The sequence below is a fragment of the Suricata suricatta genome, chromosome 9 (assembly GCF_006229205.1).
Source record: "Suricata suricatta isolate VVHF042 chromosome 9, meerkat_22Aug2017_6uvM2_HiC, whole genome shotgun sequence".
NCBI lineage: Eukaryota > Metazoa > Chordata > Mammalia > Carnivora > Herpestidae > Suricata > Suricata suricatta.
In genome coordinates this window covers 91,822,850-91,894,938 of record NC_043708.1, presented here as the reverse complement: position 1 = coordinate 91,894,938, position 72,089 = coordinate 91,822,850, and positions in this window count along the sequence as shown.

Here is a 72,089-nt window from a genome sequence, read left to right as displayed (position 1 = left end):
ACCATAGGGGAGTGGCATGGAAGACTCTTCCTCATAGCCCTTAGGAGGAACCAAATCTGTTGATATCTTAAGTCAGGCTTCTGGCCTTCAGAACTGTGAGATAATACATCTTTACTGTTTAAGCCACTCAGATTATAATACTTTGTTATGGCAGCCCTCACAAGATAACACAGGCATTGAGGAAGTTATACCAGTAGATTCATAAATTCATTTATTGACAACATTTTCACATACATTCTCTAGTATGTGAAGTGAACATGGTAATGAACAAGAGATAAAGTCCCTAACCTCAAGGGGCTATTACTCTAGGTTAGGAGATAGACAGTAACACAAAGGAATAAATTATATATCAAGTTGTTCAATGTGCTTTGAAGAATAAAGCAGGATACAAAATAAAAATAAAGCAGTCAGGAGGAGAAATACTTCTCTGAGAAGTGTCACTGAGCAGGGACCTAACTAGGTGAGGGCAAGAGCCAGGTGAATTCTTGACAGAATAGGCCTCCAGGCTGAGGGAGCAGCAAATGTCTTGAGACAGAAACTTGTTTACCATGTTTTGAGAAACAGAAAGAAAGAGCAGAGAGTCTATAGCAGAGTGAACAGAGAAAGTAGAAATAAGGTCTGAGAGGCAGAGCCAAAATCATGCAGGATTTGTAAGGACTTTGAACTTTATTCCAAATGTGATGGGAAGCCTTCAGAGGGTGATAAGAAATTACGTAAGTTTCAAAAGCTGGGTGCCACAGACAGTTAAACTTTAAAAAAGGGTTGGTGTGAAAGTAGGAAGATACTTTTGGAACCTTTACAGTTGTTCCTGCTGAGGTGATATATCCTGGGCTAAGGTGGGAGAAGTGGCCACACACAGGATGTATTTGGACAGAATTGCTGATGGCGTGTATTAGCAATACGGGCATTGGTCAGGAGGAAGTCTCTGCCTTGATGAGAATAATTTCCAGCCTGAATTAGGAGATACAGCTCTAAGTAGATTTCAAAGCTCTAGGAAATAACAGACTACGTAGTATGGCTAGGAATACAAATGGCTGTAAATATTTTAAAATAGTGCAAGATATTGCGAATATTTTCAAGTGGCAAAATCCCAACAGAAGGGCATTTTAACAGAGGCTATATTTGCACCTTTCCATCTTTCAAAATGTTTTCCGCATTTCCACCCAGGGTGTTCTCCCTAGTGAGAGCCAATGGTGGAATCGTTTTGAAAGTGCTTGCCTTTCATCACAGGCCAAAATAAATCAAAAACTGTGGTCACAGCTTTTGCAAGGATTGGTTCAATTGCGAAAAAGAATATGTTTGATCTGTGGAGGCTCTCCAGGGGAAAATGTTTTGAGTGAAAGGGCAGCATTTTATTTTCTAAAAACAAATGCTTCATCATTCCTCATCCATAAAGGCTGTATCTGCACACAGAGAAATGAAGAAAAAAGTTTAAATACTTGCACAAGCCGTGTACACATAGGGAGGTACCAAAATGAGGGAGAAGCACAGCATTGTGAGGCAACAGTGGGCTCAGTCTTGCCTGCATTAAATATCTAACTGGAGAAAAGGGCCCAAGATTATTGCTCTACTTTCACTTCACCTAAATGGAGGAAGATCTTGGGAGTTTTATGTTCCTAGGCAACTTCGAGCACTTTTCTTCAGACTCTGTTAAGACTGATTCCTAAGAATTACTATACTAAATCAAAAACTGGTAAACTTTTATAATTCTGCATATTAAATAAAAGCTGCTATAAAAAGCAACTGTCTTCTAAATGTCAACCCTGTACTTTTCCCATGTGGAAGGATGTTTTCCTTGATTAGATTGATAGCTTTTTCCAAGTCCTTAATCAATGCAATCTCAATCAAATAACTAATCAACTTTGCTTCCTAATTTGATGAATTATACTAATAAACTCCAATTTTCACCAAGAAAATGTAGATTTACAGTCAATTCCTTTTTACTTGAATGAGATACTTCCACCATTTAAAAAGATTATCTAATTTCACTTTTTATTTTAAGAAGTTCTGACTAAGCTAAATTTTATGTTGGAGTATGCCCAAGATACTAAGTTTTATGCCTCAATAAAAGATGTCAGATTTTTTTTTCATCAGTTGCCATGAGAGTGTACTAACAGGTCGTATCCCCCCTCAGTCTCATTAATGTCTCATAGTGGAAGAAGTACACCATCTGGGGCTGTCCGTCTTGAAGAGAATGAATATGCTGTGACTTGATTCTGTCAATCTTGTCATACACTGAACCATGAGTCTTGAACCCTCTATCACATAGGTACATTTAGATACTCCACCCTGACATTCTAATTTCATATTTGGGTATATAGTCTTTCCTTTAATCTTTGCCAATCTTACTAAGAATTTTATTACTTTTTCAGTGGATGTTTTTAATAAGAAGATGAGAACAGAAAACATGTTCAGGAAATAATGCATCAGATACAAACATCCTCTTCATCAACTTGACCACCAAACTCTAGAGATGTAAACAGTCAGGACCCTATCTTTTCTATCACCTCTCAGCTTGCTTGTTGCTGCCTACACTGGTGAAGTACCAAAAAATATTGCCAACTGACTAAATGCTTAATCAAATCTCCCAACTTGAGTTCAAATAATCAACTATTATGCCCCTACTATGTGCTAAATACTATTGACAATATATTTATCCCTTTATTCATGGGCTCCCAACTTGGGTAGCTCATAGATTAGTACTTATCTTGAATAGATACAAAGCTATGGAGAAGCTTATTGTAAAAAATCAGGAATCAGGGACCTTCAGAGTCATCAGAGTCTCCCTATTCAGGGCATTTCCTTAATCATGGAATTCTTCAATCCAGTCCAGGGAATACAAACATTAACATACAGGAAAAGATACATTGCTCAGTGATTACAATCTTAGCTTATCCAACCTAGTTTTTATCACTATTAATGAAAAAAGCAATTTAAAAATAAATCCCACATATATAATTAAAGTGTTGGGCAGGTCTTGGAAGTCCCTTAGCTCAAGTTTTCTATTTTGCAGATGAGGGAACTGAGGCTCAGAGAGAAAAGTGCCTTGCCTTAAGTCACTCACTTCTTAGTGGAAAAACTGGGCTCAATGAGTCTAATTCTTAAATACTCGGTCTCCCTGCCTCTCTAACTGAATATAAAGAGGCCAAACATGATCCATATGTGAACTCCATCGGAAAAAATAAGATAAGAAAAACTGGTAAAAGTAAAATTACTATCATAATATTAGAATTCAACTCCATCAAAATAAAAGATGTGGGGTCTGTGCTAAGTCCCACTGACTTTCTTTCCCTTATCCTGGAAGGCTGCTGACTTGCTCCTCCCAATTTCAGAGACTCAGGTTAGTGTGAATGTGGGAGAGAGAAAATCTGTGAGAATCTTTATTTATCTGAAGAGAAAGAACAAGACAACCAGCACCAGTTTCAAGGGGAGAAACACTGTCTTTCAGTTGCATGGGGTCAAAAAGCAGCTTTATCATCTACTGTGTTCACCTGGACAAGTTATCTAATCTCTCTGTGTTTTAATCCCTCATCTCTAAAATGGGATGAGATCATATCCCTCACAGTATTGTTATAAAGATTAAGTAGTTGATACTTATATAGTGACTAATTTGTCTAGCACATGTCTGTGCATTTTTAAAATTAATACAGTTCAGTGGTGTAAAGTGCCCAATCTACTAGAAACAAGAATACTTAGAGATATGTCTTGCCTAAAAATAATTTCTTTTGTTGTTTTTTTATAGAAGGCAAATTTCAAAGAGAAGATTCTGTTGAGGATTTATCTCCTAGTGTTCATTAAGATCACAACTTCAGTTGAAAGTGGTATCATGCCATTCAGATGGATAGCATCACACACAGCCATTTGTTTAAAATTAATAATCACTTTATTTTTAAACAATATTTTTTAGATTTAGTATCTTTAGGTTTTACCCTGTCAGGAGGAAGTCCTTCCTCTGAAAGTACATCCAGCCTGAAAGGCTCATTGTGTTCTGGCCAAAAAGGTACTGAGTCTGCACCAAAGAGAAGACCACAGTCCGCAAAATCTGAGACAATTATACCAAAGAGAAATGGGATGTTGGAAGCAGGCTTCCTGCAGGCCAATGGAGCTTCTATAGTCCCTCTAATTAGTATGACATAAGCAACAACGTATGCTCCCCTACCTGCCTCCATTCACTGATTCTAACAGCCCAGAGCATCTCATACCCAGGTGGTTAAAACAAGAGGAAAGTTGTAATAGGACTGAAATGTCATGAATGCATTTGAGTGTTGGCTTCTGTAGTTTATCTATAATTCCTAGTAGATGTAGTCAAATGTTTTAATAATTTATTTCCTGGTATATTTATGAAACCAAAACCTAGAAGAACAAAAGCTACAGTATAGATGCGAGTGTCTAACTTAAGATATGGAATCCACAGAAGATGGCCCGTTCTCACTTACAAGTCTGATGCTAAAACAGGAGCATCAATCTGTGTGTTTATGCCCATCAGCTTCTTGAAAACGGATAGCCACCACTGGGGTTGATTTGGAAAAGAGAGGATTAAAGTTTGAAGAGAGTGCAGGAAATTGTTCAGCTCAACATTACAAATGTTTACAAGAAATATATTTGGGCCTGTGAGGAATAGAGTTTCTAAGAAATAGGTGAAAAAGACTGAGAGATCCATGTCAGGAAGCCTGCTGTGTTTTGGTCTGCTCTGGAATTAAGTTTTCATTGGCAGTTGGAAAAGCATCCACTCGGTGCATGAGGTATTTCCCCCCTTAACTAGACTGAGCCATGGAGATGAATAAATATTTGCAAATGTCTCCTTCCATGTTACTATTTTCTCAGGAGTATACAACATTAGAGCCACAAGGCATGAATTGATGTATGAATTGGAGAAAGATGTTTGCTGAGTGGGAGGAATGTGGAAGGCCATGCTGCCTCCAAAATTAAGAATTTGGTACATATTAAACAAATCTCTTCTCCTCCAAAATGCCCACCTACACAAGTTACCAGTTTGCTGCCCTACCCCAACCACCATGACCTATGCATAAACCTATTAAGACCAGGAGATGTCTTCCACCCATGATCTCAGGAAATGCATTATAAAGAATTACATCTAGTTACTACAAAAATGGTGTTTCTAAAGAATTAAATCTACAGACATTTTCTTCCAGGAATATTTCTCTTCCATTTATCAAAAACCATTTCTCCTTGTAAGTTTTCAATATTATTTTGTGTAAAGGCATATGAAGTTTTATCGCTATATCAACTTAAAATAAAATGTGGAATTGGTAGCAGAATTTCTGGCAGTGATAGAATTCCCAAAGGATTCCAGTGTCCTTTTAAAAATTAAATACAATAATGGAAGATAAACTGTGTAAAATGCCAGCACTTCTCTTCCCCATCTCCTCTGTTTGTGTACTAAGCCAAGAGGTCCCACTGCCAATCATATCCTAGGAAAGAAATAGTATAGAAAGTGCTTCTCATATCACTCATGCATTCATTAGATCCCTCATTCCTCTCCTTCACTTTTGGGTTTAGTGTTCACTCACCACACAAATATACCTATAAAAATACGCACAGCTTCTCTGATTATAATACAGGTAGATTATTGCTAATTTCAGAAACCCTACAAATATTTGGAAATATTTCTGGCTGGATTTAAAATGTCTGAACAAAGAACCTTAAAATGAAGTCTCCACTGGAAGAAATATCTACTGATAGTGCAGCATAAATACCATTATTATGATAATGAGAAAAGTATTGGATTTCCAAGAATGACCAATATAGTAACTATCCTTTCTCCCCACCCCCAAAATAATGCTGGAAGAAAAACAAGATGGAGGTAATTCCCATCTAAAACTCCAAGGCAGAGAGAAATTAATTTCTCTATTAATGTAAACAAAATGATTTGTCTTTTCATACATTATATCACATCAAAATGTGATTCTTTTATACCTTAATCACCCCTATACATGTGGTCATTCCTCCTTCTAATATTCTGAGTACTATTACAATGCCTCTGGCTATTTTCTTTTAATTTTTCCCTTTACTCATGAAGAGCAAACAATCGTTTAAATGTAGGTGATATTTCCCTCCAGAAATATGAAAACCTAGAATTTTGTTAGAAAGAACATTTTCAAAAATACTATAAGAAACCATTCTTTAGGATACTAAGCCCCAAATTTTGCCCTTAACAGTCTCTTTGACAGCAGCCTGGTAGGGGGATAAGGTTCCTTTTCATAATATCAGCTTCTAACAATATGATATTTATTCTACACATCAGAAATTTCCATAAGAAGTTCCATTTCTGACCTTCATAGTTATGTCCAATCACCTTAAAAACTGCTTATTTGTTTTATCTCTATACTATCTTTAGGTACCTGGATTTACTACCACTAAAGAGACTAACACATTGTTTTATGTGCCCAACATAACTTCTGTAAGGTTTCACAGAGCTGCCATAGTTTCCGGGATACTTAAACTTAAGCACTCTGTTCAAATGCTTCTTGACTTTATAATCTTAGATTATATTTCTATACATACTGGCAGCATGTTACTGTTTTTTTATCTTTAGAGTGCCTCCTCACCCAGTCTTGTTTTTTCCAAAATTGCCTCTCAGTCGAATTTGCTCCCCAGCACACACACCCCTGACACACACAAACATGGCCACTCACACATGTTCACTGTGGAAGGTCCATTCCTTCAGTGAAACAGTGGTAAGGCCAAGGGAGATGCTAATATTTACTGACTCTTAGATGCAAAGCCAAATTCCAAATGCTATCATTTTATCTTTATGACACCATTGTGGAGTATTTTCTTATTCCTATTTTCAAGTCACAAAATGAAGACCTGAGTAATTTGCCTGGATCCTACAGCTATAGATGGAGTCAAACATAGTCTTACTGGTAACTCAATCCCTCCACAGAATCACTAATTTTAAGAAACCAATAATTTCAAGTGTCACTCTTCAACCCCTTTTCCACTCCGCCTTCCCTATCCTCCCTCTTCAGAGACAACAGCTTATGCAACCACTTTCTTGAAGAGTCTTAGTAAGTTGTTACATAAACTTGCTTTTGTTTAATATTAACATTTCAGTTGTGTGATATCAATGCCCCCATTCTTTGTTTGAGAGTGGTTCCCTTGACGACATCTGAGCTCAACTCCACAATTATTTAGACCCTTTCAGTTACTTAAATATAGTTAGTGCAAGACAGCTTAAACCTTCATCTTTACATAAGTTTGAAGCTCCAGCCTACACAGATCAGAAATGTGCCTCCAGGAGAAGGCTGGAGGAAGAGGCATTTGCTCTCAAGTCCCATTCTTCTCCCTGAGGCTCCAGCCTGTGTCTAAATAGGAAAGGGGGTAGAAGAGATGGAAAACTCTGGTGCATCTTGGCTCCAGTGTCAGGACTAGAGTGAGACAAAGGAGGCACTAAGCCTGCTCATCCCAACCTTAGAGGGAGGATCTCCTTAAACCTGTACCCTGAGAACTTTCCTTGTATCCCTTGCTCAGGCTACTTCCATCTGAAGCTCGAGGCTTCTGCTCAAAGCTGGCTTCCATTTAGGGGGTGTGCACGACAAGCTGACTTTTCCTGGGGCAGTCTCTTTCTTGAGGACCTCTAAAAGAAGAGTGCTTCCTCTGGATCCCCATATTGGAATTAGACTCCCTGGTCTTTCTGCCATGAGCCCATCTGGGAAAACCTATGATTCCTGCCTCCAATTCCATCTTCCTCCTTGTAGCTCCTCATGAACTATTTGTATCTCTTATGTCCTCACCAAGAGCTACAGAGAACTAAGACGGGGCAAGGGTTATGCCCCCTTCTTAACAACCCCCCCAAGGATAATCCTTGTATGATTTGCTAATGTGGATCCCTCAGGCAGGCCTCATACCTTCCCAACACTCTGTACTAGGCTCTGGGTAAAAATCAGCAAACTTCAGGGGACATACACCTCTCTCCCCACTGGCAAAATCTCTCTCTGGCAGAAGGTTGCTGATCTCAGGGAATGCTTTTGCCTATGCTTAATTAGGTTCCACAAGCAGATATAGTTTCAGAAGCCAAGAAATCTGCTTTTTATAAACCTATGGTCAAGGTCTGAGCTTTTACAGCATTGCCGTCACTAAAGCCACTACTGAGCACACAAAACCTTCCCAACTCTACAGGCCTCCAGCCCTGCAGTGAGAAACGCTAGATGCCCACATCCTGACCTTGAGCTATTTGCCTGGCTAGGTTTTTTTTTCCACCAACCTTGGAAGCACTAAGCTATTTCTGAACCCTGGTTTCTTTTCTAATTGCTTACCAGGCAATAATTCTCCAGGTTCTCCATTTGCCCTAGAAATGGAAAGAATCACAGCTCACTAGAAAGTCAAGAGACACAAGTGGTATCAATGCAAAGTAGCATCTAAGGCTTTTTGGAGCCATAGACAGTATCACCTACATTGGTTGGGATCTTGGCCATACATTTCCACAACCTCCAACATGACCTATGTATTGTGTTGAGCTCTGAAGTGATGCGGGCCAGAATCAGAGACCCTCAGGGTCTCCCAGTTCAACCTCCTACCAGATATGATATCTGACCTCAACAGCTGATATGAGTGAGGGTGGCAGAGTGAAAAGTCTCCCTGCAGAAGGCAAATGTTTGCAAATTGGGCTTCTTAGAGTCCTGGGTGGTGATGGCAGGATTAGGAAGAGGCAGGGAAATAACCCAGATTTTTATGTTGGATTTGGGTTACAATTTAATATGGGAAAAGGGTTTAAAATGGAAAAGAGGATAGAGGTTTGATCTCAGAAAAAAAGAGTTCTAAGTCCTAGCTATGTCCTTTACCAGTCATTGATTCTGAGCAAATTATTCAACACCTCAGTCTCAGTTCCTCATTTATAAAGTGGGGGAAACGATATTTGTCCAATTGTCTCTAAATTTATAATTAGCATGAAATGTATGAAAATGTTTACATTTCTTAGAGCCCAGCAGGGGCCTTTGGTTTACATCCTCTCCTTTGATCTTTATGACAACTTTGTAATGTAGATGCCATTGAAATTCATTTATCATATTGAAAACAAAAACAAGTTCAGAGAGGTTCAATAAGTTGGTTACAGTCACAGTGATCCAAGATTTGCTCTCAACTCTGACTCTTGCTCTTAAAAACAGAGGATTTGGCTATGCTTCAGATTTATTATTTTTTTTAATTTCATGGTAAAAAGGACTCCCAAACTGTAGAAGGTACCATAGAACCAGAGAGATTCTGAAGGTGTGGAAAGGGCTTGGGCCAGAACTTGGTCTTGGACTGGAGTTAATGGTGCATTATTATTTCCCTCAAATCTCCATACTATTGTCCACAAAAACTAAGGACAAGAACAGCTGCTGCTTACTGAGCCGAAGGCATGTGCTCACTGCTTGACATATTTTATCTCATTTTAATCACCTCAATTTAGTGATTAGGTACTGTATTAGGTAGGCACTTTTATTATTTCTATTTTACAGGTGAAGAAAGTTATACTCAAAGAAAATGGGTTAAGTTTCCCAAGGTCCAGGGCAGTCACACTGTACATTCCTTTGCTGCTGTAGCTAGTCACCACCGTCTTCCTGCTGCCACCACTAATTTTGCCACCATCACAGTGGCTACTGCAGGGCTGTCAAAGTCCTGGTTCATTGTCTGGCCTCAAAAGGCAAAATTGCCCTTCTCAGTCTTGTGGTCCCTCCTTCAAGAAACAAGGGTCAAGGGAAGGTTCTCCCTGACTCTGAGCAGTACCTTGAGATTAAATCCAAGCATCTTCACTCTCTCCTCACATTAATTGCCTGTCCACCTGGGGAATGCTTCACTAGCTGGGAAACCTTCTGTTCTCATTTTTTTTTCCTGAGAATTGTCATTATAATGAATATTTATCCAGTACATTTTATATCTTGTACATTCAACTAGTGTAAAAACATGCATCATTTTATTAATCTTTACAACAACTCTGTGAGATAGTTACAGTGATTATTGCCAATCTATATATGAGGAAGCTAAGGCAGAGAGAGGTTAATAACATATATTCATACAGTGGGATAGCAGAAGAGCCAGACTTCAAAGCCAGGCTATTGGTCACCGACGTGAACACTTTTAGCCATTAAATATGCCACAAAGGCTTGTCCACTGGCCCCAAGAGTATTCCCTGTTCTCTTCAGGGATATAAGATGACAAAGTCCTACCCTAAAAGCTCAGAGTGATCCTCCCTATATAAACATCAAGATGTGAAGATTAACTCACTCCATGTGTATGTGTAGAGATTTTTGTCCTCTAAATATGCTAAGAGGATATAGGATATATTGTGTAAATTTTGTTGAAAACAAACATGAGAAAATATCACCATATTGCCACTTTTAAATGTGATTTTCTTCATGCTTTTCTTGTGTTCTTTCCTTTCTCTCATGAAAAATATTTAAAGTTGGTACATTTTCTTTGAGCTTACTACGTGTTCATAAAAACACATAAGGAATAACCATGCTTAACAATTCTAATGGCAATAATAATATTAATAAACTAATTTCCATTTTGTTCTTTGATCAGTTAACCAGCATATTCATTGTGCCTTGCATCACAGTAAGATATATACAGTGGAAATTATGGATATGATTTAGGAGCAAGCTCTACTCTTAAAGGTATTGAATTCTATGGGAGAGATCAAATAAATGCAGGGCCAGTGCAATTGCATGGGTTGCAGGCACATGAGGCCAGCCCTGTGGCATGTCACATTTTTTTGTGCTCTGTACCAATGTTCATTCTGTTTCTATGTCAAATAGTTGGAACACTCACAGGCCAGCTCCATTTCTTAGGCCAGCTGCCTACCCAGCATTTCCTACCACATCACACCTGTTGTTCCTCCTGTCTCCTAGTAAATCCCTGTTCTAACTTCTCCAATTAACTATTTTCTTTTTTTTTTTTTAATTTTTTTTACATTTATTTATTTTTTTTGAGAGATAGAGTGAGACAGAGGATGAGTGGGGAGGGTCAGAGAGAGAAGGAGACAGAGAATCTGAAGCAGGTTCCAGGAACTGAAGCAAGCTGTCAGCATAGAGTCCAACGCGGGGCTCAAACCCACCAACCTTGAGAACATGACCTGAGCTGAGTTTGGATGCTTAACTGACTAAGCCACTTAGACCCCCCACAATTAACTATTTTCTATATTTCTTTCTTCTCTTCACAATAAATTGAGTAGGCTGGCTCTTTTGCAGGATCAGAGTAATCTAACTCAAGCTGCAAGGCCTCTTCCCATCTGCAGGTCACTTCCCTCTCTATTCCCGTCACCCAGGAGGAGCAGGGGTGGGACCGAAGGGAAGCCATCAGAAAGAGCAACAGACAAGTTAAATCTTGCTAATACTACTCTTGTAGCCACAACGGACTTCTGTACTTTCTCACCATCATGAAAGTTATTTTGCATGAAATTTCTTGATAATTGGCCAAAACACTGACAGATCCCACAAACCACCCCCCTCATTTAAAGGCTTTCTCAATTTTGTTGGGAAGTTTACTACCAAGCTGAATCCAAGGAATATGCTAATCTTCCTGATGAGTATAGTTTTGGTGAGCATGCCCATTTTCATGCTTCTTTAGATGTAAAGCAATGCATCTTGCTCATCTGAAAGGACCCTCCGTGCCATATCCATCTACAGTGCTAGAGGTCAAATGAATGGTGCAAACAGTAGAGGCTTCAAGAGTTGAAAGGAAGTTGGCACTGTAAGGATAATACTGCTGGAAGTCTTCATGGAGGAGGTGAGGATCAAGAGTATTAGTTTCATAAATTAAAATAGAATAATATTTCTGCCATTCAACTCAATAGCAGAGAGTCTGCAAACATCAAAGAATAGTTTTCTATATGGAAATACACCATTTTCTTTACTGACTTCCAAAATTTTATTATGTGGTTTCTATTTCTATAGCCTTTCCCTGATCATTTAAAATTGTTTCTAATCACTTAAAATTGTTCTCATTATAGCAATATTTATGCTTTTATAATTTTTTAACCCACCACTTCTTTATTTTTCCAAAGTCTTTTAATTGCCTCCCTGATTTCTTAATAGTTAATTAATTCATTACAAAATAGTAGGTTGACACTGATCACAGAATGGTTTAGCTAAAATATGATCCCCTAGCTGGAAATCTTTTTTCCAGTTTCTGAAACCCTTTGCCACTTTATCTGTATTTTTGTTTGACAATTACTACTTCCTCCTGTATAATAGGAATATAATATATATTTCCATGTCTTATCTCCCTTACTAGCCTGCACATTCTCAAAGGACAAGATTCTGATCTGGTTCATAAATGTGCCCTGCAAGCAGATGGTACTTAATAAGGTAGATGGTTTAGTTCGCTGATTGAATGAAAAAAAGAAGAAAAAAAGGTAGGATGGGAAGGCAGGAAGAAAAGGAGGAAGAAAATTTTTCTATTTTATCTGAAATTCCATTCCTTACTCATCTTTGATCCTGTTATCAGTTCTAAGGTTGAGGTAGGCTCCCTGTAATCAACTTTATGCCTGCTATTTTTCAAGAAAGTCTTTTACAACTAAGGAACTATGGAACCAGCAAAAATAGCTGAAGGAGATAAAGCCATGATGAGTTAAAACTGTTAATGGTGCCTAACTCCATAAATATAGACCAAGTTCAACACAACAAAGGTGTAAGACTTGGCAGTGATTTTTCTATCTTGTAACCATTACTCCTAAACTGTCTCTTCCACCAGATGTTCCAACCACCTATAAACTTCGAGAATCATGCTATAATCTTAGAGTCAGAAGAAACCTTTCACATTTTCTAGCAATTTCTTATCTTTGCTTAGTAACTCTCCTTTAGTTTGATTACCTCCAACCATGAGAAACTTACTACTTACCAATAAACCCTATTCCATTCTTCTATATTTTTAAAAGACTTTTATGTTAAAGAAAAATAATATATGGATTCCAACAAATAGAAGTATATAAAATAAATGCTAATATTTTGTCATTTCACTTCAAAAATTATAAATATGTCTCTGTATGCATTTAAATATATAAAAACTAAAACAGCATAGTTATTATACCTGTGGAAGACACCATTTTCATTTGTTCCCCATCATTTGCTAATGATACATAAATTATTTTCTGAACCTATCTATCCCAAATGTAAAATCCCTTCCCCCAGGAATTTATGATTGCACCATACTAGTTGTATGCCCACCTCTAACAGAGTTCTGTCAGAAAACTGATTATGCCCCCCAAGGTCTTCCCCTCTTCTAATTTGCTTTTTTTATGTTTACTTATTTATTTTAAGAGAGAACAAGAGCACAAGAAGAGGTGGGACAGAAAGAGAAGGAGAAAGAAAGAATCCTAAGCAGTCTCCACATAGCACGGAGCTCGAGATGGGGTTCAATCTCATGAACCATGAGATTATGACCTGAGCTAAAGTCAAGAGTTGGAGGCTTAAATGACTGAATCACCAAGGTACCTCTCCTCATCTAATTTCTTGACAGATTCTCAGAAAATAGCACCAAGGAAATCCCACAGCCTTCAATATTCCAATGTCCTAAATAAGAGCAATAAAATGCAATGGTCTGTTCATAAGAGCAACCACACTAGCAACCAACAACATCTTCTACATAGGTATGCTAACGCTGCTTTAAGGAAAATAAGTTAAGGGTGCCTGCATGGCTCATGGGTTAGGTAACTGACTATTGGTTTCAGCTCAGGTTATGATCTCAAGGTTCATCAGTTCAAGCCCCTCTTTGGGCTCCATGGGATTCTCTCTCCCCCTCTTTCTCTGCCCCTTGCCCATTTGTTCTCTCTCTCAAAAAAAAATATTTTTTAATTAAAAAAATAAATAAAAAGAAACTAAGTTAACTCAATAAAGCCGACATTTTCTTGTTCAAATGGGAAATGATGCATTTGTTCCTCTCAAATCAACAAAATTTTAATACAGTAATGACTCTGATTTTTAAACTGAAATACATATACTTTGAGAAAATAATTATCTTCTTTGGCCAGGACAAGGTAAAATAAATATAGACCCAAACATATCCGAGATCTCATTCTTTTATTTGTGTTTACACATTCCCCAAGCAAAGTGTGTCTCCTTTCCTAGGGCTGTGCCTTTAAATCACTGATTTATGTTCCAGGGCCTGAAGGCAGTGTTTTACGTAGTGCAGTGCTAGCCAGCAGCGAGTCCCAGAAGGTGAGTGTATCATTTGAAAGGGTTTTAATGCAGCAGAGGAAGAAGCACTACCTCCCGGTAATCACATGATCAGCACACCTAAATGGACAGCCCCAGCCTGCATATTTAAACCTGCAGCCGGAGATGCAGCTCTGTTTGCACAATGCTGTCCCATGGCAGAATTACACAGCTCGCCATGGCTGCAGCCAGATAATTATTATTGATTCACTCTCAAACTGTCAATCCAGGGACAGCTCTGAGGCAGTCAGTGATGGACAGAAGGAGGATTGGACAGCCACCATCCAACGAGGAAACTTCATCTTGAAAATGAACTTAGATGAGATGGTGCTGGTGGATAAGGGTAATTGATGATTGTTTCAGAGTGGAGGAAGGAGAAGAAGGAAAGATTAAAAAAAAAAATCCTCCTTGGCATTCATCTTAGTGTCCTTAGTGGAATGTACTAGGGGCACTACAGGAACTCTGAAATTTTTGTGTGGTTTTTGCACAAGTTATTTATCATTTTTAATATGCTACCTAAATCAAAATGGACTCACCACTTTCCAAATAGAGACAAAAATTTAGACGTTTTCTTGATTACCTTGAAGTTTAGAAAATTTTGAGTTCAGAAATGTAGGCACATTGACTATTTTTAAATGTGCCTAAAGTATATTTGTATAATCATTTTAACTTTTCAAAGTATTTTCTGTAATTTATTTGCAATGGAATTGCCTCATCAGCCACCATAGGTAAACCATTACATACCAGTTGACAATTTGATAGATGGGTAAATTGAAGCACAGAGCCGGTAAATGACTTACCTAAATTCATAAAACTCATTAGAGGTTGAACTAGACATAGATCTCACACTTCCTGTCTTATATACTTACTCTTCTTCTGATAATTATTCCCATTCTTCAACTGGCCATTCAGAGCCAAGCACTATACAAGACACGCTGCATAGATTACCTCATTTAAAATTCACAACAGGAAGGAAGTTTGCATGAACCATTTTTTAGAAATGAGGAAATGAAATTCATTGTAATTTTGGGACTTGTGGAAGTCAATCAGAAGTCTCAGCCAGGACTCGAATCTTAGATTGCCTATTGTGGTACTTCAGGCAGAGACAGTGTGTCCAATATTAGAGTTACTTCAACAGGTACTAAAACAACAACAATAAAAATGGATTTGAATAATAACACATTAAACCAGAGTTCTGTGTAAGTAGTGCCTTCCTACAACTGAAGACTAATATGGCTTCAGTGACTGACATCCTACTCCAATACCCAAGGACCCAGAAGGCATTGAAAATTTTTCACTGAAGGGTAATGTCCTGTTTGTGCCATGCTGGGCCCTTTTATGTGTTCCTCTAGGTGTCCAGTGGGTGAGCAGCCCCAGCCTGTGCAAGCCAGTGATCCAGCTGATTTGGATAGGGCTGGAAAAACAGCCATCATGGCTATATTCCTCACGATTCACACTTTGTCTCTCTTCATTTGAAGTGTGACCTGGCATTTGCTGATTGGCAGTGACATAGCTTTACTACAGTCATTTCCAGGCCCAAGGTTGTGTCACCCTGGAGCACCTTCTGTTATCTCAAGGAACCATCTCGGAATGCTTTTATTTTAACAGAGAATTGTTAGTTCATCTTAATTCAAAAGAAAAGAAAGGAAAGGAAAGGAAAGGAAAGAAAAGGAAACAAAGAAAAGAAAAAGAAAAAGGGAAAAAGAAGAAAATAAGTATTTTCCAGAAAGTATTTTAAAAGGAAGAAAATAAGCTGAAGAAATCAAGCCCAAAGACACACAGAGTTAGGACATCATTGGCGAACATAAGTCACACATCATTCAGAAAGGAGAAGCTTAATGTTATCCATATTCTGAGAAGTCTGAATCAAATACCTTAGTTCTGGCCTAGAGGAAGAGAAAACTGCCATCTGCCCCCTGTAGTTTTAACTTCTTATATACTAGATTTCTGGCTATTCCCAGCAATCAAATATTCTAACTTCCCCTCTATTTAGTTTAGGAGTGAAAATTCTAAGAGCTGTGGTATTGTAAATACAGAAATTTTCCCTTCCAATATATCTTTAATCCTTAAAAAAACTTCTCCTTGTAAGGATGATCTCCATTTATGATCGTACACTGTTCCACATCTGGCATTCATGTTTGCTTTTACATGTCATTTGATGCTCCTTTCTTAATCATCTTTCATCTCATTTGATCCACATAAAACTCTGAAAGGCAGGGTAGATACTATTACTGATGTTTTCCAGATGAGCAGATTGAAGACCCAAGAAATTAAATGACTTATCCAAAGCTGCTCAGCTTGTGGGTGACAAAACTAAATCTAGAACACAGATTTTTTTGACTGCTCGTCCTAGGCTATACCACTATGCCTCACTGGCCCTATAGTTGTGTTGTGTTTTTAATACACTAGATCCATTTTGCATGCAGGTAACACAAGCCACCTGGGACACTATGGAAACCATAAGTTTGTGTAAGTATTATAATAATCTTCTGCTATACATCAGTAAGTGGCTCTCTCATTTCTCCAAAAGCCAGTTATTAGGACAGTATCATAACCAACAGAAGTACAGTTTCTTAAGGAAAGTTTGTTTTTTAAAAATACCCAAAGGCACCATATCACTTGGACCTTTGATCCTGAATCCATGGTCTTATGTCTGAGTCCTAGCAAGAGGTGGCTAGGAGAATGAAGGAAACAAAAAAAATCTAAATGATATATTTGTTTGAACCTTGAATATTGGAAGCACAGGCCGATTTCTGGTTTTTCTTTTTTTTTCATGTTTATTTATTTATTCTTGAAAGAGTGCAAGCAAGGGAGGGGCAGGGAGAGAGAAGGAGAAACAGAAAATCCCAGACAGGCTTCATGCTCTCACCCCAGAGCCCAACATGAGGCTTGATCTTATGACTACAATATCAAGACTTGAGCTGAAATCAAGAGACACTGAATGAACCGAGCCACCCCAGTGCCCTTTTTAGTGTTTTGTTTGTTTGTTTGTTTGTTTGTTTTTATGGCATACAATATCTATAGGTAGGTACCAGGCACCTTCTCCTGAGATGTCTCTTCAAGCTCTCTGGAGTGCCAAGAAGACCTAACATCCCAAACATGTGGTGGGATTGGCCCTGTTTGGACCAAAAAAGACATCATTTTCAGCAGGTATTGGTGATATTGCTGCACCAGGACAGTTAATGGATTTGTGGCACTCTTCCAAAATGGCCAAGTGTCAATCAGAGACCTGGGAAGAAGACATTACCACTACAGCACAGGCATGGAAAATGGTAGATTCTAGCGGGATTCAGGGAGACTGTGACCCTTCTAAAGGATGCCTAGAAATAGTTAGAGAAAAACAAGGGAAAGGAAGACTCTCAACAGAGCCTGGGTCAAGGTTTAGAATAATAATGTTTGCACTATGTTTATAGTTACAGTTGTGTTCTCCATCCCAAGGCTGATGTGGTCTAGAGAAAAAGTGGGAAAGAAGGGGTGCCCTATTAATATTTTATTTAAAAAATGTTTTAATGTTTATTTTTGAAATAGAGAAAGAGACAGAGAACAAGTCGAGGAGGAGCACAGAGAGAGGGAGACACAGAATCTGAAGCAGGCTCCAAGCTCCAAGCTACTAGCACAGAGCCCAATGTGGAACTTTAACTCAGGAACTGTGAGATCATGACCTGAGCCGAAGTTGGACACCCAACTGACTGAGCCACCCAGGTGCCTCTTAATATTTTAGATTGTTATGAAAAATGCCTGTTTCAGTTTTATTTTCAGGAAAGGTACATAGATTTTAGGGCCTGAGAGAACTGACTTTCAATATTAACCCCACCATTTACTAGTTCTGGAACACGTAATAAAATCTGCTTAAATCTGTTTTCTTTGTAAATCTGGGATAATGCTTATCAGGTGAGATTGTTGGGATCTATCTGATCTTAAAAAAAAAACAGACTCCCTACAAAAAAAGGTAACCCTCCTCTAAGAAGGCAAAGGTGAGGTCTTTTACAGTCCTGAAAGCCCCATGTCAGTCTTGGGAGTTAGTATGACCTCTGTGGGACAGACTAGACAGTCTGCCTTGTGCTCCATGGTACTATCACTCACTTAGCTCTTACCTGGGACCAGGTTCCTTCAATGGGTGCTGTGATGCAGGCCATGTTGATAGTTTAAGCCTTATCCTGTACCCCTATTCCCAATTTGGCATGGGGCATGGTGATCTAAAGACCTGGAGGTGCTATTTCTGAGATGTGTTCAGAAGTAGGCCTTGCCCTCTTACTTCCAGGGAAGGAAATCTGGGGATCTCTGTGAGAAAGCACTCTCAGCACCTTGTAGGGGGATAAAGGGGTTTCCCCCACTCCAGCAGCCAAATGACAGGAATGGAGCCCATTTCAAAGGCAGCTGTGGCAGAGAAGGTCTGCTTCAGGGAGGGAAGGGAGCCAAGCTGTGGAGAATGCTTAAGTAGAATTGGCAGCAGGAATCTTTGATGGCCCTAGCAACAAACACTTGAGTGGCAGGACTGTAGTGTTGATTTTTCTTTTAATCTTCTTTCACCTTCATGATAACATAGTTCTCTGCTGGAAAAGTCAGTCTTTACCCATTTATGGCACTGAGGCCAAGAATCACAGAAATATTGCTTCAAATGAAATTCTGAAACAAGACCTCATTCCCTACGATTACAAAAAGAGAAAAAAGAAAATGAGTATGTCTGTAAATGATATCTCTTTTTGTGGTCATGATGTTGCTTTCTACACTATCTTTGTTAAGTGCTCTTAAAGGTGCCAGAGCCAACCCTACACGCTGATGGATGGAGGCTGCATCAGAGATGACTGGCAGGAAGAGACAGAGGGCAAGGGAGCAGAAAGGATTTAGAACAAGAGAGAAGTCCTTAACTGTGCCAGTAACTGGGGACTGGAAGACACTGTTTGATGGGACGGAGGAGCTTAGGCCAGTCACCCTCAGCCTGGCCTAAGTGAGAGTGTTGGAGGACCAAGAATTTATATTAGACAAATTAAACATGAATTTACCTCGACTTTTGACTGGGCTATGCATATATGGGGTGGGGAGAGCAGGTAGAGGGAGGAAGTAGAATGGAATATAGACATAAATAGAGGGATCAGGATCTAAAATGATCTTCCAGGTTTTGTGCAATTAGAGGTAAAAACCAATGAGTAGTAAACACTGATATTAGAGAGCTAGATAAAAACTTAAAGGAAGATTAATAAGACCAAATTGAAATAAGTTAGTGTAACCCAAACATGTAACTTAGATTGGTCTGATGAAGCAGGCATAACAAAATACCGTAGACTGAGGGGTTTAAACAACAAACAATTATTTTCTCACCGTTCTCTAGGCTAGAAGTACATGATCAGGGTGCTAGTAAACTTGGTTTCCAGGAAGAACTCTCTTCCTGGCTTGTAGTTGCTACCTTCTCTGCATGTCCTTACAGACCCATTCCCCAGTGTGCGTGCACAGGGAAAAAGAGAGTGAAAGCAAACTCTGTGCATCTCTTCTTTTGAGGACACTAATCCTATTGAATCAGATCCCCACCGTTATGACTTCTATTAACCTGATAACGTCTTCAGACACCCCATCTGCAAATACAGGCACATCAAGGGTTAAGAATTCAGCATGTGAATTTGTGGAGCAAAAATGTTCAGTCCACCATATCCCTCATGGACAATCTGTTTGTTGTCTTATTATAAAGAAACTCAAATCCAACATCATCCTTAAATAGCAAAAGGAAATTTAAGCCTTCAGCAAAATCTCTCAAAGAGGTACACTGCTTGCTGCAAACAGAACAAAATGCTCAGATTTTTGGCTTCTCTCCCTGGAGTTTCAGTCGATGTGATAGGTGCTCAGTAGAGTTTCTCCCTGAGTGCTCCCTCCCCAGATTCTTGCCAGTGTGTTTGGCTATCCTCCTCTGCTTCTTCCTCACACCCCTTTCACTCTCATTGTTGAATTAATCCCCTTCTGCGAGTTGTTCTAGGCTAGTGACTCTCAAACTTTGGTCGGTATCAGCATCACCTGGGGAAATGGAGAAACTACGAAGACCCAGACCTTATTCTACTTCAGCAAGTCTAGGCCTCTGTGGTCTTTTTGGCTCTTTAGATGATTCTGATACTCACCAAATGTATAAGTCTGCTCTGGCTGCCATCACAGAGCAGTACAGACTGCAAGCTTTAAACAATGGAAAGCTATTTTCTCACAATATGAAGACTAGAAAGTCTAAGATCAAATGCCAGAGGGGCTTGGTTTCAGATGAGAACTCTCTTCCTGGTGTACAGATGATCATCCTTTCCCTGGGTGCTCCTTGATGCTTGCAAAAGAGAGAGAATTTCCCTCTCTTCCTTTACTTAACGGGTCACAAATCCTATTGGATTAGGGCCCCACCCTTATGAGCTCATTTAACCTTAATTACCTCCTAAGAATACTACCTCCAAATACAGTCACTTTGGGATTAGAGTGTCAACAAATGAGTTTTGGTGGGGTAAAATTTCGTCCATAGCACCCAAGTTTGAAAGCTAGTGTTTTAGGCCATGTGTTCTCAACTAGGGGCAATTTTGCCTCCCAGGGAAATAGTTAGTAGCATCTGGAGATATTTTTGGTTGTCAGAAGTCGAGGGAGGGTTGCTACTGACATCTAGTGGGTAGAGAGGCCAGAGATAGTGATAAATATCTTACAACGCATAGGATAGCCCCCCCCACCAAAACAAAGAATTATATAATCTAAGATGTCCATAGTACTGCTCACCGAGAAATTCTGCTCTATTTTTTCCTCTGATCATTCTGATCTATAAATAATACCGATTATCTCAACAAGCACAATGAATGTCAGACATAGGTTTGCCTGAACATCAGAGGCATGAGGAACTAGAAAAGAAGCATGAGAGTATCATAAAAATTCTACCATTTTTATCCCTGTCATATTTGTCTAGATTAGAATAGTGCTTCTCGAATATAAGCATGCATCAGAATCACTTGGAAGGCAAGTAAAACACATACATTGTTAGCTTCAGCATCAGTGTTTTTGATTCAGTAGGCCTGGGGTAGAACTCAAGACTTCGCATTTCTAATAAATTCCCTGGTAATGATAACGATGCTGGTCCAAGAACCTTACTCTGTGAACCATTGGGCTAGAAGAAAGAGAGCTGATACGTAGTTGATTAACTTCTCAAGTTCTTAACCTATGAGCAGTTCTTAGACAAAAGCAACCACAAAATGGAAATACTATGAGGGGTTTCAAGACTTTCATAAGTGAGGCATTTCCGGCAAAAGAAGTCTTAAACACAGGAGTGGTTTATTAAGGGACGTTTTGGAACCTCTTTCGCTGGTAACCATGAAGAAAAGACTCTTCCACTTTGATGGTCAGCAGCCCTCTACTGAGTGTGTCAAAGGAAAGCGGACTCTCCTGAGAGAGCTTTTCCAAACACAGCCTGAGTCTGGGAGACAGACTCTTCTCTAAGCTACCTGCATGGGAGTTCTGAAACAGAATAGGTGTGCTTCTTTTCCTTCCTGGAAAATATAACACATGAGGTGTCCCAGTGTTTTTATGTGAATTAGTTTGTTTTATGCTTTCCTCCTAAGTAAGAGACACACCTGCCAGAGGAACTCTTCAGGGTGTGCCAAGGATGAAATCCCGCGCTGAGCAGTGTCCTCCAGCCTGGGGCTCTTAGCCCTGGCTGAAGATCAGAACCACCTGGAGAGCTTTGTCAAAATATTGAGGCCCCAGCCCACCTGCAGCTTGCTATGTCTGAGAAGGACCAGATAGCTGTTATTATTTCAAGTTCTATAAATGTGTGGAATTGCATAGCCAGAGTTGAGACCATGGCAGGCACTTCTAGCACATCATTTTACATAATGCCCACAATAGTCTAGTGATTTATCCCCAGTTGTAATAATGAAGAAAGAGGCCCAGAGAGGGCTCTAGACTATCACTATGTTAACAGATACCAAGTGGTATGACTGAGATTGTTACCCAAATCTGCCTTGTCCACCTATACCAAAGGATGATGTGTAGCAGCCTGGGCTGGGGGTTGGGGGTGTGTGGCAGAGGTGGGGAGGGAGTTTGTGCACATGGTCTGTGTTCGTGTGTTAATATTGAAGGGAAATGACACTAAGTTAAGATGCCTCTACTTCAGTTTTCCTGGCTTTGGAACTTGGTTCTGACAGTATTTTTTCTCCCTTTGTCAATTAAATAGCAGAGAGAAAAACAAGATAAATTTCTCCCTTTCAACCCAATCCAGGATAAATGAGAATAGGACAGAACTGATTTTACGAGTCATAGGACCCAACATATTATTGTGCTTTTAAATATTTAGGAATAACACTCTTTCCTCTTTTCCACTTGACATTAAGGTAGTAACCCATTGAAAGAAGTTGAGAGGAAAAGAAAACTAGGAATTGAGAATCAGTCAAAAGCTCACAATTCAGATTATATGTATGTAGTTGACTAACATAAGATAAAAAAAATTCAGTTTTATTATCATTCTTGACTATAGTTTTTATTTTTTAATGTTTATTTATTTTTGAGAGAAACAGAGTGTGAGTAGGGAAGAGGCAGAGAGAGAGGGAGACACAGAATCCAAAGCAGGCTCCAGGCTCTGAGCTGTCAGCACAGAGCTTGACGCAAGCTTCAACTCACGAACCATGAGCTCATGACCTGAGCTGGAGTCATACTGACTGACTGAGCAACCCAGGTGCCCTTGATTCTTATCTATATTAGTTAACTTAGTCACTAAAGCAGATAAGTATTATAAATGGAATGAATTGAGAAAATTATTTTTTAAATTTCATTAGTGGGTAAGATCATTAATTTATATAAGACAGTAAACCTTCTTTTAATTTATCTGCAAAGAGTGTCCCCAAGGACCCAGGAGGACCAGAGATGCAAGCACCTGGTAAACTGTAAGTTGCCACATAGAATGCCACATTGTCATCACTATTGGTTATAAATTATAAAATGTATGAAGCTTGCTTTGGGTAATAATGACATTTTCACAACGTTTATTCTTCCAATCCATGAGCATGGAATGTTTTTCCATTTCTTGGTGTCTGCTTCAATTTCTTTCATAAGTTTTCTATAGTTTTCATCATATAGGTCTTTTACATCCTTGGTTAGGTTTACTCCTAGATATTTTATGGTTTTTCATGCAATTGTGAATGGGATCAGTTTCTTGACTTCTCTTTCTCCTGCTTCATTATTGGTGTATAGGAATGCAACTGATTTCTGTATATTGATTTTTGTACCCTGCAACTTTACTGAATTCATTAATCAGTTCTAGAAGCTGGTGGAGTCTGCTGGGATTTCCATGTACAGTATCATGTCATCTGTGAAAAGTGAAAGTTTGACTTCTTCTTTGCCAATTCTGATGCCTTTTATTTCCTTTTGTTGTCTGATTGTTGATGCTAGGGCTTCCAGAACTATGTTAAACAACAGTGGTGAGAGTGGACACCCCTGTCGTGTTCCTGATCTCAGGGGGAAAGCTCTCACTTGATGAGTGGATCAAGACGATGTGGTATATATACATAATGGAGTATTACATGGCAATGAGAAAGAATGAAATCTGGCCATTTGTAGCAAAGTGGATAGACCTCGAGGGTGTCATGCTAAGCGAAATAATTCAGGCAGAGAAGGACAGATACCATATGTTTGAACTCATAGGTCTAACAGAAGAACAGGAGAAACCTAATGGAGGACCAGGGGGAGGGGAAGAGGGAAAGAGAGTTGGGGAGAGAGAGGGATGCAAAACCTGAGAGACTACTGAATACTAAAAATGAACTGAGGGTTGAAGGGGGAAGGAGAGGGGGGAAAGAGGCGGTGGTAATGGAGGAGGGCACTTGTGGGGAAGAGCACTGGGTGTTATATGGAAACCAATTTGACAATAAACTATTTTTTAAAAATGTATGAAGCATCAGATAAGCATCATATGCCTCAGTGTCCCATTTATTCTCCCCATCACTCTGCTCTTCCCACCATTTTCTTTTTTTTTAATGTTTTTAATTTATTTTTGAGAGACAGAGAGAGACAGTGAGAGCAGGGGAGGGTCAGAGAGAGAGGGAGACACAAAATCTGAAGCAGGCTCCAGGCTCTGAGCTAGCCGTCAGCACAGAGCCTGATGCGGGGCTTGAACCCACGAACCATGAGACCATGACCTGAGCTGACGCTGGATGCTTAACCGACTGAGCCACCCAGGTCACCCTCTTCCCACCATTTTCTGATTTCCCTCACCATACTCTGTCATTGGGCACCCTTGCCTAAGTGGCCTAACCTCAGGAGAGACATGGTCCCATCTTCTGTATTTAAAACATCAGGTTAGCAACAAAGAAATATACATCGATGATGTACAGCTAGCCAGCTGAATTCCAAATGGTTACTAAGCTCCTGGTAGAGTTCATATCATATACATATGAAAACAAAACAGAAAAATGAAGACAGTAATGGTTTATCATCACATATGTGTAGATTCTCCTTTTCCTTCTTTGCTATTTCAATATTCTTGGTGCAATAATAAATTACTTTAAGTATTATATCTAATTTTGATGTACTATTTTCCCAGGGTTCTCAGAACCTCCCTACAGCACCTCCCCCATCATCAAAAACCCCTTAAAATCAAATTCAGGTGGTCAGAGTCTTGCTCTTTTGTCAGGCAAATGAGTACCTGAAAATCTTCCTTTTTAGTCAAGTCAGGAAGTTCAGCTGCTTTCTATCTTGCTTGTTTTCTTTTGTTTGTTCATACTCCCTGGGTTCCTACTTGTATCCACACTGGCAAGTTAATAATAAGAAGAGCTATAGACCAAGTAGCTGGCCTTACAGAAGATTTTGGCTACTGGCATCTTGCCATGTGGACCATCCTGCCCAGACCCCATGGCAGAGAGTGTGTCAAGGACTGTTCCTATCAACCTTCCTCATTCTCAGGGGTCTACCATAATCTCCAGAGGAATCTGCCCCTTCCAACCAAAACAGCACATATGCTATCAGCAATGACTGTACTGTGCAATGTTGATAAAATGTTACTACTAAAAATATATATATTTTTAAACATATATGTATGCACATTTTACAATGGTATGTAAAATATACCTAAAAATAAGTTTAGACAGACAGCAAATATATACCAGAGGTTCATGGGGATGTGTTGAGGGCCCTACTAAGGCACTTAGTAAACATTTTTCTGGAGCACTAATTTTACTCACAAATAAATAAATACATCATGGAATAGAATAAAATTTTTACAAGCATTTCTAAGATACAAGTAAAAACCTGAAAGACATTTCTTAGGAGGCTTTGGTCAGATTTCAGGGTTAAAATTTACTCTCTTTTGCCTGTGTATCAGTGGGAAATCTGACAAGCAGGACACCTAGAGGCACTGAAAGTTATGATCACACTTGGCCAGGCTTTTATAAAACCCTCTGGTGTGTTATAATTTGCTTTCCAGAGAGTGAAGTCCCCACTCACTAATGCCAGTGTAGAACCTTGAGAACTGGTCTTCATTTAGTAAATGTGGAAAGAGTAACCAAGAGTGGGATTTACCATCTACTTCTTGGTTATGCCCAGCCTCTATGGAACTGCTTCCTGCAAAGAACTGGGGAGACCCGCAGTGCAGAAGGAGAAATCTGGAACTTGTGTTCTAGCAAATCTGACACAGTCACTTCTCTTTTAATAGCAGCCTTGCTTTGCTATGTTTATAAACCAAAAGCCTGAGTCAAGCATGTTCAGGTAGTAGTTTGTTGGTTTTTTTTTTTTCTGATTTAGTAATTTTACTATATGAGGCCTGATTTTATCCAGATCCCACAAGCCCATGAATCCACATAAGAACCCAAGTATCTCTTCTAGAACTTGTTTAGGTGAGACTTAGCCACCTATAAAGCCTTACCCTAGTCTGTCTGAAAGTATCCAGAGGTTCCTCACAAGCATTCAAGAATTAATAAGAATATCTACCAACATCTCCTTCTGTCCTCTGTCCTGGTCTATCACCAGTGTTCATGGTGAGAAGTCCTTTGACTAGGTCTCATTGCTGTCACTGCCACCTGGGTCAAGTTGCTCCACTTTGAGGATGACATCTCCTATGCTTTCAGAGGCAACAACCCTTGAGGTGCCGGGAGTATTCTGTGTAGCAGTGAGCTTAACTCTCTTTCTACTCTGAGTTCCACGTTATCATCTGTTACCTAAGCAACATTCCTGATGTCCCCACATCTTACCATGTTCCCTATGAACACAGCGTCTCGATTTCTGCATGTAGTTTTGTTCATCAGAAGGCCCAAAGACCTAGTACCAGACAGTAGATCAATATTAAAGACAGACGCCAAGCAGTCCTGCTCCTCCTCAATTTCTTCTCTCTTCTTTACCATTCAGCCCCATTCCTCCCTTGCATATCCATTTACTCTGATTTAGTAGCTGAATTCCACCTTCTGACAGTTTATCCTATATTCATGGACATGCCTGAATCCTCAAACCAGGTATCTATTTATGTCAAGACAAAACCCCAGCCACATAGGTGAGAAGAGTAGAGGTATGAAAGTTAACCTGCATGTACTAGTATATTTTGTGGGTTATTTTTACTAGGTGATACTCAGACTGAAAAGTAGAAGATGATTTATCTTGCTGAGTCCAGGTGAATTTGACCTGTGGGGGTAATCCATGCTCAACCCACCAGCCCTAATGGCCCTGATGTGACTGGCCATCATGTAGGCATAATGAACCAAGCCTCCTTTTCTACAGGAACCAAGGTAAAAAGCCCTTGTATTTGTTAAAATCCCTTATAGGCCTTCAATTGAAATGTGATACAAAAGGACAAAGTGCTATTACATTAACCTAATTACGAAGTTACTTGCTAAGAGCAAGTTTTAGAGTATTTATGTTTGTTTAAAAGCCAAAAAGATTATCAACTGTACTGTGGCAGACTTTGAGGCTCCTATCTTTTTAGCTACCAATTTCTAAATTTAGGTGGAGGATTCTGTTATGTGCTTGAACTGCTGGTTGTCTCTGCATGGGCAGACAGTGAAATATAGAAAAGATATTACAATTCTGGTTGAAAAATACTAATACACAAAAAACATTTTGTATAATAAAATATATGAAATGGCAAGAATAACATCCAAAAATAAATGGCTTCATTTAGCAAACTGGAACTGTATGAGGTTCCATTTATAGAAACCTCTGCAAAGAGCAAATGGTAATTCCTTATTCAGAATGAAAAAAGAGGGGACTTGAGGTGCTTTAATTGTTCTTAGATTTCTCATTTCCATTTTGCACAAAACTCTGTAATTTTTGTAACTGTTAAATTGCTCTAGCTGGACAAACCATGATCTAGATACAAATATACTTACTTTGAAGATGTAAATAAATAGAAGATAGGAGATTAAAATTCAGATTCGGTGATTCAGGGCCAGGCCTTAGAAATTCACTGCCTCTCAGACACCATGGTCTTTTGTCAAAGAAAAGCCTTTATGTAGATAACACTGAACAGTTTACTCACACACCTCACTTATCAGGAATCTACTCACTGTGGACTCCAACCATCTAGAATCCAAGAAGCAAGTGGGCAGGCAAGGTGGTGGTGATGGGGTGGTGGGGTAGAGAGAAGCTCTGAGAAACAAAAACAGCTATCATCTAGTCATTCTTCTGTGTGTTTAAAACATCCTAGCCCCAGAGTCAGACTGCTTGGGTCTGAACCTACCTACACATGTGAGACACTGGGCAAGGTGAGTAGCCTTTCAGATCCTTGGTGCTCTTATCTGTAAAATGGAGACTGTAATTTTTTGTCCCTCCTCAGATTAAAGACAGGATTAAGTGATGTTATCTATGCCTGTTATATATTGATTGGTCATAAATGATGTTGTTATTATTACTCTAACTACAATTCTGCAAGCATGTATCACACCGTCCATGCCTGGCAGATCAGAGGCCAAAAAAGTAGTTAAGTCCATATATTTCTCCTACACTACATTATTGAACTATTCGGCATTTATCCCCTTTTGGTATATATTTACTCTTTTATTCTACTATTAATTGTCTGTCTTCTCCCATTAATAGAAGTTCCATGAAGTCAGTGACTTTATCTATTTTGTTTGTTGTTTTATCTCTAGTTTCTAGAACTAGTGGCAAATAGTGAACACATGGTGATTATTTGTTGTTTGAATGTATGAGATAATGAATACGCAAGTGATGAACCATGAGGGATTTTTTTCCTTTCTGCCACTTTAGACGGATATGATGAGATATTTTTAAACTTTAAGTGTTTTTAGGTCTTTGAATAAAAATCAATTTAAAAAAATTAAGTGCATTTTATCAAATTGTGGTACCAAATAAAGAAGTAGGACCATTACCTATCCTGCTTAGGATCTCCTGGCTTGCCAAATACTACTCTCTTCCACCATTTGGACCCACACAATCAGTCTACTTTCTGTTCCATTAAATCATTTCAAAATTTACATCCCTTCCTCTGGCCTCTTTCCTGAGCATCAGTCTTGACTGAGAGACCAATCTGTATGGATATCCCACGCATGCCAACCTGTCTAAAATCAAACTCTGTTGTTTTCCCCAGATCAGTTCTCTGAACATTCTATTACCTAGGATGATGGCCCGTCAACTCTTTTCTAAGGACTTGGGTTAAGTTTTCAAGGTTTGGAGAATGGTGTAGACCGTGTGGAAATGAGATAATAGCCAGTTCACATTTAAATAGGATGGGAAAACAAATGAAAAAATAGAGACAAGACGGGATATCAGATCATCCTTTAAGTGGTGAGCTGAGCTATCCCAAACAGTGCCACAGAGGCCCCCAGTGTATAAGACGTGGGTACACTGAGGGAAATTACGGGCAGGAAGGCAAAACCAAAGGCACTTACTTCTCAGTCCTGCCTGGAGCAGAGCAGCATTGAATGAACCAGGTCCCAGAAACTAAAAGCAAAGTTGTCTTAGAGAGAGCAATTTGCAGTATCATATGCTGGTAGCTGTATTATGCAACTGCTGTTGGTTCTCATTTGACCCCGGCTTTGTCTGACCTCTGGAAGCTGTGGCTCAGTGCAGTAATTTTGCGTTTTTGATTGGAAAACGTTTCTAATAATATATAGCACAGCTTACCTGAAGCTTACCACATGCTTGCTTACATTTTTCCATCCTTCCCCTCATAACAGTGATAAAACCTGAGTCTGAGCAGGACAAAAATTGCTAACAAGGTACTCTGGCCTGGCTCTTTCCCTATCTCCCTATCAGGCAAGTATTAAGTCCTAATTCCTGGCATTTTGATCTCAGTTTCCCTGTCATATGGTTGAGTCACAAAACAATTCTGTCCTGATATCTATTCATTTCCCTTTTTAATTCCCAGTATCCATTTTTCTAAACTTTTTCACTATGCTTGTAAAAAGAAACAGGGGGTCAAAGTACTTCATAGAACACTTGTCCTCAGGGACACCTGGGTGGCTCAGCCAGTTAAGTGTCAACTCTTGATTTTGGCTCAGGTCATGATCTCATGGTTTGTTAGATGCAGCCCCAAGTCATGCTCTGTTCTGAAGACATGGATCCTGCTTGGGATTCTTTCTCTTCCTTTTTTTTCCTCTGTCCCCCCTCTCAAAATAATAAGTAAATAAACACTTAAGAAAAGAAAAAGAAAACATGCCCTCAAAGGTTGAGAGTTTCTTCTAAATAGTCCTCAAAATTAATAACACGTGTGTCAGATTTTAGTGTTTGCAAAGCACTTTATCACTGCTATCTCACTTAACAGTGGTAACAGCCCCAAGAGACAGGTATTCACACTCCTACAGGTGAGGGGTCTAAGGCTCAAAGATGTCACGTGACCTACCCAGAGTCACACCTGGGCCGTGGAATACTTTCCACCATATCAGACCCTCCCCAGTGTGTGTTCCACCTATGCAGCTCATCTAAGTGTATAAGGGGAATTGCAGCCAAAGACATTGGCCTTCATTCCACAGTGTCCCATCAGCCTTACCTTTCCTAGAGTCAAGAATAGAGGATCGTATTTCTTTTTGTTCACTTGGCCATGCTGCACTCACCTGCTTGTGCTGTGAACTCTTTTGTGTATAAACCCCAAGTTCGCATAATGCATTTATTCACTTTACTTAAATATACTGAATGCCTACTGTGTGCAAGATATCAATAGTGTGTTAATTAGGTGATAGGAACTATTAATAATTATAGATGAGAGCATTATTCATTTTTTAAAAATCCACTTAAATCATGCAGGATCTAATGATCTATATTGTATTCAAAGTGAAGTAAATCACAGGGCTGCTGGCTCCAATCCTTTCTTAAAGTAGGCAGGGTATAAATAATAAATAGAATAAAAGCGTCACTGTGAAAATTTTATCAGAGGCCATAGTGTGGAGGAGTTAAGAGGCTGGGCTTCAGTCCAGGCTGCCACCAGCAGTGTGTGACCTTGGGTGAGTCACCTCGCCTCAACAGGCCTGTTTCCTCCTCTGTAAAATACATGAATTGAGTGGCTTGATTTTTAAAGTGCCTTTTCTCATTAACAGTCTTCTCATTCTGTAGCTGAAGCATCACTCAGTGCTTCTGACCTTGATCCCCCAAGATCTCAGGGGCTGAGAGAAATTCAGGGACTTGGTTGCACTTGGGATCCTTAAAGGTAAAGTACCATCAAGCAAGTGCAAACAAGCAATTCACTTGAAAGGCAATAAGCTGGAGTGTAGAATATAATTGATTTGAAAAAATTAATATGATGATAGGTGAACATTGCAGAAATTCCTATTATTGGCGCAGTCTCCTATACATAATAAATATCCAGGAAAAATTAAAAATCAATAGGTAATAATGTGTCAATATTGGTTCCTTAATTATGACAAATATTCCATGGTAATATAAGATGTTGACAATAGGGGAGCCAGGTTCAGGGTAAATGGGAATTCTGTACTATCTTTACAACTTTTCTGTACATTGAAAACTATTCAAAAATAAAAGGTTCATTTTTAAAAATAAATACGAGTACTTATCTGCCTTAGAACCATATACCAAGTTAAAGATTACTGTCTCTTCCCACCTGCACAAAAAGGGCAGATTCAGGATTATCATTCTACCTGTAAAGCCATCTTTTTCATTTGTAACAGTGATATTTGAGTCCTATGTGTGTGCAGACTTATAAATTAATCAGAGAGTTTAACTGAACTGGTTGAATTATTTTATATAAATATTAGGAGAGAGAGAGAGTTGTGAGCTCTTCTCAGAAGTTGGAAACCTTATTCATAGAATTGGAAATAAACTCCCCATACCAATTAACTAATGGCAATATTTCCACACCCATCCAAATCCTTTGACTGCCTCTTTAAAAATCAAAGTCCAACTACAAGGCAATAACAATGATAGCATTTTAGAAATTCATCCTTAAAGGTTCACTGTGGAAGACACAGGGTCTGAGGAAGCTAGGTTCTAACTTCCCTGGTATTTGGCTACCATTTGGAAGCAAAGCAAACACACATATGCACACCAGACTCAGGAAGGAAAAGTCAATAGCATTAATAAATCCACTGTGTGTGTTAAAAGCGTGTGGATTAAAGGAAAATGTCCTGCCAGTTCTCTTCATTAACATTGGCAAATTCTTATGTAACTTCCATAGTATTAAAGTCTGCACAATCTGGCTTAATTTAGTCTTTCAGGTATAGGCTTCTGAAATGTGCTCTCTTTGGTCTACACACTGCCTTTTGATATATTCTATTAGCTGGAAGCTCCAGCATCCTTTATTATGATTCCAGCAGCCTTTGCTCTCTGCTCACAAATAATTGATGCTCCCTTTGCACCAGGCATAGTTTTCAACTGATAAGCAGCAGGGTAATTGGCACCTTCACAGGATATTAGGAAGAAGGGGGGTGTGGGAGATCACACTTTGCAGACAGGAGGAAGGCTGCAGAAGGTAACCAAATAATCTTGCCTCTGCTAAGAAGGCTAAATTTTTCTGGAGACATATACTTTGCATTTCCCATAGTAAATATTAAGTTTTATATTTACCAATACACATTGTAAGAAAAAATTGTCAGGTTAGGGTACTCCCTGGCTTTATTAAAGATGAAATGTTGATGTTACTATTTATTCTCAGTAATGTACACCATCTGATATAACTTCTAGAAATACTTAGCATTAACAGTTTATATATTTTCCATACTCATTGTGACATAATTAATGATGCTGTCACATTGAATGCATGGACATGAATTATTACTAAATTAGAATAGAATTCCTATAGCATTATGTATAATGCACTGTCACCGTAAATACAATATTAATAAAGAATCTCTGTTACCTGTGCTTAACCTTTTTAAACCTAACCTTTTAACAAAGCACATTAAAAAGCTCTGATTTTGCCAAATTTGGAGGAACGTTTACTGCATTTTCAGGACAAAAAGATTTCAATGCTATTTTGACAATGGCACTAAGCATAAGTTTTTTAATTCTCTCCTTCAAAATCAAATGTCTCCTAAGATAATAAATCAACAATAAGTGTGTATGTGAGAGGAAGTCTGGAGGCTGGGACGGACTGGCTCATGTGTGTTGAGACATCCCATCCAGTCCTGTCCCTCCTTCATGCCCCAACCAAACCTAACTCCTGGCCTCTGATGAAGATCAAAGACTAAATAGTAAACTCAGTCTCTAAAAATGATCCAAAGGCACAGAGAGAAAAGAAATGTGAGGAGAAAAATACCTGATCAACACTGCCTGCTCTCTCCCCCAATATCACCACCACCAATCTCCATTTGCTACCCCCCTACTCCCAGTGGGATCCCACTCAGATTCTGCCATTGTAGGACCTAATCTAGGGTCATGTCACCCCCAGAAGAAGCTTCCATTTGGCCCAAATCCAGGTCTGCTGGTTCTAGCACCTGTTAGCAAGATCACTCTGGTCCTACTATACCACACAAACTCCTTCCAGCCTTCCCAGTTGATTCCCTAAACCTGGCCACCTCTGACCCTGTGCTTTGCTCTTGTGTTAGCATTTGACATTTTGCTGTTTCTGAGTGTTTGCCTAGACTCTCAACCCAACCATCAACAACAACCTTGGCTCACCTCACTCTCTTCCTAATCGACTAGATTAGCAGTTGGACAAAACTTGGATGTGCCTTTGAGTCACAATGATAAGCCCTTGCATAAATAATCTATTCATTTCAGAGACTTCATTTTCTTAAATCAAGTAGCCTGTCTACATTGGCTTATCACTTGACTGTAGTTTGTTTCACAACCATATATTTATATCACACTATGGGCCAAGGAAGCAGAGATGCAACTGGCTCCCTAGCTTCTTCCCTCTCTGGTTGTTCTTATTCTCCAAGGACACTTGCCGCCTAGATCAGTGGCTATCAAACTTTTTGGTCTCTTAACCATTTACTGTCTTAAAAATATCATAGACCCAAAGAGCATTTGCTTATGTGGATTACACCTTTTGATATTTTACAGCATTAGAAAAGAAAATGTAAAAATATTTAAGTTTATTTAAAATAACAGTAATGAACCTATTACATAGTCATATAAATGACTTGTCTATAAAATGTATGTCTTCTAAAATAAAAAAAATAGCAAGAGACGCAGTGCTGTTTTTGCAATTTTGAAAATCTCCTTTCATGTCTGGCTTAATAGGTAGCTGGATTCTCATACCTGCTTCCACATTCTGTCTGGTCCAATATGTATTCTAGCTCAAGTATCGAATACCTGGCCTCACACAGACATATGTAGAGTTAACATTTTTAGATAACTATGAGCATTATTGCTGACACTAAACTCGCACACAACAAATAATAGTGTTATGTGGGAACTGAAACTTTATCAATAAACTTTTCATACTTAGTACATTAAAATCCATTGGCTTATCTTACACTCTGAGTGGATCTTTTACCAGCACATGATTGGTCATTTGGAAGATACTCATTCAATGAGCTATGCAGATCAAATATTGACAGTTTATTATATAATATCAAAAACTTACATTCATCTTGAAAACATTATGATAAATGAAAAGAGTTGTATGATATTCTGAAAAAGGCAAAACTCTAAGACAGGCATCATATTAGTGATTGCCAGGGCCTGGGGTAAGAGGACAGAACTAACTATAAAGGAAAACCTGAAGACTTTCTAGGTTGATGAAAATATTCTATATCCGATTTGTGGTAGTGAATACATGACCATGTATATTTGCTAAAACTCATACAACTATATACCCAAAAGGATAAATTTTTACTATATATAAATTGTGCCTTAATAAGTAGACTATTCTGTGTGATAAAATTATAAGAATGCATAAATCCCTTCTGCTTCATTCTGAAGTGCTGTATCCATCTCAAGGAAAAGAACATAATACTATTCAAAAATGTTCTATTGAAGATGAAATAATAAAATTAAGAACATGACTGAAGCCAAGCGAAGGACAGCTTTCCTCACACTTTCCCTTGATGTGACAGACTCACTTTATTCATTTTGGAGAAAATGTCTGTCAAATACTGAAGCCTGAATACCCGTAGTAGTTTGTGGACCCAGTCTTTCTTTCAAGTAAAGATGATGTTCCATAGAAAAGGTGCCTATCTGAGATTCTAACTCAAATCATACGAGTGCTTTTCCTTTCATGTGTGCCAAGACACCCATAGTTTTACCTACCATTGCTCTATACCATGAGTGTAAATGTCAACACAGCTGTTCCAAGATAAATCATGAGATTGTTAAAAAGTTACTCAATACTTTTGAGTATTTCAGCACCACTTTTGTTTGTTACCAAGATTTCACAGAAAAGAAGGTCTTCTTTGAGGATTTGTTGTTGCTGATCCTGGGTGGATACAAACAAACTTAGACTCCTCCATTGGTAAGCCAAAAGTATAAATCTTCAGATAACATAGTCATTCAATCTTCAAATATACACAGCTGGATTAGCCTCTTAGCTATTGGGTGTGCTTCTTTACCCAGTGCAATGAAATAACTTACCTATGAGATGTTTCTGTGGCTATTTCAATCCTAGTTTGAAAAACTGCAAGGGGAAGTTGGGTGGCTCAGTCAGTTAAGCATCCAACTCTTAATTTCGACTTGGGTCATGATCTCACAGTTCTTGGGTTCCAGCCCCATGTCAGGCTCCACGAAAATAGTGCAGAGTCTGCTTGGGATATACTCACTCTCTCTCTCTCTCTGTGCTCCTCTCCCACTCACCCCAGACCAAACTCTGATTGGTCTCAAAATAATACCATACTTTACACCATAACACTATTCAAAATGTTCTATTGCACATGACACAATAAAGTTAGTTATTAAATTCACCAAAGCTAAAAGAACTTTCATCATTTTTGTTTTATATTCATTGTTGTGCCCAGCTTCTTCCTTCCCATGATTCAGAGAACTCTCTCTGTCATTAGTCTCTCCTTTTTCATCATCTTTAGATGTAGATATTTGGCTACAGATTGAAAATTTTTTTCTTCTAAATCTCCCATTTTTAGGCCAACAATTCATCCTTAACTATAGATACAAAATATATCATTTTTAAACTTAGAATAAAATATTATTAAATTCTAAAAATAAGTTTTAGGTACAATTTAAAATTCTTAAAAATATTTTTCTATACTTAAAATATGTTTGTATTTTTTTAAATATAAAAACAAGACAAGTATACTTCTTAGTGTGTTTCCACATAGGCCCAAAAAAACCTTAAGAATAATGATTTAGGGGCATCTGGGTGCCTCAATTGGAGAAACATCTGACTTCAGCTTAGGGCATGATCTCATGGTTCATGAGTTCAAGCCCTGCGTCAGTCTCTGCACTGACAGCATGGGGCCTGCTTGGGATTCTCTCTTTCCCTCTCTGTCTGTCCCTCCCCTGTGTGCACATGCACACACACATGCTCACTCTGTCTCTCTCTCTCTCGTTCTCTCTCTCTCAGAATAAATATTTTTTAAAAAAATAATGATTTAATAGATGTTAATGAGTTCAGATACATAGTAAGTACAACCTGCTATTAAGGGTAGAGTAGAAGTATTGAAAATATACTGACTTAATGTATAAAAATGCTCATATTTTTACCCTAAATCTACTACCTAGAAAATTCTAGAAAATACAAAACTACACAAAAGCACATATTCCATCGAAGCAATGATATTATAACATGTCTGAATACTGTTGAGAGAATGAAACTGAAAACAACAAATAGTATCTTCCTGCTCTTATCAAAATAGTTTTGAGCTGATGGATCCCCTGAAAGAATCATGAGAACCCACAGGGCTCCATGGACCACACTGAGAAATACTAGCCCAAGTAACCATCAGCCCTCCCTGAGCACGATCCACATCATTATACTGTAATTCCTTCCCTCTAGTGACACTGAAGGAACCCAGGCTGACAGCCCTTGGACTGCTGAGTTGTTTAGGAAATAGGAAGGATACTCAAGCAGGTAGCAAAACCTGTATCCTCAAAACCCAAGAGTAAATAGGCAGCTAGTCAAGAAAGGTTAATGAGTGACAACACTACCATCCCATAATTCAAGCTGGGAATCTTAGGTTCATCCTTGAATCCTCTCTCTCCTTTGCCCCCTACAGCAAACACCACCGGCCTCTGTCCTGGTCTGAACCCTCATCATTGCTTGCTTAACTACTCCTTAAAGATTCATGAATAGGTGTCCTGCCTCCTCCACCACCAGCATCACTGCCAAAAAGTCTTCCCACACATTGTCTATGAGATAAAGGACACAGGGAATCCTTTAAATTAGGCCGCACAGACTCTTCACCATATCAACTATGCTGCAACCACTCTAAAAATGCTCCTCTCCCCCCAAAAAAATTAAATTAAGAGAGGCACCTGAGTGGCTCAGTCAATTGAGGATCCAACTCCTGATTTTGGGTCAGGTCATGATCTCATGGTTTGTGAGTTTGAGCCCTGCAGCAGTGAGATTCTCTAGGGATTCTCTTCCCCCTCTCTGCCCCTCTCCTGGTTGTGCATACGTGCATGCACATTTTCTCTCTCAACCTAAAAAAATTTTAAAAAGTTAATAAAGTTTCCCATAATACTGTTCTGCATCTACTAGCTCGTGTATATGTCCATTTCCTTGAATTCCACTCATTCTTCAGTCCCAATTCAAAAGTCCACTCCTTCATGAAGCTTTCCCCAGTGCCAAAACACAACCTGTGTCCCCAACATGTAACAAGCAGCTTAATGACCACTTTTATCACACCAGATTGTCTTTATTTGTTCATATAACCGTCTCCTCAGTATTTCTGCGGAGAGGAGAAAGCATGTCAAATCTACATCTAGAGTTCCCACCCTAAATGAGCTCCTATTTGGTGCATTGATACATAGTAGCAAGGCCTAATCCACATTTATAGAAGGAATTTGATACCCTAGAAAAGCACTGAATGCCCTTCAGTCATCTGATGATTTAGGTGCTAAGATGCATTCCCCCATTCACCTTTCTATTGGCTCATGTGATATTTTGCTGCAATACTCAGACACAATACAGGATTTCCAGAACACAATGTTGCCCAGATAGCAAGAACAAAGCCATTTTCTTCATTGTGTGAGATCCTGGCATCCTGTATGGATAGTCCTCAAACAGCTATGTTTTGGTGCTGATATATGGCCCATCACTTGTTGTGGAACATCTTAATTGATCATCCCAACAAGCAAGAAGTGGAAACAGAACATCCAGACTTTTCTGATGTCAACAGACTTTGCATGAGATAAGGGACAGAAGCACAAATCATCAGTGGACTGGGAAAATATTTTCTAGGAATCAGTAAAATGCACTTCCAAGTGTCAAAGGAAAAGACTTCTAGATATTTGTGTTTACATTCTTTCAGTTTGTATTCTCATGTTTTCATGACCTTCAAGATTTACTATTATACAACTTAACATATAACAATATGTTTAGTTTTATATTAGAACTATTTCTTAATGCCTTTAAGTCTGATTTTCCACAATGGAATTCTTCTCTGAGTAATCATGGATGTCTGAGAATGACAGCCACTATGAATGGTGTCATAGAATCCAACAAGTATGCTGAATATTTGGATCATAAATCATGTGTCAAGTTCTTATGCTAATTCTGAAAAAAAAATTTAAATTAAATATAAGCAATGACACTAATATATTATGTCTATTTAAGTCATCCACTGGGGAGGGGGAACATTATTACTAATTGCAATTTGATTCATTTGGCAGGGCTTTTGTTTCATGGGACACAATGGCAACTTTTAAAAGAGCATTCTTGAAAATTCAGCCAAAACAATATCTGTCCTAATATTATTTTATATAAATTGTTTTCAATGCAAAAGGAAGTGTCAATAAAATACAGAAATTAGCCTTATGTTATTTGGAGCATAAAAGTGCAAAAGTATATGTATTGGAAATATTTCAAATGGCAAGCCAATATAATAACTGGTTTTGACCCAGTTTTGTTTGTAACAAAAATAAAATTCAATTTATGTAATTAAGTTATTCAAGTTTCATCTGAAACTTTTTAGGACAGGTTAGCCACATTGTTTTTACTCATTTTATGCCTCCAACAAATCCTTAACTACTTCTATTCCATTTTATTCAAATCATTCTTAAATAGCTAGGTGCTACACATTTTTAAATATTTTATATGATGTTTTTGGTTTTCTTTTATAATATTTTTCAGTTTTTAGGTAATAACCCATAGTTTTTCTTTTTCTTGCTCAGGTTATTGCTCTTTTTGAAAACTTTGAATGGATTTTTAATAAGACATTTGAAAAGCAGCTTAAGAAATTTAAAGAAGTGTTCGTTTGTTAACCTCTGCCTTCATGTCCCAATTATTTAAGAAAAATATATTCAAGCACTTGAATTGCCCACCAAAGCTGCGTTAGCTCTCAGCTTTGATTTTTGTAGGCAAATACAATACATATACTTCACTGAGTAGCAGTACAATTCCAGTCTCATTTAGCCAAGTTTCTTTTTATAAAACTAGAGGACTGAATTAAAACTATATGTTCTGAAGCCAAACTACAGTCACTTTCTAACTTTGCGAATTTTCCTGTTTCAGTTACTTTGCCTGTAATACAGGCTAAACAACAGCACCAAGCTAGGATGAGGATTAAATAATACATATTAAAAAGTTTACAACTGTGCCTGACCCATTTTAAACCTGCAATATTATTACTTATTAGAGAAATCATGCAGGATTATTTTATTAATTTTTAAATTATTTACATATTCATATATATGCATATATGCACACATAGATATATGTATATGTATCTACATATAATGACTGCGTTAAATTTTTTGAATTATCTAAAAAATTATGCTTGTTTTCCACTTTACTCTCTATAGGAAACACAGTCCACACTTCTCATTCGGAATAAGTCTGATTAGGTTGGCATTTAGCTAAGTGTCTTTCATAAAATTAGATCATAGAAGTTCCAAGCTCTATACACACACACACACACACACACACACACGTGTATACATATATATACATACACACAAATATATAAATATGTAAACTATAAAAATATAGATATACACCTACACACTGATACATATTTGCAATTACCCTCTTTGTCTAACATCACTAAATGCCTATTTCCTTGTTGGACTGAAAAAGAGAACATTGTTTCAGCTAAGGTGAAGAAGCAGACCTACGAAAAATAAGTAATCCACACCTGAGCAGGGATAATCTGCATTTTAAAAATGCTTTGAAAGAAAGAAGTCTGTGTTCCCCTAGGACAGGAGACTCTTACTATTCGCTCTGCTCAGTATTATAGTACATCAGTACATGATTTTCCTAGATCAATTACATAGGTATTCAATAATAATGACTCATTATTCTACCAACTACATCCTTATACCAGCAAGCCTGGAATATACCAACTTCATCAAATGCTACTTAAGGAAATAGCTTAGATGCTGATAGATAAATATCACACACACACACACACACACACACACACACACACACACACAGTTAGGAGAGAGAGAGAGAGAAAGAGAGAGAGCACGCACGTGAGAGTGAGCGAGCTCCGGAGCAGTGATTAGGACCACACAAAGGTTTGATAATTGAATACCCAAGGGAAGAGTGCTTGGCCCTCAGGCTAAAGACAATGGGATTCTCTTCATCGTTTTAATCAAATACTACACAAGCAGTGACAATGTTTTCAAGAAATTCTCCATAAAACAAACCAAGATGGTCTCTTTCTCACTCACTTAGTCTTCATTCATGCTGTTTGACTATTTCCTTCCCAGATGCTCATGTGAAGCCTGCACAGTCGTAGAGCCCACCACAGACCTGACTTCCTCTGTGAGGCCTTCCTGGTCACCTCTAGCCCACTCAAATTTCCATCTCAATACTCCTATCAGTTATGACTGAGATGTCTTCTCAACTAAATATTGACCCTCTAGCTCTTGTATAAAATAGCCTACTTCAGCAGTTATGGAAACTACTGTATGATTAATTCTATGTTTGATGTTGTGGAAGGCACAGAGGAAGACAGTATTTGAACACCAACTATGTAATAGGCACTTTATATAGTTCGCATTAAGGCTTTGAGAGGGATACTATTACCCCTCAAGATATCAATGAAAAAATAGAGAATCAAAGGAGTTAAATAACCTGCCAAAATTTGCATATCTAATAAGTAAAACAGTCAGAACTTAAATCTGTATGAATCTGATTCTATATACTTTATTCCTGAAGTTGCAGATACATTGTCCAAGAACTAAGTAAATTAATTTTATTTAACTGGCATGGTGTTTTCTTTTAAAAAGTTTAAGAAATATATGTAAGTGACTTTAGATAGGGCATGTACTTTCCAGTTCTCCACAGGCCCTGCCCCGTCTTAGTGTCCTATGTTCACACACAAGGACACTTCTTTATGCTATCTGCATGGCTTCCAATCGCAATAGAGCTTGCTCCCCTGCTAGTCCCTCCAATAATCTATTTAGGAAGCACCTGGGTGGCTCAGCCAGTTGAATATCCAATTCTTCATTTCGGCTTAGGTCGTGATACCAGGGTCATAGGACCAAGCCCTGCATTGTGCTGAGCGTGGAGACTGCTTAAGATTTTCTCTCTCTCTTCCTCTGCACCAACCCCCCCCCACATGTTCTATCTCTCTCTCTCTCTCTCTCTCTCTCTCTCTCTCTCTTTCTCTGTCTCTCTCAAATAAAAAAAAATAGTCTATTTCAGCTCATACTTACAATTTAGTAGGGAAGAAACCATAATATAAAATGGAAAAGAGACATATAGAGTTTCTCAAAAGAATGAGGAAGTTTTCCTCCATACAGGATGACATGAGTCCTGAAGGCTAAAATTTTGGAATGAGAATCTTGGTGAAGAAATGGGAAGAAAAGTTCCACTGGGTAAGATGAGAAAGTATAGTCAGACTGGGAAAGCTAGAGTTTGCTTTCACTTGAGAATGGGGTCTCTTAAAGCCAGCAGCAAGAGGGAAAATTGTAAAGGTTAGTGTGGCTTGATCCTGGAAGATTTTTGGTGTTACACTCAGCAGTCTGGATGTTATTCTGTCAAAATTAAGGTCGTATAAAGGTTTGTGAGAAGGCTTATATTTGGAACCAGAATTCAGAAAGAACAATCTGGCAGGAATGAGTAGCAATTATGTGTAAGGAGAAATAGGGGGAGAGGTGGAAGAACAGGGAAACAAGGAATGAGGAAGGTCAAGGGCACAAAGAATGGAGCCAGCTGTATGTATCTGAGAATGAGACGCTAGAGCCAGAACCAGGGAGTAGCGGGAAGAATGGCAGTGGTGGTGGGGATAGACTGAGAAGAAAAGGTGAGAGTCCCATGGGCTGGCTTGTTCCTGCTTTGTGTGTAAAACACGCTACATTTTTGCTCAAAAGCCATCTCATCCAAGATGCCTTCCCTGACCACCTGATATAAACTAGCTCTCCCATCCTACCCCAGCCTCTCTATCCCTCTACTGTTGCCTTATCGTTCTCTGTAACCTTTATCACGCATTCATATACTATTTACTTCATTGTTTATTTGCTTACTCCCTGGATCCCCTGATAAGCTAAGCTTTAGACAGGGATACTTGTCTGTTTTATTCCCTGTAGTATATCCAAAAGTACTTGGCACATAGAAGGCATTAATAAATATTTGTTAAATGAATAAATATATGAAGTGTTCCTGAGGGCATGGTGTCTTCTTTCCCCATGTAGATCACAAGCCCAAGAGTCATGTTTCATAGTCTCGCACATACCACAGTGCCACACCTATCTAGGCCCTGTCACTTCAAATGCTACAGCCAGACCCCTACCCAGTCCTCCAAATGGATGTTACACTCTTTCCTCACCTGCACTCTGCAAAAGTGAGGAGTTTCTTTTGATATTGTGCCAGTCATATGGCAGTGAGTAACTAAAGTACTGACTGAAATAGATATTTCAGTGAGTATGTCATGAATCCCAAACTGGACTTAAGCTCAGGCCACTCTGTGCCTTTCCTGTGTAATGTTTATCATAGAGTAATTGGTTAGTTATCAGCATAATTATTTGTTTAGGAGGCCTGTGTTTCTCAAACCTCCCAGGTCCAAATCTCTATTTTATGACAAATATTTTCTAGCACTATCTTTCACTAGGCTGAAATGAAATTAATGGCTAACGTAACCTGTCTATATATGTAGTTTAAAAAAAAATTCAATAGGTGGTGGTGATGGTGGAAGGCACTTAAGGGGAAGAGCACTGGGTGTTGCATGGAAAACAATTTGACAATAAAATATTATGGGAAAAAAATAAAAAATAAAAATAAAAAGCAAAAAAAAAATCAATAAAGTACCCTAACTTTAATATAAAAAGAAATAAAAGGAGGGGCACCTGCATGACTCAGTCAGTTAAGCGTCCGACTTCAGTTCTGGTCATGATCTCTTGGTTCTTGGGTTTGAGCCCCGCCTCGGGCTCTGTGCTGACAGCTCAGAGCCCGGAGCCTGCTTCAGATTCTGTGTCTCCCTCTCTCTCAGCCCCTTTGCTGCTCACACCCTGTCCCTCTCTCTCAAAAATAAACATTAAAAAATTTTAAAAACATAAAAAAATAAATAAAAGGAAAATAATTTACAATAAAATAGTACACATTTCAATACATGAATGGTGTAGGTTGACTATACTAGGACATCTAATGAAGTCGTCAGGAGCTCACACCTACAGGGAGAGTCAACTGGAATGCAATGCTACTGATGCAGACTGATACAGACACATTGTATTAAGTATCTGAATATGATAAGTAGCCTTCATGATGTGGTTTTCCAAAATGGTGAATACTTCATCTTAAAGTTCAATGATGATTCAGTCATCAAGAGAGGAACCAAGAAAAAATAATGCTGACAGATTCTTGAAAGCATAAAACCAAGAAAAATTCATCATTTTCAACCACTTGGATGAGCTATAAAAACCCAAGACGCTTAGAAAGAGTTTACTTGAAGCAGGCATATAAATGTCTGATTTTTAAAAATTTAATATTTTTTATTTAAATTTAAGTATACTTGACATATAAGATTGTATAAGTTTAAGGTGTACAACATGCTGATTTGATACATGTACATATTGTAATGTGATTGCCATTATGCCGTTAGCTAGCACTTCTATTGTCAAATTCCATTGTCAAAAACAGAGAGTAAAATGTGGTTACCCAGGGGAGAGGACGGAGAATTAGAAAGGGTGTTTAAGGGTACAAACTTGCAACCAGTAGATAAGCAAGTCCTGAAGTTCTAATGCACAGTATAGTGATTATAGACAACAGTATTATAAACATCAAGCCTGCCAAGAGACTAGATCTTAAATATTCCCACCATGCCCAGTGTTTTACATGTATATAAGAAATACTTGACAGCTTCCAGCTCACCTGACCTACAAAGCAAGAGCAATTTTAAGCTGTTGTAGTTGTAAACTTATGTGTAATAAGTGCTTTCAAAATAAAATATCATTTACTTTAAAAGTTTAGAACATTTAAGCCAATCAGAGCCAGTGACTCCTTCTTAAAATAATATTTTATAGCTTCACTTCACTAACCTAAAAACAAAATTCACACATTTTATAACCGACCACACATCTATTTCCAAAAATCAATATAATGCTATAAGCAAAGTATAAAATAAAGGAGAAATAAAAGGAAAATAATTTGTAACAAAATAATTCATATTACTGCATAAATGCTTGTGTGCAGCTGCACTAGAAGACACAATCAGACACTCTGAAGTTTGTGCTATACACAGGATTACTGTGGATATGATAGCACAAATACAAACTTATCCAAGTGTGCTGAACTGGTGACTCAGTTCCACGGGCAACATTTCCATTGGCAGCATGATTTTTCTTAAATGGTGAACAGCTTTTGGTAAAACTGCAAACAAAATGAAATGCAACCTTTCCTAGGTTTACAGTTGTATTCTGGGAAGGAAAAAAAATCAGTACCAAATTCAAAAATGAATTAGCATACGATCCAGTAATTCTACTTCTGGGCATGTATCCAAAATAATTGAAAGCAGGATCTCAACGAGATATTTGCACACCCATGTTCAGAGCAGCACTGAATATTCACAATATCCAAGAGATGGAAGCAATCCAATTATCCCTCAAGTAATGAATGGATAAACTGTAGTATATGCATATGATGGAATATTATTCAACCTTAAAGAGGAAGGAGATTATGACACATGCTATAATATGTATAATCATTGAGGATATCATGCTCAGTGAAATAAGGTATTACAAAAAGACAAATACATATGGTTCCACTTATACATAGTATCCAGATTAATCAAATTTATAGAAAAAATGTAAAATGGTGGTTGCCAGAGGCTGGGGGAAGGGAAAATATAGAGTAGTTGTTTAATGATTATAGAGTTTTGGTTTTGCAAGTTAAAAAAGTTCTAGAGATCTGTCACACAACAATGTCAATATACAACACTATCAAACTGTACATTTAGAAATAAGTAAGATGGCATATTTTATGTTGTGCATTTTTACCACAATAAAAGAATGATATATCATAAAATGTTATTAAAAACCAGTTTTCTATATAAAAAAGCTGGCAGGGCACCTGGGTGGCTCAGTCGGTTAAGTGTTCAACTTTAGCTCAGGTCACAACCTCACAGTACATGGATTCGAGGCCAGCATCGGGCTCTGTGCTGACAGCTCAGAGCCTAGAGCCTGCTGCAGATTCTGTATCTCTATCTCTCTCTGCCCCTCCCCTGCTCTCATTCTGTCTCTCTCTTGAAAATAAATAATAAACATTAAAAAATTATTTTAAAAAGAGCTGGGTTCTAGACTCTGAAGAGCTTTTTCCATCTACATGTAGGCCATTCAAGATGCTTGAAAGTCATGTTAGATAAAAAAAACAACTCTTCAGGGCACCTGGGTGGCTCAGTTGGTTAAGCATCCAACACTTGACTTTGGCTCAGGTCATGATCTTGCAGTTCATAGGTTCAAGCCCCACACTGGGATCTGTGCTAGCAGCACGAAGCTTGCTTGGGATTATCTCCTCCCACTCTCTCTCTGCCCTTTCCCCACTCGTGCTCACAATCTCTCTCTCAAAATAAATAAACTTAAAAAAAAAATTCTTCATTCTGTAGACCTGTCCTGCACACTGTAGGACTAGTTTCTCTCACTCAATGTAGCTCACCCAATGCCTACAGCATCTATCAAAATTTTAACAACCCAAAACGTCTCCACAAAATTTCAAATGCTGCTTATGGGATGGAACTGTGTTCACTGAGTTCAGGACCATAATGTTAAATGAGAACAGGATTCTCATGTCCCTATGTCATGCTTATAATTACATGCCCAGAATCTAGCAAAGGTTTAATTCATGCTCCTAAATGTGTTCAGTGAATAATCATTGTGTAAATAAATGAAGATGTCCCTGAGAATGAAGATTGCTTTGTTCATCTTTGGACACCACCCTCCCGCCTAACATTACCTAAGGCACCATTCGGTGTATGGCAGAAGCTCAAAAATATTTGTTTTTTCACTTAACAAATACATAATGATGCAATGTTGAAAAAATACACAGTCCCTATCCTTATGGAGCTTACAGACTGAATGGAGCAACAGACAATAAACAGTCTAACATAGCCAACCTATTATTTTAGTCCCAAGTTCATAGTAATAGTTGTAAGGGAGTAAAGATTATAGTAGTATCCATACTCTTAAATACTACTTCTACCATGAACTATTACTTCTAATATTAGTTGCTATTTGTAGAGTATCTACCAGATACCAAGCATATGGTTTGCAATAATTCTTCTAATTCTGGCATAGTTGCTATAAACTGTCCTACGAGAGACCCGCTTGCTGCATCAGCGCTCAACACCACTACATTCCCAACTCCACAGTACATTCCAGCAGAGACTGAATTTCTTTCAACCCTCAAATATGCCATAGTCTCTTGTCTCTGAACTACACGTACACAGTCCTGCTTCCTGGAAGACCTGTCATACCCATTCTGCCTGGGTGGGTCCTACTCATCAAATAGACATCATATCCTTTGGGGAAACTTCCTTGATCCTTTCCCAGTGCCCCTCTTTTGTGCTCCCATTGCACCTTGATCTTCTATAACACTCATAGCACCCCATTGCCTATTTACATATCTGTATCTCCTCTATGAGTATAAAATTCTTAAAATCAGAAACCACATTTATTTTGGTCATCACTGTATCCCCTGTAGGGACAATGGATTCCTCTTTCAGTCTCTGGGTTTCCTTCTCTGCTTTCTGTATGCTTCTGTTTTGAATAGTCCATGTTTGCAACCCTCTTCAGAGAAGTAACCTTAAGTAAATGGAGCTATTTTGCTTTCACAGACAAAGAGCTGGAAGGGTCTGAAGTATATATTCACCCTTCATCCACAGGACAGCTTTTACCTACTGACTGACTGGTACTGGAGTGTGGAAGTCAAGCTCTCTTTGCCGTATAAGTTGGAAAAAAAAATACCAGGGTATGACTTACACTCCAGGTTCCCCTGGGCAATCAGGCTGAAACTACCCTCTCTGAGACTTGGCCTGAAACTGCACCTTGCGTGGCACATTCCCCTTTGGCATTTCCAACACTATGTTAGAGATTTCTTCTGGAAACATTGCTTTTTAAATCACTTCCATGCAAATCCTTGTCTCAGTATCTGCTTTTTGCAAGCCCAACTAAGACAGCTCCTGAAAACTTAGTAAAATTATATGGAATAAAATGATATGGAATAGAATCCAGTAAGTATTTGTAAAATTACTTAATCATTAGTGACAGAATCCATCAGTGTAGGTATGTTTCTCCTCATTCTACAGATGAGGAAATTGAGGTTAAAAGTAATTAAGTATTTGTTCTAACTCACACAGCTAGTACTTGGAAGAGCCAAAAGCCAACCCAGGTACATCTATGGCTCCAAACATTTTTGGCAGTACTATGTTCCTTCCAGCCCTAATTCAATGCTTTGGGAAATAGAAGGGATGTCATGCCCCTTATGTCTCTTTAGGTACTGAATTCCCTCTTAGTGATAGCTTCTCCTAGAATCTATGTTCACTAAACAAAGGACCTTCACAGCCCTGGGAAGATATACTGCTCCAACTTGATTTACCAGATGACATTTCTGGAGTTCAGTTCTGTTATCAACTATCAGGAAATATTCAAAGTGTCAAAGCCAAATAGAGATCTATTCCCTAACACAGCGCAAGGGGAGGAAAATTTGCAGAAGTCTTCCATGGTATCAGACTTTGCCAAGGAAACAGAGATAAAAAGTAATGGCCTAATTTTTGTTAAGTGATTGCTCTCATAAAGTAAAAGAGAACTTGTCCTCACTAGGACATTAACCCTGCATTGCTCAGACAATTAAGGAAAGTCATAAATTAATCCATTATCATAATCTGAAAAGAAATTTTATCTTAGCACAGAGGGTAAGAAAAGAAGAAAGTTATCTTGGAGAAGATGCTTCATCAGTTCTATTTTGCAAGAAAACCTGTAGCCTTCATGCCTTTATCCTCAAAATTCTCTTCCTTTTATCCTCTTCACCTCATCTGATCTTTTTCCCTCTTCTCCCTCTGCTCACTTCAGCTTAACATTCTCCACCCCAATCCTCAGATCTCAAGACTTTAAAATGAAAAAAGAGAATGTTCTTTTATCCACTCTGAAAGAATACTGAATTGTTTTAATGTGAAAGTACATTCAAAGAGTGTACATTTTCCACTGAAGATTATAGAGATCCTTCAGGGATAGGCATGAATGAAACTTGAAAATGAAAACAATAAAATGTTCATGAGATGTGGGGTATTATCTTTGATTATATTTTTTGTTATTGTTAATTATAATATTTGAGCAATAGATACATATTTGGAAAGAGAACAAGAGAGTCAAGAAAGCAGAAGTGAGGAGATACCACCTACACTGTGCTAAGCACTATAAATATAATTTATTGAATCCTAATAATAAATCCACTAAATAAGTATAGTTATCCCCATTTTATAGATATTGAAAGTAAACACAAAGTCTTATTTCTTTTGCAAAATCAGGATTTAGTGCCAGCTCTATTTGTCTCCAAAGACCATAGTTTAGCTTTGAGATAAGGAATGACCAGGGAGAAAAGATGGATGATACACACAAAAGCTTAGAAAACACTTAAATAAAGCTCCTGCTGTTTCATAGCCCTTTAGTAAATAATAATGTTGAAAGTAAGATCATTTTATGAATCTCTTTTGACAGATGATGTTTTTCCTAGAAAGCAAGTAAGAAGAATAAGACAAAAAATTCAGGGCTTTAGAGCATGAAGAAATGCCTAATATTAACAGAAGTATTAACAAATATGATCCCCCTTTACCTTTTTGTCCCTCAAACAGTTGGAGTGCATTGCTCAAATGAGGGATGACACAGCAAAGCGGATTTTCAATATTTGGTATTTAAGAGCCTAGGTCTTGCGAAACAATAAATATTCAGGTGCACAGATAAGAAATTTGGGAGAATATGGGATAAGGGTGAAGCTTTTGTTCCTAGGCAAGATCCCACGGACAAGCAGGAGGGGAGAGGACAGCAGACAGGATGAGTTAGAGAAGTCTTTACAATGAGTGGGGTTGGTGTCCAGAGCCTGCCATACCTATGGGAGCACTGGCTTCCAACTTGCTGCCAGAGCCTCTAGCATTTCCGCTCCAGGGTCTTTCACTGGTAACCGCAACCTCCCTGCTCCACAGCAGATACTATGCTCAAGAATGAACAATACAGAAGACTTGGAGTCTTCTCCAGGGTTAGAGGCAGGCAAGCTAAAGACCATCACTCCATCTGGTCCCCTATGGACCCTGAAAAAAAAAACAGATGAGGAGTACCAGCAACATGCCCCCCAAACAAGCCTTTGACACAAACACAATTTGGGGGAGGGGACTGGAATTCAGGTAGAATTTGTTGCTTCTCGTATAACTGAACCAACCTGAACCAACTACTTATGAAACAAATAAAGTAGGATGACTTTATAAAGAAGACAAAGTGACTTCAAAGTATTCCTAGGTTCCTGGCTCCCCATTAAACTGAAAATATATAAAGCATCTCTGCAGACTTTTAGGGAAATTTTTAGTGAAAGACATAATATTATAATTTCTGCACTGAGTCAAAATCCTTGGATTTCTCTTTAATAAGATTCCACTGTTTGAATTTCCATGGGTTGTATGTCATTTCTAAATAGTGGCAATCAATTGTTTTTAAACATATTATTTATAGGATCCTGTATCATATATATCTCTACATATCTATGTAAATCACATTATATATCTATATAGCTCATCTATCAAACATATAATGCAAAATGTGAACAGTTAATAAACAACAATTATAGCACTATAACATTATTAACTCCTTATAGTTTTATCTTATAATTCTCTTTTATAGTTTTAATTTGTGATTTTTTCTTTAAGAATAAAGTTGGACATGATAGAAGCAATTTGTATTTCCTTTCCTGTGAATTATCTGTTCATATGATTTGCTCATTTTTATTTTGAGTTATTGGTCTCTATCTTACTGATCATATGATTTTAAAATGATAAGAAATACATTTTAGCCACTCTGACTGGTGTGAGGTGGTATCTCAGTGTGGTTTTGATTTGTGTTTCCCTGATGATGAGTGTACATACCTATACATCTATATGTATATATATATATAAATGTGTAAAAATAATATAATTAATAATAACAAATACATAAATAATTAAATATTTAAACTATTTGATATTTATGTAAGTTTAAGTGAGATAGGAATAAAATTTAACTTAATTTTTCTCCAGATGACTATCCAGTTGTCTCAACACCACTGTTAAACTCTTAAATGTATTTGGGTTAATTTCCTTTATATTTTCTTCTTTAATTCTTAAAACAGTCTTGTAATATTGTTAGGTAGAAAGCTACTTGTGGCAGGGGAAACGTGTACCTCAGAGTTAGGGAAACACAACAGTAATAGAACTATGAAAATGAAGACTTGAAATAAATTTGATACCATAGCAAGTGCATTTGTATTAGATAAAAGCTTCATAAATTAATATATTTCACAGTATTTATAGCAGCTTTAGCCAAAAGAAATAATAAATGTAGTAAATGCCTTGTTAAAAAAATACCATGCTACTGGCTAAATTATTAGTGAGCAGTGACCCTAATTAACAAGGTAATAAGCTTGCTAACTTGCTGATGGGGCAGTTTTTCAAATGTCATCTATGCCAGGTAAGACATTTCAAGTAGAATTTAAAAATGTATTATACTTAAAAGGGTAGGAAAAAAATAGGGCTCTGACAATTGAACAGGGCTCAGAAAGGTGTCTGTTCTGCTGCTTAGTCCTCCCTCAAGCCCTGTTACCTCCCATCTCCCATTTGAGAAGGTGGTAGAAAAAGACCTGACATCATTGGCCATGATGACATATGTTATATCTGTGAGGGAGAACTGATCTTAGCGCTCTTACTGTTTATTTTCTTCAACCTCTTCTTTGCTTCAAGGTATAGTTCTCAGGCACCCAGTAGATTGCAGACTATCCATATTTCTTTGTTTGTTCCCTTAATAAAAATCAGTGTTTATGACAATCTAGCCTGCAACATGTTGAAGTATAATTTCCTCAAGCAGTGAGAAAGCTGGAGGTTTTAGTTTTGCATGATTACTGATAGCCTGAATGGCCTTTCCAGTGTTATTCTGATTTTCATTTTCCAAGGTTTATGTTAAGAAAAAGAGGTGAGAGAGGGTCAATTCCATCCAGACCAGTGATCCCACACTGAACACTGATCTGAATAGGTGAGGCCAGAAGACTTAGCCTTGATGTAAACATGAATAAAAAGGCAACCAATATGGTGTTTGGGGTTAGTAAATAAAAGGAAAATATAAAAGCACAGTGGGATCCTTTTGCTGGTATGGGGAAAGTAACACATAAACTCACATTGGAATCCCCCCAAAAAACCTTCTTTCCAAGAGTCTTTTTTGCTGATAATTATTAATATTAACTCAAAAATAATCTTTTACTCCCTCAAAAGTTTAATTAAGAAGTATGTCCTAACAAGTCTGGTGTAGGCTCAAATTTAAATCAGTCCATCAATCCATGAATCAATACTTATCAGAGACTCCAACAAAATAAAACATCAACTCAGATGAGATTCCCTTCAGAGGATAATTTATGTTCTCATTTTCTCTTGGTTCAGTAATTTAGAAAAACGTGAGATGTGACAATAAAGTAATGATACAGATTCCACCTGTCACCTATGAAAATCAACCTTGTCATTTATATATTTACAGTCACTTATGCAATTTGGGACCTCCTCACTTATGTAAATTGGGACAATTTGGGGAAAAATAAGAAAAATCTTGCATGGGTTGTATCGAAAAATAATATGAGGCTGATTGAATTTGCCATTCCTTAAAGTCGATAGATTGGGTTTGATTTTAGTTTCAGAGTTTTTAGTTTCAGGTTCAAGTGCTTGAAATGCATAAAGGATCTTCCATGGGCAAGATGGGTATGGTATGTGTGTGTATGTACATGTGCATGCATGTATATGTGTGTGTGTGTATGTGTTGGTGTGAGGAAGGTTGGGCTGTAGGAAGATGTTTTTAAAAAGAGGAAATAACTTTCAAAAGATCTTGCAATCTAATTGTACATGCAATAACTAATGGCCTCACCATTCACAGTTGTGTGACTTTGGGCAAGTTCCTTAGCTTCTCTCTGCCTATTTCCTCATCTATAAAGTAGAGATAATAATAGCACTTACCTCGTATGCTTATTCTAAGGATTAAGTGAGACCATGTATGTAAACCACTATATTTAGTAGTCAATGCTGAATTTGATGATGATGGTAGAACACTGAAGAAAGATATTACTGCGTTTTTGCAATGGCAATACTGACATCAGTTTCCAAGGTTTTATTTGGGGGCTGGGAGAAAACTCAACTTTCAAAGTTCCTGGGCTCAAATACATTATTTCACAGGGAAAAAACTGTGGCCCCTCAAAGTTATATGACTTGCTAAAGCCAGTGACAAGGGAAAGGTAGAAAGAACTTAGTCCCCTGACTCTGCCACATTTGCTTAATTTTGAGGGTGTGTGAAGGATTTTGCACTTTACAGTGGATTGCTAAAAAAAAAAAAACAACAGTGAATGAATACTGTCAAAGCAGTTTGAGACACATAAAGGTAGACATTAAGTAAAGTCAGTCACCAGTCAACAGCATTTATTGATTTATTTCTGTGTGAAGAGCATTGTATTATGTGCTGAATGGGAATGCTGTATTCTTATTCTTCAAGGCATAGAAGTTGACCTGGTATAGGTTGACCTGAATTTTTCTGTAAAAGCTTTCTCCAGATGGCTGCTTAAGCAGTTGTTAATCGAAAGAGAACTCTGTCCACAGCACCCTTCACTCTTACAACCTACTGGCGCTCACAAGTATGTCCCAGGAGGCTGCAGATCCCTTTTGCTGATTTGCCAGGTAGGTTGACACCAGATTTGAGACTCTTGATCATAAGTATAGGCTAAGAAACTTCTTTATAGTATAAAGAAAATCTATTTACTATACAACAAAAGTAAGGTTGTCACTAGTTTCTTATAGAAATGTGTTTTCAAATTTGTTAACTCTAAAACTTGAGTATTTAATTGCACCCAATGGTCTTAATTGTATTTTTATTTATCTTTAAGTTGTAGCAAAATTTCTAATATCCAGGTTCACAATATGAGAGCTGCAATGATTTTTACCTGCCTCTGCAATAGATCTACCGTGTTATCAGAGAGAGAAAAAATGGATTTGGCATTCTAGCTGGGCTCCAGGCACCCACACATCAATGCAGCACACACACTTCAAAGAGTGCTAGCCAGCAACCCAGAAAGGTCCTCAAGCACTCCCTGGCCTGCTTCTCTGTAGGTGTTTTAGTTTGGTATCTCTTCTCTCCCTACCCCCACCTATCCCCTATCTAACATTCACCGTCACTGCAAATCATGATCTTTACAATTAATCATCAGTTCTTCCTCTGAATTTCTTTTGGAAATTCAGGGGGGAAATCAAAACAGTCATTTCCAACAGGTAGATTCCTTATTCCATCAGTATGATTTGATAAAGGCACTTTAGAGATAGCTTTGTTATCCATGCATGTGTGTTAATTTGTGTATGCCTATATGGGAAAGGAAATGAAGATGTCTTGAGTTGTAAGAGAAGTAATAATTAAAAGAAACTTTAAGTGTGATTTCCTATCAACTGACTAAATTCTATGAATGGTCAAACACATCAAAACATCCAAAAAAGCAAACAGCTTCCTCTCTGCTTTTCAAGCCAATCAAAACTATCTGACAGAAATATATAACACTTAAAGATTAATTTTATCCAATGTTCTTAGATTTTTATCTAAGGCCAGAGGTTGGAATGAATGAAAGTTTAGGATTTTCTTTATAGGATGGCTGGCAGGGAGGTCCCCAGTGCTGAACCTCCTGGGCTATGAGCAGCACAAGTAAATGGAATGAGAAATAGATAAGTAGGTATATAGATATATAGATACATATATACTTACATAGATGCATAAATACATGCACATACACATGGAGAGATGAATGTATATATACTCAGATACATACACTGATACACACATGCATATATATAAATGGAATGATGCATACATACTATAGCTACATACCCACATACATATATAAAGAGATGCTATCTATATATCTACTTATATATATATATATATATATACATAAAGACAAATAAGAGAAAATAATGAAATCAAGTGGATTACCAGAAAAGGCAAAAAACATTTTCATTTATTTTTATATTTTTAAATGTTTATTTATTTATTTTGAGAGAGAATGTGTGAGTGGGGGAAGGGCAGAGAGAGAGAGAGAGAGAGAGAGAGAGAGAGAGAGAGAGAGTCCCAAGCAGGTTCCACACTGTCAGCACAGAGCCCAACATGGGGCTTAATTCCATGAATCATAAGATCATGACCTGAGCCAAAATCAAGAGTCAGATGCTTAACTTACTGAAACACACAGGTTCATTTTTTTTTCATTTTAATTTTTATAAGGAAAGAGCAAGATAAAACTTTCATCATACCAAATTACACTTACTCTAACAATATGTTTTATGGTTTTGTTGCTATAATTCCTCTTACTTCCAAAAAAATATTGTTCAGAAGTTAATAAACAGGGGAGTGACACAAATATCTCTAAAAAACAGACATAAACATGCAAGTTTTGTATAATTTTTCTTCAGAATTTTACATTTTTATTGTGTATTACTCAATTTTCCTATTAGATTATTCCTGATTGCCTGAAGGCCATTAATATTTAGTTAGTATTTTGGAAGATGAGGAAATCCTTCTCATCTCCACTGGATCTCAGAAGTCTTCCTGGAAGAGGAGGGTTTTCCCATACAATTAATGCCTCAAAACAAAGGCCTCCAGGGGTGCCCGGCTTTGGCTCAGGTCATGATTTCATGGTTCCTGGGTTCGAGCCCTGCGTCAGGCTCTGTGCTGACATCTAGCTCAGAGCCTGGAGCCTGCTTCAGATTCTGTATCTCCCTCTCTCTCTGACTCTCCCCTGCTCACACTGTCTCCGTCTCTCAAAAAATAAATAAAAAACATTAAAAATTAAAAAAAAAAAAAAAAAGCAAAGGCCTCCAGGGCAAGAAAAAAGCAGGGAGTTTATTTAAACCAATCTGGAAAAAACTATGACTTTAACTTATTTTTTTTTTTTGTAATCTGGCCTACTTTTTTCTCTATCATGATAAGAATAACATTTGTCCTATGACACATATACTACTGATGCACTCATCTAAGGCAATGATAATAAAATATACTTGAATTAATATTATTCATTGCACAAAAATTTGGGGTCCAAAATCAGGTGAGAGGCTTCAGATTCTCCATTTTATTGAGTAGAAGTTTATTTAAGAAATATGGGACACCTGGATGGCTCAGTCGGTTGAGCATTCTGCTTTGGCTGAGGTCATGATCTCACAGGTTGTGGGTTTGAGCCCCGCATCGGGCTCTGTGCTAACAGCTAGCTCAGAGCCTGGAGCCTGTCTTCAGATTCTGTGTCTCCCTCTCTCTCTGACCCTCCCCTGCTCACGCTGAGTTCATGAGAGCTCTCTTTCTCTCAAAAATAAATAAAACATCAAAAAAAAAAAAAAAGAAATCTGCCACAGTGTACATTCAGAAAATGGGGCATGCCTCAGGCTCTCCAATTCTATTTTATTCACTTACTCATCTATAACAAACTCATCTCAGAAGTCCCAAGATGGTGAGAAATGTCCCACATTCCTTACTTTTAGCATTTATAAAGCCTCACACATATGTCCTTTCCCCCCTGCCCCTACCCACTATGATTCAGTCACTTCATATTGTAATACTTTGGTGATTATTGATTTTAGGCTAAGGTTGGAGCTCAGTACAACTGTGTGAGCATTCAGTTCCTTCAATTGATGGTATGCTGCTGCCTGCCCACTCCATATTGACAGGCATCCTCTTACTTTCAGATTGGTGTTCGTTTGCTGATGAACACACAGGAGGGGGATCATGACCTTTTCTCTTATCTGGACAGCTCTTAGCTTCACAAACATTTTTTTTGCTGCAGGGTGTTATTAACAACAGGATGATAGAACAAAGAAATGAAAAGATGGGAAGCACATCAATGTATGAAATTTTCTGTATTAGGACACCCTCGAGGCCCAAGGGAGGGGGTCTAATTATGAAGGTATTGCCTCTCTTCTTAGAATAACAAATTTTATATATACATGCAAATACACACATACACACATGCTCTAATGAGTTCATGATTTGAAAATTAAGGGTTACTCATTTTCCTTGTTCACAGGAGTTTGCAACTCTGCATTCATTGGAAACCAGTTTATATAATAAAAAGGAAAACCAAAGTAACTGAATTTATGATACATCAGTCATGAGTTAAGACAAGATTCATTATAATTAGATGCAGCATGTTGATGATTAAAATTTAATGAGCTCATTTGTCCTATACTTGAAGAGTGTTGTAAGTTCAGCTTTGTGGGATTACTTAGGGCAAAGGTATTAGAAACATAGGCAAATTATAGCTGGTCTGGGTTTGCAACCCTCTTTGCCTCACAAGCCCTGTATCCAAATTTAAGGGCCGTCAAAGTAGGGAGAAACCAGACATTTTTAGATGAAATCCTGTCTTTAAGTTCTAACAGAGTTATTTTCTATGCAACTCTAAAGGAAAATTTTGTTACTAAGTAGTATAGGTTAAATTCAAACAAAAATTTCCCAGCTTTATGCTGGGTTATTTAGCCTAGGCCAAAATCCTCAAAGATAAGAAGCTAAAATGAAGATATAAAATAGCCATAGAAAAGCTACAGAACAAGAACCTATGTAACTAAATGATGCTGATACTAGGAGTCAACACTGAGACCTGCACCATAATATCTCTGTGACATTAATTATTCTAAACTACTCATTTCTATTGACTTTGTTTCCTCCTGTGAATAACTAATCCCTCCCTTGCCTTTACTGTTCCAAACCCTAATAAAAGTGTGTGATAATGTAAAAATCAACAAAATCCTGTTTTTAGAAATATCATTTTTATGTTATAGAGGTACAAAATACTATCTAAAAACACTAACTTCTTTTATTTTATTTGGTTCCCTTAAGTAAAAGTTGTGCAATTGGATTGCTTTTTCCCTCATATTTTAAGATAAAATCCCCTCTGGCTTGAAAACATATACCATATGTCAAAAGCACTTGAAAATAGAGATTCAAAATGGAAACATGATACATCCATAACTCTAATGGTCCCAGCAGGACCTGGCCAATAAATATAAAGTAGTAAAAAAAATTTGAAATTCCAATGAGTACTGTTTTGTATTTCTATATTGCATTTCATCTAAGCATCTCAGACACTACATAAGCATTAGAGCTTAAAATGTCTTACATTTCTGCAGAAGATGATGTTTTTTTCCTTCTGGAATGAGCGTACCATCTTTAGAGATCACATGGAAAGAGAGAAAGAAGTCCCAAAGAAGCATTGGCCCTGAAGTCAGGCCACTAAGAGAGACCTCCCCAGGTCTCGGATACAGCATCCTCAATCCCTGTTTAAGAAGCATGGCGTGGACAGAAATATAGAAATGTAAGCAAAAAAGGTGAGCCTAACTACCACTCAGTTCACTTACTTATTAACTCGTGAGTGAAGAGGACAGCTATTCCCTTCTGGTCTAACGTTCATTTAGTGGGAATTTTCTATTAACCATCAGCCACGTATTTCCACCGCAGTTATGACTATTGCTCAAAATTATGACCCTAAAGCATAACCCTGACATTGTTCTGAATCACTGAAGCAGAACCATATGACATTCATCAGTATGCCCATGTATCATCATGAATTTCACTGGACTTAGAATTCTTCCTTAATTGGTGACAGGTGAGCTGCGTGGATACTGCCCATTACCCAGAGACTCTGACTAGCCAAAACTTCCATTTCTATGGTGATGCTGAATAAAGATATGGCACAAGCCAACTGAGATGACTAAGGTGAAGACTACATCACAACTTCGAAGAAACAGGAAAACACCATTCTTCTCATGAATTATCCACTTTTCTAGGGCGCTACAGACCTACACAAAGACAGAAAATACAAGAACTAGATCTTGTCAATAAAATAAAGTTCATGGAAAGCTGAACGCCAATAGCTGCTCCAAGTAAACCTAGATTGGCCATGAAGTGCCTCATCGGAGCTGTTTAAAAGCCAGATATGACATATCCTCCTTTGTTTTTATGATTATGCAGTGGGCTGAAGAGTGTCCTCCCAAATTCCTGTCTACCCCAAAGTTCAGAATGTGACCTTATTTGGAAATAGAATCTTGGAGGATGTAAGAAAGATGAGACCATACTGGATTAGAGCAGGCCCTAAATCCAAAGACTGATGACCTTATAAAATGAGGAGAGAATACTAACACATAGAGAGGAGAATCTCATCTGAAAACAAGGCAGAGATTGGAGAGATGCATCTACCAGCCATGGAACACCAAGGGTTGCAGGCAGCTACCAAACGCTAGGATAGAGGCACGGGAGGGTTTTTGTTCTAGAGCCTCCAAAAGGAACTAACTCTGAAGATGCCTTGATTTCATATTGCTGGCCTCTTAAACTTCGAAAATATAAATTTGTGTTTTGGGCCACCTGGTCTGGACCAATTTGTTACAGCAGCCCCAGGAAATTAATACAGACTACATCCTCATTACCATGATTAACCATAGCTAATATTTATTGCACCCTCTGTACCAGGCTGTGCTATATGCTTTTTTGTATAATTTCTCATCTAACCCACATAACAAATGATGGAGAAAAATGAAGTTTTTATTATTTCCACTTTCAGATGAGTAAACTGACTCTTAGAAACCTCTGAGTTTCCACATAAAGGTTCTGGAGCTAAGATCCAGTTCTCTCCAAGACCAAGAAGTATTCCTCTAGCAAGTCACACTCATGGAAAATAAAATGATACTAACGATTTTCATGTTTAAATAAAATGAAAATATATAGCTTGTGGTCAGTTTAAATGTAACTCAATCTTCCATACCTTCTACCTATGCCCATGCTCCAGCACAATCATTAAAATTTCTATCATGAGCCAAATATACTACAAGAATGCAGTTTGCAGCATTTCCCCTCTAACATATTTCATAAGCCACAGAAGTGGACATTTTGGCAAACTTCCCAACATGAAATGAAACAAAAAAGAATTTTTTTGCTTAACTGTTTACCAGAGGATGATATCCTTCTGCTTAGTAAACTGGAATTTGATTGTGCTTATGGACCCAGTTCTTTTCTCTGGGGTAGATGGGCAAGCCATTTTACATATTAAAGGAGAAAACTCTCATTTCATTGCCTTCCCCTTCTTAGCATCATGATCCAGCATACCACTGTTATTTTTATGCATAGGATTGGCAGCACAGCCCCAAAGAGGCATGACGCTGTCATTTTCAAGATTTTCATTTCACTAACCTTGGAATAACCTAATGTGTCTTTTTCTGGCAGACATTCAACCTCACTTCAGCTGAAAGCAGCTTTTAGAGATATGGTAAAAACAGTTGTTCAACATTCAACAAACACTTATTGAACACCTATTATATGTAACCTGATTATTGTTTAGGACTATTGACATATACATAAATAACTATATGACATATGTAGAAATAATAGCTAGGCAAATAAACTATTGTATGTGTTCAGAGGAGGGTACAGATGAGGGGTGACCATGAACAGTTTCATGGAAGAAGTGACAGTAAAAGCTTAGTCTTGGTGACTGCATATGATTTAGACCCATGAGATAGGAGAGATCTGGCAGTGACAGATAAAGACTTACAAAGAGGGAAAAAGATTTCTTGATATTGTTCCTCTCTTCAATGAAGGGTATAATGAGTCCTATGATACTGGACAATGAGCTCCTCAAACACAGAGATTTAGCCTCAGTAAATTCTGTGTCAATAGAGCCTAGCATAAATTACCTTCCTTCTTTCTCTCCCTCTGTCCCTCTCTGTCTCTCTGTTTCTCTGTCTCTGTCTCTCTCTCTCTCTCTAATAGATGGATAGACATAGATATGAATATTCAGTGTATTGGCTAATAAATGAATGAATGAACATTTTATGTCACAAAGGGAAAATCTTTCAAAAGCCATCACTCTTTCAAAAGCCAAAGAATTAAATAATGACTTTTGGAACTAAGGTAGAACCAGCCCCCAGCATCATTTCAGATTCCATGAGACCAGAAGAGAGTTCTATACCCTCTTCCTCATCAATTCATTCTCAAAGGCTTGCCAGCCAAACGAGAGCTTCTCCTTGAGTTAATTCAGAGGACAGAGGCCATGGGGAGGCAGAGAAGAGAAGCAGTTATATAGATAACAAGGCCACAGAAAACACAGAATGAGGAGGAGGGTGAAGTCTGCCTTGTCTGGAAAACTGCCTGGCTATGGAAATCTGACCCATGCAAAAAGGAAACAGGACAGAACTTTTAAGTCAGTTTCCGAGAACAAGTCTATTTTTAGGTAACCCTTTCTTTTAGCAACAGACCTCCAAGTGCAAGGAAGTACTGAGAATTCTTCACAACAAAATAAATATAGGTTTCTAAGGTTTATACTACTTCATGATGTTTTCTCTTTCACAGATGAAACTCTCAGTGTGGGCAGAAGAACACTTAATCCTATATCCAATGTATTCATGAGGATGAAAGAATCACCAATAAGAATAAATAAGAGTCTTCTTAGCTGAGGGAAGCCTCAATGTCTTGCTCTACACATCTAATCCAGAGTGACTCAGCTCATTTATTCACTTGGGTTAACCTCCAGCTCATATCAGACTATGTGGTTACCCATACTACAGCACTTACAGGGAGTTCCTGGGCTGTAAGCCCCTGATCCACCTAGCAATTGGGTGAGAAATCTCACACACATCTGATGCTGTTTCAAACTCAGAAACAGCATGGGCAATAGATCAGGTCACAATAAAGACAATAGTGCTCTCGCCAAGACCAAGGATCCTGCTTCCACAGGCACCTTGGGCCAGGGTAAGCAAAGCACCTGAGGGGAGTTTGAACCTCTCAGACTGCCAGAAGGGACCTGTGTCTCAATCATCTACCATTCAAAAAAGTGTTCTCTCAATCCAAAGTTAAGACATTTGGAAAGGCAGTTGTGAGGTGAGCAGAACAGAAACCAAGAGCCAAGGGTCCTGTTAGTCCTTGAGATATAGTTCCCTGGAAAATGGCTGTGCCATTTCTCAGCATAATGATGACAAAGGAAATCAGCATCTACGATGTGGTAGGCAATCTGCAAGAGATTTTCTCATACTTTATTCTCTCTAAGCACCAGCTTTCCTGGGCATAAAATGGAGAGTGTGATGCCTCATCTGCTTATTTCTCCAGGGGCTTTTTTCATTTTAAAGGAGTTTTGTAAACCTGGGGGGGGACATATATGTGGTCTTTGCAGGATGTGTATCTGGCCTAATAATGAAGGCAGGGGTGTCTTCCTAGCAAATTCAAATCCATGCCCAAGTCAAACAGAACCAAAGAATCATTCTCACCATCATCTTTGCTAGTAGGGGTCATAAATGCTTAAAACATCAGCTGGTATAAAGAGGAAAGACTCAACTCACCTTTGCAGACATGTATAGATATTGAAAAGATGAATCAGGATTGGAGAACAGCCTATGGCTCCTCCCTCCTACCCTCCTTCCTTCCTTCCTTCCCCTTTCTCTCCCTACCTCCTTCCCTCCTTTCTCTCTCTCTCTTTCTTTCTTTCTTTTTCTTTCTTTCTTTCTTTCTTTCTTTCTTTCTTTCTTTCTTTCTTTCTCTCTCTCTCTCTCTCTCTCTCTCTCCCTCTCTCTCTCTCTCTCTCTCTCTTTCTTTCTTTCTTTTTCTTTTTCTTTCTTTTTCCCTATAATCACCATCACCATAACCAGGGGTGGCTTAAGTTTGCCTCCTAGCCCCTGGTCTCAATTCCAATCCCATAGGAAATCTAAACTCTTATGGTAATGATGAACATGTATATGGCAACCACAATGCCAAGTAGACTATATATTCTCATTTGCCTCTTCCCAAAACTCTGTGAGGCAGTCACTATTATCCCTAGGTTACAGGCAATGAAAATGAGACAGAGAGGTTAAGAAACTTGCCTAAGACCACAAAGCTACTATATGCCAGAAAAAGAATTTGAAACTATGCCAATGTGAAAGAAAAATCTGTGCTGTCCCTCCTCATACCACACTGCCTCCAAAATTTTTGTTCTACAATCATGTAGCTAAGCTTATGTTTCTGTGTTGATAAAATTGCAACCCAAAGTGCCAAGTAACATATAAGAAATGACTGTAGTCATATTTAATTCCATTAGTTTTGTACAATGAGATAAAAGTCTTCCTTAAGAACTACCAGCACCAGGGTCTGAGTGGTGACTTCTGAATCTGCACTTGTGTCCTCTTTGACACAAAGAACATATGCAAAGGGAATACAAGGAATGAATAGGCAGTCATCTCTGCATGTATTTCTAGTGGCATGTTAGCCTCAACCCTGCACTCGAACTATGCTGAGTTTCTCCCCTTTGTCTTTTACACTTTACAGGGATTATACCCCCTAGGATCTCTTTTGTGGAAAGACTGACTGGCTCAAGCCCAAGGGAAAATGGAGAAACACATGAGCAACAAAGATGAAACATTCCCTGGAGATTACAGAGCCCGTTTACAAAAGGTATGATTCACTTCATCACATGTATGCTGGTCAAATCATGTTCTGGGCATTGCTCAGAATATGATTCAAATGACTTTCAGGACTTACATCTTCAGCATTGTTGACCTCCCAAGTCTGTGTCTGGAATAGGTACACAACAGTTTTCATGGATCTTATATTGTCTCCACTTTGTTATTTCCTTCCTACCAAGGCAACATGATCCCCAGATTCCATATAGTGGATCCCCACATTCCATTATAGTGACCACACACCAGAGAAAGACTAAAGAGGCCAAGTTAGGTCCCAACCTAACTCTACTACTCTCTTTAGTTCTGTATCATTATCCAAAGTCACTTAGCCCACCTGCGTTTGGGTTTCTTTGTCTAAGGAATGGGCATAACATTACCTGCCATGATTATATATCCCAGGATTATTGTGAAAATTCCTAGTAATACTAAAGGGGTTCTTATATAAGGTATTATTATGATTTGAAGTAAAGGTAGCTTTTCAATAACATTGCAGTCATCCCAAATTGAAAACTTTCACCTCTAGATGTTGTAATTTCAAACAAAATTCTAAGACCATGATACTCATAGCCAGACATGATTCCCCAAATGATTATATACATGCTCATATTATGAATCCACTTAAACCAAACAAAAGCCAAATACAACCAGGAGGATTGTCTACTAGACTAACACAGAGTCCCATAAAAATTTCTTCTGCCTCTATGATATACTGAGTTTACATAGTGTTACTCTAAACATGTGACTCTCTAGAAATGGCTGAGAAATTGCAGTTTTTAAATCAAGATTCATGGTCAAATACTGGGTTTGAAATCCAATGTTCATGTGACAGCTTTAAAAACTGAAGTTATTTAAAGGATCTACAATAATTTGGATAAAGAAAGATTTCTTTCTAAATACAGAACCACATGACAATTTCACAGGTATGAACTACATGCATCTAGAATTTATCCCCAGTGGAGTAGTTAACTTAAAGTCTTGCCATAAAGGATTAAGTTCATATCCATAAGGCTCAATAGTTAAAAATGAACTATAGGTTCAAGCCTAATTATTTATTTCTTGAAGTAAAACATGTGTTTTTGGTATGACATAGCCATATTAACAAAAAAAACATAACTTTATTTTTCTAAAAATCTCAAATTTGGTTCCAATCCCTTACTCTTTATGGTAGAGAGAAACTCAACCTCAGTTATTATTTGTGTTCTTTTTTCAGTGGGATGAAGGGAGAATATGCAAATTTTGTGACACCAAAAACCAGTTGAAGAGCTTATAGTCCTGGTCTATGATCATTGTTGCTGAGTTCTCATTGTCCAAGACCATGTAGAATATTTAAAGGCAGTAAGCTCACCTTCCTCTGACTAGTAAGGGCACCCAGATTGCCCATCACAAATACCATAGCTCCTAGAGTTCAATAATCACCCACGTTCTGTCTTCCTCCCAACAGCAAGGTAGTATGCACAGGAAAGCCTGCATCACTGGTAATGCTGCATGCAAGCAGGGCACTACTCCTTGCTACACATGCATGCATGTGCATGTGCACACACACATACACACACACACACACACACACACACACACACACACACACAAACCTGCCGTTGGTTAAACCACTTCTTTCCTTCCATCTCTTGGAGTTCATCCTGTTCTACAACACTCTAACTTCACTGGCAAAAAAAAAAAAAAAAAAAAAAAAAAAAAAAGCCCTGATATCTGCAACACAAGACTTTGTTATCTGGCAGAGGGTGTTAGTATCCTTCCTTGAGTCTTCTCCAACAATGAGAAGGAAATAGAAATGAATCATCTTCTGGTCATGTATGCAAATCACCTAGCCCAGAGTGTGGTACATAAAAGAATACTCAAAAACCCCATTCCATTAACCACTGTCGTTATAAGTGCTACATGTCTTTGGCATTGGGAATAGGATTCTTAGTCTAATGGAAGAAACAAATAAAAGAATAAATACAATTGAAGTATTATTAAAAATAATCAATCTATAAGATTCAGGTACATTTAGAAGAGGCTGGCCATGGCTATGAGTCCCAGACATTCCCACCTCTGCTGGTCAAGTCTCAACTGCTGAATTGATAGAATTTGGGGAAGCTTGGGAAAGGTGGTATAGGGCAACAGGGGCCTTCTGAGGGCTTGGCTGTAGCTATTTACCAACCTGAATTTAAATCACTGGAATATTTTAACAACTGTAGAGCCACACCAATGCCTATCATTTGACTATCAGTCCTGATTAAATAACAAAAATATCATTGCTATGTCAGAGGATGCTAGGATTGCTCAGAATACTTGTTTGGCATGGAAGCTTTGCATCTGGGACCTGGTCAGCCAGACAAGTTCAGAGAGGGTTTTCAGATAAAGGAAACAGTTGGGGCAAAGGCACAGAGGCTTAAGAGGGCAGGTAGAGTTTTAACTGAGAAACTGAGAGTGGCAAGTCTTATAATCATTTTTGTTGATTAAAAAAAAATAGACAAATTACCACCCTTGAATATGTAAGTGGTAACTAGTTGTGTGGCTTTTCTGAAAGTCCAAACTGGTCATATTGCTGAAGCACCGGACCTTCCCCATCTCTGCTCTCACTCTGGTCTGCATCCTCAGGCTCACCACCAACAACCCCTATGTCAGTTCCCTGTTATCCCCACCCAGGCAGGAACACAGGTGCCTCTCCTTCAACTGCTTGCATCAGAGCAGCCTTCACAAACAGAAAAGTCTTTCCTAGGCGTCTTTATGAATGAGCACCTGTGGATGAGCTAGCCTCAAGGAAAAGTGACTCCAGAGGCTACGAAGCCAGAGACGCTCCTCGCAAGTGACCCTGCAAATGGAGGACCACTTACCCATCAGTTATCAGGGAACTGCCCAGCAGAGATGAGAGAGGGGACAAGGGCACAGTCATTTGGATCAGTGTGATGACTGATCAATGTGGCCAGAAAGTAACAGCCAGAATGGGGGGAAAGTTGCTCAATTTGGACAACTGACTCACCTGTTAAGAATGACTAACATCGAATGGGAATTCAGGTTGGTTATGAAGATACCACACAGTTGATCAAATTGGCTTTCTGCTGGATTCAGCCAATAGACATGACCCCCAAAACAGATATACTCTGTTCTTTTGACCAATCTGAGTCTTTCAAGAATTCTGTAAACTTTTATATTAATTTAGATGGAAAACTTTAAGAGAAAAATCTTTATGTATGTATCTTTATGTCAGAGACATACACATGGAGATATCTGATCAAATCTTTTCATTTTAGAGAGGAACCAACCTGAAGCTCAGAGAGGTAGGGTGATTGGCACAGTCACAGAGCTCCTAAGCAACAGAGCCAGGACTAACACCAGAACCTTTGGTTCTAAGTCCAGTGCCGCTTTCCCTACTCCCAGGTGGAGCTTCCTTGAATCTCAGACCACGGGTTTAAAGAGGCATACATGATTTTGGATGGCAAATAAACAACTTTGCCCCAGGAAGTATCTTGAGTGGGTCTATACACCTAGATACAAACAGGGTTAGTGAAGTCCCCGAGCCTCAGGAAGCACAAGATGAATCACTAAACATATGCCCAAAGCCTTAGGAGGGACACCAATCTGGATCACTAAAAGCCATTCATTTTAATTTCAACATCATTCTCCAAAGCATTTTAGCCTTAAGTACTCAAAGAAAGGTACTCAGGGCTGCCTCGATCTGAAACTTCTAAAGCGACTGGAGAGGCTCGCGAATCCAGGCTTAGAGGGCACAGAAAGCAGGCATTTTGTGGGTTACTGCCGCGACTCTGTGTGTGGATTTGGGCACGGACACAGCCAGTCATCCGTCAGCCGCGCGTCCTCCCGCCGTGTCACGTGGCAACGCCTAGGGGGCGCTCTCGACGTGCTCGGCAGCCCTGGAGCATCGCTGCTCCAACAGAAGCACGGAAAAGACAGAGCTGGGGGGGTTCCGCTTTTTAATTTACTATAACGTTTCAGAGTAAAGGAGGGTCACAATCCCAAAGGGGACTTACAAAAACCTCCTTGCTTACTAAGGTGGGGAAATATTAAAAAAAAAATATATATATATATATATACATATATATGTATATATAATTGGATTACCTCCTTTCTGCCTTCTTCCAGAATCTGTTGTTGTTGTTGTTGTTGTTTAATCTGCCCTAAAAGTCCAGAGTATGGTACTCTCCCTTTCTATGGCATATGGCAAGCCTTAACGATAACAAAGTAACGCTGTCTCCTGATTAAAATGGCTGGTGGAAACGACCTGCTTTTATTCCTGCTACAACTTGCCCTATAACATAATGACCAGCTTTAAATCCATCAAAGTGGAGCACAGAGTGCGACTGCAAAGGCTCAGACATGGAAATCCAGTAAATTTTATCTGCTGCTCAGCCAAGGGAGGTTCCCCAGTAGAGCTCAGGCCTGCCGAGTTTAGATGATCAATTCCTCAATTCCAGGGATGTTCATCTACCTGCATCTCCAATTCATTCCCGAAAGGTTTTCCTGAGATGTGGGCAAGGTATGTGGGGGCTTCAAGAAGTAAAAAGAAGGAGAATTTAGTAACCTTTAAAAGTGCCATTGCCATGTCTAAGAAGAAAAAAATCACATTTTAAAAATAAAGCAAGAAGAAATCCAAATAATTGAATTTAATAGGCATCACTGAGTGACTTGAAAATATCTAGGCAGGATGGATAAGTGATTATTATGGCCAGCATTAAAATGTCCGTAGGTGTGTACCTACATATATATATACATATGCCCTTCCACAACCAGGCAGTCAGGGTTTCTTTCTTTTCTTTCTTTTTTTTTTTTTTTTTTTTTTTTACGTGTATGTTTGCATATGTGAACAATTCTAGGGAAGATTATCTTGCACACAAAGCAAACAGCCCTGCCCCCATTGTGAAAGAAGCAGATCCCCTGAGATTAGGGAAGAAGGAATTGCTTATGGTCAGCAGAGGCCGGGAGAACAATGGAGACCCCAGCTAAAGGCACAACAGTAGCAGCAGCCTGCTAGGATGGGTGGGGGACTGACCACATGGTCATTGCAAACTAGATGGCATTGTCAGTGTCACCAGAAGTGACTAAAAAGAGCTCAAATTAGCAATTGTTATGATTAGCAGGTGGTTAAAGAGATATGAGGCCCATGAAGGGACTCAGACTGTGGGGGAGGTGGAATGGACACCAGAATGTTTTTCCTACAGCAAAAAATAAAGAGGCTTAGAAGCAGTTTCTTACTTGGATATAAGAGTAATTGCAGATTCATTTAAGGAAAAATGGAGATGTCTAAGATACAAAGTAGTCTCCAAGAGAAGAAAATAAAAATGTCCAGTTTTTAAATATAATTTTGTTATATTCTTATCTAATGATTGTAGGTGAATTTTAATAAAAGTAGAAATTTAAATGCTATCAAGTGAAAATAAACCAAAAAACTGATAACTCTAGAATATTTTAAAAGCCACCTTATATAGTGCCTATCTAAAAGATATTTTGGGCAATTCAACAAAATTTAATAAATTACCTTTTTTTAACTTAGCACTTATTTACTTCTCAACTTCACTTAGAGATTCTCATAACACTATTACTTCTTACATAGATACAAGTTGGGGTTTTTATGTCTTGCCTCTCTGGCTCGTGAATCAGAGCAAACATTTAACAGGCCACTGTTTTATTCTTTCTTCTTAAAATTATTTAATAATAAATATTCATAGTGAGTGGCACCCCTAGAAAGGTGCCTCTAAGGATCTGCAGAGCAGAGCTGTCAGGTACAGATGTCCTGTCTGCCTTTTTTTTCTCGCTGCTGCCCTCACATGTAGTCTCTGAACTACATTCAGGTAAAATTTTGGCCAAATGGCCGAGATTTCTCATTTGTAGCTGCCAATGGCCATAGGGCATGTATAATAGAGACTGAAGACTGGCTCAGGGACACAAAGTAATTTTCCCTAGGTCATCTTTCTATAGGTCTGCAGCTTAAAGATGGCACTCAACTTAGTGGATTTGGACCAAGAGACCAGTTGCATCAAAACTCATTGTAACATATGCCCAGGGAATAAATGGGGGATTGATTTGCGAGAGGGTACTTTGCTATGCAAGTCCAAACAATTTCATGGAACAAAATAAAGACCATTCCAACCAGGGGACCTACAACTTAGATTCAACTCATATTGGAATCTGTCATGTTTGGTAGATTTTAGTGCACTGAAATCATGAGATCTCAAGGCAGGTAAAGTGAGAAAAGAGGCCATTACCTAGCAAAATCAAACAATGAAAATATTCTACCAGTTAGAATGTTACTAAATTAGGGGCGCCTGGGTAGCTCAGTTGGTTAAGCATTCCGCTTCGGCTCAGGTCATGATCTCACGGTTCATGGGTTCGAGTCCCGCATCAGGCTCTGTGCTGCTGACAGCTTGCTCAGAGCCTGGAGCCTGCTTCAAAGTCTGTATCTCCCTCTCTCTCTGACCCTTCCCTGCTCACACTGTCTCTCTGTGTCTCTCAAAAAAATTAGAATGTTACTAAATTACATTTGGCTTTTTGCAAAACTTGCATATACTCTGAAAATTATCATGGTTCTCTCTCATTTTGTTCAAAGAAAACTTAGCCTTTGTAAGCCTACCTTTGGTTTCAAAGATTCACACATTAGTCTTACCAAGTGAAATCACAGCAATTCAATGCCTTATGATTTGGGACTCTCTCTTAGATATCTGAAGAAAGACTCTTATTCTATGCATACCATAACTTCACGCAAATACCTCTAAAACTAAAATAACTCATTACAAATAATTTTACAAATATAAAAGCAAGAAGCTATTTTTACAAACCTGCCTCATTCCTTCACAGCTCCACCTCACCTACTGCACAACCAAAGGACCTGCACATTTTGTACCAATTTGAGCAGATTTTTTATAAGCATCTAGATCACTTACATAAACACATGTTACATTTTGCTTTTTCCAGGCAGCTATTCTGGTCACCCCAAAGTCACTGAGGAATGACTTGGTAACCTCCCCCATTGATTCACTTCAATCATGGCTTAAGAATTAGATAGCCAAAGGACAGCCAGCTTTGGTTCCCACATAGAATCATCTTATCAGTAATGAAATTAGGCCTGCAATAGTGAAACACACCATCTAGCTCCTGGTGCTGCCAGACCAAGAGGGATTTTATCTCCTGGAGAAATCTTGGGCATGTGGACCTGGCCACAGTGGCATACCGCTGTGATCCCTGATGTTCATCCCTATCCTCTGTTGTATTGATTCCCATCCAAATGGTCAGAACTGAACAAGCCTTTTAAAATGTGAAATAATAGGCTGCCTGCATCCCACAGATAACTAGACCAGTCAGATACAATTGAAATCATTTTCCAGCAAAGTTGATGCATTTATACCTCACCTAACTGAACAGATATTAACCCCCACTCACACTGACCCCACACGACCCACTCAACCTGTTTCACTTGAACATATTTATTTTGATATGTTATTCACAGAATGTTGCTATGCACTTATGTATTTAAGTTGTTGCATGTGGTGACCAAGAGACCCAGTTATGTGTCCCTTTCATTAGTACTGTGTTGGTGAGAAAAAATGTAATGCACTTTTCAAAGAGGTAGAATCTCTCGTTACTAAAATAAAGAGGAATGCTGTCTTAGATCTAATTACCCAAAATGTCAATGTAAATAAGGGATATTCTCAATAGGTGATAGGGTTTAAGGAGTGCACTCATCAAGATGAGCACCAGGGGATATACAAAGTGTTGAATCACTACATTGTACACCTGAAAATAATATTACACTGTATGTTAACTAACTGGAATTATAATAAAACCTTTAAAACATTAAAAATAATAAATAGAAATACTTAAAAAAAGAAAAGCCCAAGATTCTGGTGTTTTTGTTGCTACTTTAAATACACAGATGTCAAAAACAGATGCAAGCATGAGTGCTTCTTTTCAAAGATACACCTACAAATGTTTGCACACTATAGTTACAGATTTGAAACATAATCTAAGTCCAAGATTCTCTCAGTCCATTTTGCTTTTAGCATCAATTAACCCTAAATAAAAGTATGGTTGCTTAAATCAATGACAAACTTTCTTGAGTATATATATTTCCATAATATTTTATATGCTTATATTACTTCTATAATTACAGTTTTTAAACAAAATAAGAATGGAGTCAAAAACTTAACAAATAAGTACACTGAAAAGAGTCACATTGCTATTACACTGCCAGTCTCCCAAGCCCAGCACTCAGGGGTGAAAGCATAATTATCCCTAGATTGGCTGCATTGCAATGTCACAAGAACCAGTCACTGTCATAGACAGAAAGGCACAAAATATTTATCTAAGGAATGACTATGACATTTACTTCAATTGTACTCATATGAAGAAAAAAAGCTTAAGTACATGCTAAGAAACATGATGAAAAAAAGAAGATCTTTGACCTCCCAGGGTTAATTAACTGTTTACTACACTAAGGACCTCTGTATATTGTCAGGTAGTAAGACTATGGAAAAGCTGTGTTGTATTGTGTTTAAATTGAAAAGTGAAAAATATGGTAAATTTAAATTTTTTAAATATTACTTTAATTATGGCCAAAACTCTTGTTTCTGCACATAGCCTGGAAAAGAACTCTAAAAGCAATAAAATAAAAATAAATAAATAAAAGCAATAAAACAATTCATTAACTTGCTAAGGAGTCTTTCCTATTATTTGGTATGTGGTCTTCATATATATCTACATACATATGTAGATATACATGTATGATAAATACATAATACAGCCTCATACATATGTTAATAATATTCTTAAGAATAAGTCTGTACTTAAGAAAGATCTTAGTCTTGATTGCTAATATTTACATATAAAAACATTGACCTGGCTTTCATTTTTTCTATAAAATTGTAACAAAATAATAACAGATTTGTGGAAATTCAAAACTGTTATAATTTATTTCAGATATAAACAAAAACACGATTAATCATATTTTAATTGCACAAATACTATTAGATCCTACATATAAGATAATTTACTAAATGTCAGTGGGGGGAGGATACATACATGAATTAAATATGGCCACTGCTTCCAAGGAACTCAGAATCTAATAAAAAATAGATATGAAAGGGAAGGGGGTAGAAACAAGCACATATTGAGTGCATGCTATTGCCAAACACCAAGCTATGAACTTTAGATTACTATTTTGGTAGATATTATTATGGTAATTTTTAACTATTAGAAAAAATGAGTTTTAACAAGGTTAAATACTTTTTCCAGATCACTCAGCTAATAAGTTATAGAATCAGAATTTAGGCTCTTTCTAATTCCAAAGCATATGCTCCTATGTCACTACTTAAGGCTGGCCAGAGGGAGAGGTGAACAATTC